The sequence below is a fragment of the Nicotiana tomentosiformis genome, chromosome 9, assembly GCF_000390325.3.
Source record: "Nicotiana tomentosiformis chromosome 9, ASM39032v3, whole genome shotgun sequence".
NCBI lineage: Eukaryota > Viridiplantae > Streptophyta > Magnoliopsida > Solanales > Solanaceae > Nicotiana > Nicotiana tomentosiformis.
In genome coordinates this window covers 79988073-80059825 of record NC_090820.1, presented here as the reverse complement: position 1 = coordinate 80059825, position 71753 = coordinate 79988073, and the positions used below count along the sequence as shown (strand labels likewise).

Genomic DNA, 71753 nt, shown 5'->3' with positions numbered 1-71753 from the left:
GAATTGAGCATCTCTAAGCTTTTCTCTTTCCTTGGCCGCTTCTAGCTCTGATGTGAGCTTTATCACTGTCTCCCGCATAGCGGAGAGGCTCTCCCTATTAAGTTGCTCGCCTTGTGAGGAAGTCCCTATTCCTCGCATTCCACACTTATAGCGATGGAAGTTTTTAGTAGGAAGCCCGTATACCTTCCCCCATTTTGGACCGCCAACAGACTCCAACCATATTCTTTCAGCATCCTTGTCCGAAGGTTGGGTTGGCTCACCCGATTCACCAGCTGGATGACTACAGATGAATTCCTCCACGTTACTTTGATAGTGACCCTATATTATTTTAAATTAAATCAGTATTTTAAAATTTTTATAAAATTAAATTATAATACTTAAAGAAAATTGAAAGCTTACATATGCAGTCAAGGCCCGGTCCTCGACCCACCTATCTTGATCCCCCTATTTCTTCTTCTTCACAATATGTATCTCTTTGAATAGCTCATCATGACTCATTGGACGTCCATACTTCTTTTCCTGAAAATAAATTAATTTAGTTAATAAACAGAATAGATATACTTAGAAAAGTAAAATAATTTAAGCAATTACGTACCAATCTTCTTTTTATTGTCCCTAGGCTGATCGCACCTCCAGTGTGCAAGGAGCCTCCCTTCTCGGATGCGCGAGCTTTCTTTCCTTTTTCGCTCCTCTCTAAGAACTCTGCGGTAAGCCATTGCCTTTGCAAATCATTCCACAAATTCTCAAGTAACCAGCCAGGCCTCTTGTTCTTCTTTCTAGCATCCGAGAAAGCATCCGCCAATCTCTTGCGAGCTTTATGATGAAAATTTGTAGCCACTTCCGCGCTATAGCGGTCTTCCCATACACACTTGCTCTGTATTTCAAAAGTTAAATATTAGATGGAAACATCATAAATATAAATTATTAAACTGTTTAAAAGAACATTTATACCTTAAATTGATTGAAAATTTGCTCCTTCAGTGAGAATGGGCAATCAGTCCAAGTCGCATAAGGGCCATCATAAAGCTTTCTGATGGCATTGGTGATTATCCTCGTAGTCTTATTACCCGGCCTGAACCTACAATTTAACAATAAAAACACATTAATATCTTAGTAAAAATGTTACAAATCAATAGACGCAAAAATAATGAATAACACTTACCCATCACCCTCAGGGACTATGATGATCCTGCCATATCGATCATAATGCACTACCTCGTCATCACCATCCGAAGCATGTGTATCAGAGGCATGTGAAGACGGTGTAGGCGGGTCAGAGCTAATGCCTCCCAGGCGAAGGCCTGCAATAGATGGAGTCGATGATGAAGATGGTTGCGATCCCTGTGACTGCGACATAGCTGGATGCGACCCAAGTGGATGTGATACTGATGGCTATGACCCGAGTGGCTGTGATCTATGTGGCTGTGATATGTATGGATGTGATCCATGTGGCTGTGATATGTAGGGATATGATCCACGGTCCATTATGTTCCTATCTCGACCAGTCGTACGAAAGCCAAAATCGATTTCGACCGTATACAGATAGTCCCCTCATTTCTTGGGAAGGATATGGAGAGAAACGATATGATTTCCCAATGGCTTGATCGGATATACACTGACGTTAGCATCGAGCCCGACCATGGCATACATGATATCTGTCCCGTCGGTTCTGTTTACCAAGGCATTAAATGCATATCAGACGGTGGTCGTCCACTGCTGATATTGAACCGTCATTCTCCAATCTATAAATAGCTTCTCTTTTTACCATTTATCACTTTTACATCTCCAGTTTCCAAATTTTCTAAGCTCTTTCTCGCATCTTCTGAGTTTATCTGCAAGCCTGTGATTTTTATTGCAAAACCTTCCTTCTGTGATTTTCACTACAAAACCTTTCTTCAAAATACGACATCTTTGTCATCTCCTTCTATTCTTGATCTTCAAAACCAAAATGGTGAAAACATCAAAAACCGTTCCTCAAAAAGAAAAAGCTTCTTCTTCACAGCCTGCCGCCGACAAAACACCGATGGAGCCACGACCTGAGGAGTGTGTTCCCGGGGCGTGTGTTCTTTCTTCTAATTTTAAGGTCGATAAAGGCTTATTGGTTCCCGGCTGATGCGAGCCAGTATCGAGGTATATGTGTTCGGTAACCGAGGGGCATCTCGAATAGATAGGGAAAGATTGCAACTGGGAGAATAAAGAAGTGGTAATTCCGTCTCCTGAAGAGGATATTACTACTCATGTGAAAGGGTTTTTAGGTGTGTATACTTACCACTTTCACGTTAGGTCCTCTCGACCCTGTTATCATTGATTTTTGCCGTCAATACCAAATAACCCTAGGCCAAATCCATCCTTCTTCTTGGCGGATCATTATTTTGATCCGTTTCTTTGTGAACAAAATCGAGGGGATGCTTTTCACCCTCAACCACCTCATTCGATTGTACAGCCCCCGCCTCTTTTGAGGCGGGTTAATAAAACTTCAGCGCTGGGCCACCAAGGTTCTATTCTCGAGTATAGACGAGGACAAAGATCGAGGCTGGATGGGTAGGCTCGTTCGAATGAAGACTTCAGACCTAATACCGCCCGAGAAGATGCCATTTCCCGAGGAGTGGAACATGAAGCGTAAGTGTAACTTTGCTGTTATCTCCTATTATTTTTCCTCTTTGTTTCTTTCTTACCGATATCCCTTTTTGTGATGCAGTGGTTCCTTGGATGCCCGGTGCAGTGCGTGACCTCAAGAACTGGGTATGGGTCCTGGCTTCGACCTCTACATAAGCCGAGCACTCATGGCGTGATTTGTCAAAGGGCCGATGGGAGACCAAAAATCATGGTAAGCCTCTTTCTCGTATCTTTGATAGTTCGAACGAAGTGTTTTCCATATACTTAATCAATTTTCTTGTGTGTAGGACGGGCAAAGATGCAGTTTTGAGGCCCCTATCCGACGAGGAAGAGGCTTCGACCTTTGTTCCAGAATCGGTGAAGGATAATAAGAGAAAAATGGCCTCTACTTCCGAAGATCCAAAATCGAAGACAAGGATGGCTTGTAAGCCGAGGAAGAATACCATCCCTTTGACTGAAGAATCAGTTCGGCATCTAAGGGATGAAGACAAGGAAGAAGAAGATGATGGATCCGTACTGGTGGCCCGAGTGAAGAAAACCATTGATGCCTCAAAGGGAGCTGGATCGATGGTGGTTTATGTGTCTCCGCCTTGAACTGAGGTGGTATCAGAGAAGGATTCAGGCAAAGTCCCCGAGTTAATGGAGGTCGAGGATGCCTCTCACCGAAGTCGACAACCGGTGGGTATATCCGAAAGGGCCAATCTTGAAGCTCTCCGAACTGAGGAGAGCGCCCCAAGCGACTCGCTTGGGGCAATAGTAATCGGAGACTTGCCTACTCTCCCCGCCTTTTCTGAAGGGGCGATTCGAGAGGCCCAAGCTTTGTCGGCCCTCGAGGTAGACAGTCCTCACGAGGGAGAGGACCCTTTTCGTGATCTGTTTACCGGTATCGAGGATGCTGCCAGCCCTAGTGATGTATTGGTTCTTTTCCACCAAGTACAGCAGGCTCTGAATAGGGTAAGCCTTAACTCACTTCGATGGTACCACCTTCATGTTTGTTTTTCTTTTCTAACTTCTTTTCTTCTTTCTTCGTAGGCTACAGCAGTTCATCGAGAAGCATGTTCTCGATCTCGAGCTGAGCTGCGCCGGTACGAACCGACCTCCGACGGGTCACGGAAGAGAGAAACGCCCTTAGAATCCTCTTCGGGCAAAAGGAAGAAGAAATCAAGGACCTCCGAGCTGAGTTGGCCAAGGCTTATCAAGACCAGACCGACCTGACCGAGCAGGTAATGATAATCTTAAAACCCATGGGCTCACTTCTGGAACAGTGGCTAATATTTTGATCTCACAGCTGCAGTAGAAGCTTTAGGTGATTGGGAAGCTTCGTGAGGAGGTCGATATGATAAGGGCGGAGACCTTGAGATGGAAAGATGGTATGGACCGTCTCGCCGCAGAAAAAGAAACTGCTCGAGCCCAATTATCATCGGTCGAAAACCAACTTCAAGACATGAAGGAGAAGAGCTCGGTCCAAGCAAGAAAAATAGAGGAGCTCGAGGCTCGGTTGGCCTCCAAACTTGCCAAAGCCGAATCTGACGCTAAAAAAGCAAAGGCCAATGCGGATGCATTCGTGGATGTCTATCGGGCCAACGCTGAAGCCGCTCAGGTACAAGCAAGAGAGGTAGCCGAGACCGCTAAAACTCGAGCATATTGTGCTGCTGAACTTGCCAAATTCTAATCTTGGAGGGAGACCCTCGAGGAGATCCATGCTCGAGATTTCGATCTCATTGAAGAGATAAAAAGGGATAAAGATCTCGAAGCCGATGCTGAAGCTTTAGCTTCCGATGATGAAGATGATGATGGGAGCAAGAGTGGGTCTGAGAGCGGGGAGGAGCCTAATGGAGGAGAGACCGCCTCCGGAGATAACTAGGAGACTTAGAGTTTTTTCTATTTTTTGTGTAGGGTCTTGTTCGGACGTTGTAAATACTCTTGAATATATATAATGATCTTTTTCTTTCCCGACTTGTTAGAACCTCATAATCATTCTGAGTCACAAGTAAAATACATATCCGATCAGCTAGAAGCCTCCCATTTGATTCCATCCGGTAGAAAATCACAATACTCAACATGCTCCTCAGGCTGGTAGGAAAATACCCATCTCAAACCGTGGTAGAAATCCTCGAGAATGCTTTGGGATCCATTTGCACACAATCAAGCCATCAGAGTTGAATCTCTCTAGCTCAACCAAGCCACGCAGGTCGCCAAACCCAAGAGCATTGCCACGAAACACTTGTGGAGACTAGCCACACCATAAGTACCCAAAGAACCGATTATATCCATTACTGTGCCAACTCAACCTACTACCAAGATGTTCTATTTCTCCAAGTCCTTTCTAAATTGCCTTCAAATTGATACTCCTCCTTGCTGGAACACCACGATCCTTAGCCAAATATTCACCACACAAGAGACCCTAGTATAAAACCATAACGCCCTAAGGCCCATAAGCCGCTGACTCCTCTCTTAAGCACCCCAAAGCACCACAACCGTGACACCCACTCTGAAAGACCTTATGTAAATTTAAAATTGTCCCCATTTCCTTTCTTATACTGAATTATAGAGTCCCTAGTCATACAGAATTTTCGCAAGTCCAGTCGCCATTAACTGCAAATCTCAGATTTTATCCATACATAAGTCTGGAGAATTTCTCAATTGCTATATATAAACCTCGAACCTATTGGAACTTTCTCGAGAGTCTCCATCTTTGTTCAAATCCCAAATACACTGCCCAAATGGGCCAAGAGACACGTGCCCCATTAGCACAACAACACTCAAAGAATTAACTCTACTTTAATATCACCGATCAATTTCATACTCCGTGGGCACTACATCATTCACAAATAACAACTCACTCATCCCACGATCTTCATATACTCATAAAGCGCAATATAACCCGTATCAAGAAATTTCCTTACTCGAGTCATTCTCGAACTCCACCTTTGCAAGTCATCACTGATTCCCAAGTAAACCTCAGATCAAAACAAAAATTTGACACATAGTTATGAATTAAATTTCCAATAGCAGACTCCCCCACTTGGCTCAAAGCCATAAATCAAAACATTCGATAACTCACAATACCAATACTCTCTTACTGCCATAATGCCACAGTCAGTTCAACAAAACTTCTTCTCAAACATATGCAATGCCAACCATAAAAATACCCCAAATCATCCGCTAAGCTTGCAATCATTCTCATGACACTTAAGTCAACTTTCTCAGCCAGATTCAAATTTAAATCTCCACACATATGCCCTATTGGCAGAAAAGAAACTCTCTACTCACATCATAAGGAATGCACCTACGTAGATTACTCCGCAGGGGATAAACCACCTGCTTAACCTTAAATTAGTATCTTGTTATAACCTTTCGCAGTCACAATTACTATGCAATCACTTATTCTATTGAGTCCAAACTCATTAACCAAACACGAGAATTTAATTTTCCCCAAAATTTAACAACGTGAAAGATCTTTCAAAACATTCACACTCGAGACTGTACGTCACATCAAAACGAAAATCAAGCACCCAATGGCCTTCCTTTACACTTCAAGGAAACACTTATCGCCACATTCACATCATCTTAACACATCCTGTAGTTACATCATACTCATCACAAAGCCATTTCACCGCTCATCGAGCCACAAATTCCACTTGTAGGGACATTACCAGACATATAAGTCCAAATGTACAAGTTACAACTGAAGCTACCGAGCTTAAGCTGCGGTCTAACCATGGCCTCAAGTCCTCCAGACTGGCCAATCACCAAAACACAGTATACACGCTCGAACTTCGTTCATAGAATCACAAGCCGGCGATGCACAACTGATACCGAGCGCTCATGTCCGCATAAGAATATGTGGAAGGAATTCAAAGAGTTATTTCTCAAGCTGAATCAATCCCGCACGATAAGGAAAGAAAGATGGGAAGTATATATCCTAAATGCCCTGTAGCCTCTCGAAGATAAGTATGGACGTAATGACTTGCTCATGACTTGTAGAACCTATGAACCTAGAGCTCTGATACCACCTTATCATGACCCAAAATCCAACTAATCGTGATGGTACCTAACCCAACCCGCTAGGTAAGTCAACTTTCAACTATCTAATTATAATAACAATTATTAAAGCAATTTAAGTAAATAAAGATCTTAATATTATACATTTTTCAAGAACTGGTAGTACAAATCATGAGCTTCTAAGAATAGAGTTTACAAAGCGGAGATGAAATAAATACATAGTCTGTTTGAAAATTACATAACAGATCTTTTATAAATCTAAGGATACCATGAACAAGAGGTAGCTACAACAGGAACGCAGGTACATCTTCAAATCTGGCAACTATCGAGCACAGCAACAGCAGCCAACATCTGCACGCAATGTGCAGAAGTGTAGTATCAGTGCAACCGAACCCATGTACTGAGTAAGTAACAAACCTAGCCTTAGGTTAAAAGTAGTAACGAGCTTTTACCAAGGTTGGGTCCAAAACCAATAGTCCACAACAGTCCATAACAACGTAAAGCAAATAATACCAGAAGTAACTCAAAGATAAAAATGCTCAGCTAAATCATGATTTCAAAAATAATAGTTCTTCCTTTCAAGTACACCAGTGAAAACCCAAATCATTTACCAAAGTTGCCAAAAATATGAATAAGTTTGAAAACAATAATTTTTACAAAATCCTTTCAATAATAAATGAGATGTTTCATTTTCTTTCCAGATAACTCGTGTAAAACCAATGCATCACTATGCCCATCTGTCAACATGTGTGATAAATCATGAATGATGTGATACAGTACAGCTTGAGGAAAATACATCACTATAGCTGTATGTCATATGTACATGTCAATGCGATGCAACTCAGTGATAAAATCATATGCATACTCTCAGAGTATCATTTTACTCAGTCCTCCCAGTCACTCAACACACGTATTCGGCACTCGCACTCAGTAGGTACCTGCGCTCACTGGGGGTATGTACAGACTCCGGAGGGGCTCCTACAGCCCAAGCGCTATAATCTGCACGGATAACTCACGTGCTGCGCGGACAACTCACGTGATGTACGGATAACTCATGTGCCATAATATAAATATCTAGATCTGTACGGCCAACTCACGTGCTACATGGCCAACTCACGTGCTGTAGTATAATATAAGGATCTGCACAGACAATTCATGTGCTGCACGGCCAACTCACGTGCTATAGTATAATATAAGGATCCACACGAATAACTCACGTGCTGCACGGCTAACTTACGTGCTATAGTATAATATAAGGATCCGCACGGACAATTCACGTGCTGCACGGCCAACTCGCGTGCTATAATAAAGCCTATAAAGCCTGCTGCAGGCGGGCAACCCCAATCCACATAATAATCCTCACAATCAGGCCCTCGGCCTTACTCAATCATCAATCTCTCCAGTCTCTCGGGCTCACAATGTCATGAAAATAGCCCGAAAATGATAATATGATGTATCAATAAATAGCAACAGAGACTGAGATATGATATGCAATGAAATGAATATGACTGAGTGTGAATTTGTAATTTAAAATAATAATTCATAGCAAAATGACCTCTATGGGTCCCAAAAATACTGGCACATAGCCTCAACATGATTTTCAATATGATTCTCAACTCAAATTCCTTTAACATATGACAATACACGGAAAATGCCAAGATTTGTTTACTATAAAATTCCAAGAAAACAATTATGTCATAATTTCCATAGTGCACGCCCACACGCCAGTCACCTAACATGTGCGTCACCTCCCAATAATTCACATAATATATGTATTCAGGGTTCATACCCTCAACTCCAAGATTAGAAGAGTTACTTACCTCGAACAAGCCAAATCCAATGTCAAGCAAGCTAAGCAATGCTACGGAAATTCCATTATGCGCGTATCAACTTCCAAACGGCTCGAATCTAGTCACAATTAATTTGATTCAGCCCAAAAAAATTATAGGAATTAATTCCATATCAAAATACTAATATTTTCCAAATATTCAAAATTACGCCCCAAAAATTACCCGTGGGACCCACGTCTCGGAACCCGACAAAAGTTATGAAATATGAATGCCCATTCAACCACGAGTTCAACCATATAAATTTCACTCAAATCTGACATCAACTCGACCCTCAAATCTCCAAATTAAACCAAGAGGGTTTTCACAATTTTCCAACTTAATTCACCAATTAAATGTTAAAAACAACCATGGATTCGGGTAATTTAACCAATGTTGAGTTAAAAACACTTACCCCATTATTTTCCTTGCAAAGCTCCCAAAAATCGCCTCTCCCGAGCTCCAATCCATCAAAAATGAAAAATGAGACGAAGTCCCATTTTCTGAACTTAAACTTTCTATCCGGACCTCTCATCTTCTATGCGATCGCGGACCAAGTCCCGCGATCGCGAAGCATAACATCTCCACTGCCAAAATAACCCTATGCGATCGCGAAGACCAAAATACACTGCGAATGCAAAGCACGAGCATCCCGAATCCATAACACACGAGCTTCTCTACGCGACCGTATCATAACACACACAAATGCAAAGCACGATCTTCCCATGCCTACGCGATCGCGGACAGCCCATGCGTTCGCATAGAACAATGCTCGCGAACCCCAGCTGCCTCACCTCATCTTCGCGAACAGCTTTTCCCACGCGTTCGCGATGCGTTCTCTCTTCCCAGCTATGCGATCGCGATTCTCCCCACACGATCGCATAGAACAAAAATATCCCTGCCCCAATTAAGCTTACGCGATCACGGATGGACCTATGCGATCGCATATAAGGAAGCCAGAAGAAGGCAACAGTAGATATCAGCAATCTCACCAAGGCAAAAAATGATCCGTTAATCCCTTGGAACTCACCCGTGCCACCCGGGACCTCAACCAAACATACTAACAAGTCCTAAAACATGATACGAACATAGTCGAGCCTTCAAATCACATCCAACAACAATAAAAACACAAATCATACCCCAATTCAAGCCTAATGAACTTTGAAATTTTAAGTTTCCACAAAGAACGTCGAAACCTATCAAATCACGTCCGATTGACCTCAAATTTTGTACACAAGTTATAAATGACATAACGGACCTATTAAAATTTTCAGAATCGGATTTCGACCCCGATATCAAAAAGTCACCTCCCGGTCAAACTTCCCAAAATTTTAACTTTCGGCATTTCAAGCATAATTCTACTACGGACCTTCAAATAATTTTCCGGACATGCTCCTAAATCCAAAATTACCATACGAAGCTACTGGAATCATCAGAATTCAATTCTGAGGTCGTTTACACATAAATGAATATCTGATCAACTTTTCCAACTTAAGTTTTTAATTATGAGACTAAGTATGTCATTTCACTTTGAAATCCTTTCGGACCCGAACCAACTAACCCGATAAGTCATAAATCAACTGCAAGGCATAAATTGAGCAGTAAATGGGGGAACGAGGTTGTGATACTTAAAACGACCGGCCGGGTCGTTACAGAATCCCACAAGGAATAAGTGTAAAAAGATTACTTGAATAGTGTGAAACTTGACTTAAGCCATAATTCTACTCCGTTAGTTTAAAAAGAGTTTTGTAATTGTGAATTGTCAAGAAAAGCTATTTTGTTAGGATAATTTAATTAATTTGATTAAGAAGCTAAGGTTGTGTCCCCATCAATGGAATGTAATGCTATTGGTGTTAATATTATGTATTTCTAATGGAAGGTCCTTTGATATGCAAATGGTTCCTAAATGACTACCCAATATTTTCTAATAATTAGGTAGTATTTCCTCTTTATGATTTTTCCAAATATAAAAAAGTTACAATTAAGAACAACCAATTTATGCCAAGTAGAACCCACTTATCCCTAAGCGATTCTATTAAATAAGGTTTAAAGCCTTGAGTTCGTGCTATATAATTTTACCAAACCCAACCCACTTTTCTAAGTAAAGATAAAGTGAAATGACACTAGTCAATATTTGCAACCATCAACCATAAATGAAGTATGGGAATTGAATAGAAATCGACCGACCATTATATATATATATATATATATATATATATATATATATATATATATATATATATATATATATTCAATGATAATCACCCATTAACCTTACACCCACTTAGGATTCACAGCCTTAGTATTTAAAGTTAGCTACTCATACTAGAATACAAGAAAAAAGTAATAAATAAAGTCATAAAGTTTACAAATGTGGACAAAGTCTTAGATTATCTCTCAAAAACTTCCAAAATAATGGTGCATTCAATGCCCTAAGTTTAGCCTCTCTATGTAAGACCAGATACTTCACAAAAACCCTAATCATTCTATTTATAATGGTCTAAAATTCGTGGTCAAAAAGTAAAAAAACATGATCATGCTGATCAAGTCTGCGACTGTAGAATGGGTCGCAGAAAGCTTTCGCGGTTCGCACATCTTCATTTTCACCGCAGAATTGATCACAAACTTTTCCAGTTTTCCATCGCATTTTGGTTATGTGGTCCGCATATTAGTTTCGCGACTGCATAACGTACCGCAAAGTCATCTTTACTGGAACTCCTTTTTGCGATCACTATGCTGTCCGCACAAGAGTTATGCGACCGCACAATGGATCGCAGAATTGACTCTCAGAAACTGGGATGATCTTCTTCACTCTGCGATGGGTCTGCGGTCTGCACATCACTTTTGCAGTCGCAGACCTGCCGCATTTCTGCCTTTCCATGGGTTTTTGTCATCTTTTTAATGGTCTTGGCTCTTCAAGTCTGGTTTCCTGTAAAACACCAAAACTACATAAGAAATGACTTATAATGCTTTAAAAGATGAGCTAAAGTCTATGTAATTAGTATCAAAAGTGACGCATTTCTACGGCACATCAACACCCCCAACTTAGACTCTTCCTTGCCGTCAAGCAACTAAAATGTCAACCGACCAAATACTAATCTACTTCTGACTGATCACAAAGTAGCAGTGACTATGGATGGTGCTGGCTATTAGCTAACAAGCATGTAACTTCTTTTATTCACCCATCTTTGAGGACAAATATCATTTAACAGTTCGAATAATCAGTTTGTGAGCTTTGAGCCTCTAGAGCAATGACAGAGTGCTACCCATAGCTAGATATGCACTTGTATCCTACTTCAAGAAGCCTAACTTATGCTAAATCTTGAAATTCATGCGTGCTCACATCAAACAAAATCCCCAACTAAACAAATATGTACAGGGGATATAATCAAACACTCTTGCACTCAGAAAGAAGGCTAAGTGCTACAAGTATCAGTCCATATGCTTGCCCTTATTTTAACTCATTGCTACCTCAGGAGTAATTGGTTGTAGATAAAAAAAGGACTTTTTAAGGGTTGTAGTATAGGCTTCGGGATGGGTTAGATGAATGTTTGGGAAAATAGTAAATGAACCCTCCTTGAATGCTACACACATTCTTTCTCGACTAGCATACAATGCTCTTGTTGATATCTAATTGCTACTATCAACCCACCTTGTAGTTCATGACTGCTCCCTAGTTACTTGACTTACCGCGTTCCCTCACCACTCCAAATTTATTTATTTATTTTATTTTTTATTTTTTTGAAATGAGTATTTCATAGTTTGAGGGAATGTAAAGCCTTTTGCTTTGGGTATGATGGCTCTAGACTTAGTTGTTCGCTTCACACGCCACAACCTTACAAAGCTTAGCTTTTCCACACACTTCCTTCTTCTATTGTTTCCCAATTTGCACCAATACTCCCAACTTAGGCTTAAAGTCTCATTCATAACATTCAAGGAGGGATGGGTTCAAAAGAGGGAGGAATTTCACAAAAAAGGGGATCGGTCTGTAATGTGGTAGCCAAAGGAAAGGTTAAAGTCTCAATAGGGGATAACTAGGATAACAAATGCACCAGGGAGGTCAATTTGGTAAAAAATTAGTTAACAATCATAAAGAGAGCCTAAGATCATTTCAACACCCAATCATCAACCTGAGATTTGCATTGAGAAACTAACCGGGCAAGTTCTAGACATTACAAGTTGAGCACATGCATTAGTTACACAAATTCTCACCACTCACTAAGCATGAATTTCTCAAATCGGCATAATTTGAGTCCTCAAGTGAATACAAGGCAATTCAAGGCTTCCTTACATGATATTTGAGATTCTAAGTAAGCACAAAGTCAAAGAGCGAGCCTCGATTTCACAAAAATGGCTGACTATTTATTTACAAAATTTGAAGGGTGCAATTTGTTCCACAAAAACTTATCACGTGCTTGAATCTAGAACAATAGCACAAAACAAGTCAAATGTTTCATGCCACGATCATAGTTCTACTATTACACCCTTGGAAAAGAACCCGGCAAAGAAAAACCAAGGGGAATTTATTACTATATACAAATCTATACTATTGGGACTAAGAGTTTATATACCAGTTGCAAAAGTCGACTACCCCACCCCAACCTAAAAACATGTAGTGTCCTCAATGCATTGAAAAAGTAAGAGCAAAGTTTAGGAGCTTCTTGGGGTGCACTAGGCACTTGGATAGGTTGGTATATCTGAGGCAGCTGCGGAGCCGGGAGCTGACACTGTGGAAGCAATGGGTGGATCCTCTGAATGGACATTGGTGTCTGGGACCAAAGTAGGAAGCTCCGCTAGTTACAGAGCTGGGTCCTGGAGCTGGGAGCTACTGGCCTCTCCCGATGATGGCTGTGTGGTCGTGGTAGTAGCCCTGGCAACCATATCTACAAGGGAGTGTGCGATAGCTATTTGTACATCCGCCTACTCCTCACCCAGTTCCTCTGTAACAACAACAACTTGTTTGCCTTTGTTGTCCCTCTGATCATCACCCTCTTCAAATATCCGCTCATAATCAGTTTCCTCATGAGACTCTCCAAATTCCTCATCTGAATGAGCATTGGTGTGTGCAACGGAACCTGGAGTTTGTGAGATGTCAGTAGCATGTGCCTCCTCAGCTGACGGGAAGTGTGTGAAATCCAGATCAAGACTTGGTACGTGGGAGGTGCCAGTTCCCTGCTCCCCTTCCCCCGGAAGAAGGGTGGTCAAGTCGAACTCTAGTGTCTGCATCTTATACAGCTCCGACTTGAGCTCAGCTACATCCTTTTTAAGTTGAGGCATGTCCCCAAATCCTCCTCGCTCAACCTTCTCAAGGCGAGCTTCAAAGTGCTTGAGTTAATCCTTATATGATATATATTGCTTTTGAATATTACTTACTAAGGTTTGGAGTGGGGCCAATGCTTGATGGATGAGCGATGGAAGCTCTTTTGTCAATTTGTATACTTTGGCATTTGCATGTTGTGCCAGTAGACTAAGCTTGGAGAGTGTAGGCAGTGAGACAGGTGATATCAAAGTGGCTGGTCTGTGAGCGGATGTGGAGGTGGCTGGTGCTGAAGAAGTGTCTGGCCCTGATGAGGCAGCAGGTATTGCTGAAGCGGACGAGGTCGGAGGGAGAGTGAGTGATTGCTTTGGTGGATCTTTGACCACTTTCTCTGAAGCATCATTGTGTCGAGTGATGTCTTTGTCCTAAATAGCTTTTCCTATTCGGTTATGTTTGGGGAATGGAGGAACCGCTGCATTTTCACACAAAGCATAGATTAAGCATGGAAAAGGGAGCGACGTTTCTTTCTGGTTTGACCGGACCCCAATCTCAGGGAATATAAGCTCTCCCAAATCAATCTTGATACCAAACATGATGCAAGCAATGCGGATTGCTTTCTCGATACTGATCAGTCTCATTTGTCGTAGGCATTATATGAGAACAGACAAAACTTAGCCAATACCGGCCTTCTTGGGTTAAATCCCTCTTGTGAATCTTCTGGCCCGGTTCAATCCAGGGTAGAGTTCCCTTGGCTATGACAGAGGCTACCCAAGCACGCTCAGATTCCTTATTTGCAATCTTTGCATCAAATTCTACCATGCCTGGTTTCCACTCTTTGAAATATACATCGTTGATTGAGTGGGAATCACAGAGTATTTCAACTCCTCGGACTAAGATAGAGGTCAAGTATCTACGGTTTCTCTTTTGTTCTGAGTTCCTGGATGCAGTATATGCAGCATAAAATTCCCTAACAAAAGTCTCATTGTACTCCATTGGAACCTTAGTGAAGAACTCACATCCCCTATTTTGGATATTTTCTAGCACATGGGGGTATTGTTCTTTAAGACCGTTCAAACTCAGCTGCTTTTCTTCGAGGATCTTGCTTTTTGCTAGGCCATCTCTATACAGAGTCCAAGAGCCGGTGATCCTGAACCTGAGATCCTCACCACTCTTTCTGCGTGCTTCATCCTGGAGGTCAACTGGTGGCACAATTTCAAACTATGCCTCCTCCTCTTCAGGCTGGGAGGTAGGCTCAGATGAATTTCTAGGTGTGCTAGGCTATTTGCGTTGGGATTGATGTGATTGTGGGCTTAAAGCTGCAGCTCGTCTCTTTCCTCGAGTGGTGGGTGTTCGTGTTTCTAGGGATTTCTTTGGTGCTATTCCTGCCAATTAATGTGATATGAGTACATGGTAAGGCATGTGTACCATATAGTAAAGAAATTAGAGACAAGAAAAAAAAATGTTCTGCGAGCCTTTATACGATCGCAGAATAACTCTGCGGACCGCAAACCATAACGCATAACATGACCTATCAGAAGCAAAAAACTTATGCGGGTAGCAGAAGTGGTCGCAAAACAAGTTTGCGACCACAGATCGGTCGCATTTTGAACTTAGCTTGATTCTTCTTATGTCTGCGACTATTATGCGGTCCGCAAACCAATTCTGCAGTCGCAAACTGAACACCATAGTTGTTTCCGCAACACCCAAACATGCAATGATGTTGTGGATCGCAAATCAGTTATGCGGACCGCAGAGATCATCTTCTCCACATAATCACACTCACGGGCAACATTATGCAACGCTAAGCAGCTAAAGCACAAATTGTGAGAGACCATTAGACACACTCAACATCAGGTCGATTTCATGCTTAGCCTAATAATTCTTAATGCAAATTTTCACAAATCACCAATCCCCAGACTCAAATCAGTAGCCCTAACTCTAACCCCCAAAATTTTGATTGACCCACAAAACATATTTCAAAAGACAAGAAGTTGGTATATAGAGAAGGGTATCATAAATGAGAGGGGAGAATGAGGCGACTGAAAGAACACGACAATCTTTAACTTAACTGAGCAAGAGAAATGTTGGAAATTTACATACCAGATGTCAGACGATCGAGCAAGCCAATTTGGTGTGAATCGCGAGCAAGGTGAGCCTTTCTTTTCAATTTCTTTTTATTTTTCTTAGTATTTTTCTTTTGTGTTATATTTTGTGCCTCGGTGTGTGAGATTAGAGACGATAAATGGAAATGAGATAGAGAAAGAAGTAGGGTTTAATACCTGAGGATTTTGCGATAAAAAGACTATTGCATAACGTATTAAGAGGCCGCATATGTGTTTTGCGATGGGTTACTACCTAGGTAGTGCGCAACCGTTTTGCGACCCACTCTGCGGTCGTAGAATGATTTTGCGGGCCGTAGAAGTTGAATTTTCTCTGCATTTTAAGGCCCAATTTGAATGGTGTTCTGCTTGTATCTGCAACCATTATGCGATCCGCGAACCCTTTATGCAGCCGCATATGTTGCCGCAGAACAACAGCTGAAGCTCAGCTTGTTTTCCTTTATTTTTCTTCTGCCTTTGCATCCTATTTATTTGTATTTTGGGTAACCTGTAGTCTATCACACATGTTAAATTGTTCAACACTTACAAATAAACCTACCAAAATTAAAATCTAACCAAAAAATGTTACCAACACATGGGTTGCCTCCCATGAAGCGCTTGATTTAACGTCGCGGCATGACGATGTTGCCCTTATTTTGGCTAATCAGTGGTGGGGATTGGTACAGGACCATCCTTGAGTGCGAATTGTTCTACCAGTTGCCTTTTTCCATTGGTTCTGAGATAATGCTTGACTCTTTGTCTATTTACTTTAAAAGTTCGAGTCCCGTCCTCGGATTCTAATTCAATAGCACCATAGGAAGACATACTCACAACTTTGAACGGGCCCGGCCATTTGGATTTGAGTTTGCCCAGAAAGAATTTCAATCTTGAGTTGAAGAGTAAGACCAAGTCACCAGATTTGAATTCCCACTTCAAAATCATCTTGTCATGAACAAACTTTATTCTTTCTTCGTAGGCATGGAAACGAAACTCTTCCATCTCAATGAGTTGTGTCATCCTTAGATTAGCAGCTTCGGCCCAGTCAAGATTTAACTTTTTCAATGCCCACATGGCTTTGTGTTCAAGTTCCACTAGCAAGTGACAAGCCTTACCAAATACCAACCGGTATGGTGAGGTGCCAATGAGTGTCTTAAATGCCATTCGATAGGCCTACAATGCATCATCTAGCTTATTTGATCAGTCGCTCCTGTTTGCATTAACAGTTTTGCTAGAATATTTTTGATCTCCTGGTTGGAGACTTTAACTTGATCGCTTGACTGAGGATGACAAGACGTGACCACCTTGTGCTTAACTTCGGCAAAATTTTTGTTGCAAAAGTGAGAACCCCCATCACTAAGGATCGCCCTTGGGGTTCCAAACCGAGTAAATATGTTCTTTTTCAAGAAGGCGGTTACACTTCTATCCTCATTGTTCGGCAAGGAAACTGCCTCGACCCATTTGGAGACATAATCTACTGCCACCAAGTTATATGTCATGCTGTAAGAGCTTATGAAGGGACCCGTGAAATCTATCCCCCACACACATCAAAGATCTCGACCTCCATCACAAAGTTCATAGGCATCTCATGCCTTCTAGATATTGACCCTTGTCTTTGACATTGATCACATGCCTTGACCATTTGGTTTGCATCTTGGTAGATCGATGGCCAATAATAGTCACATTCAAGCACTTTTTCCGTAGTACGATTTCCACCATGGTGATCCCCAACTGGGGAGTCATGACACGCTTTGAGAATTTGAATTACCTCATCTTCCGGAACACAACGCTGAACGATGTTGTCAGTGCAAATCCGGTACAAAAAGGGTTCCTCCCAATAGTATTGCCTACACTCCCGCAAGAACTTTTTCTTTTGATAAGCTTCCAATCCATTGAGGATAAGGTCACTAACCAAGAAGTTAGAGATGTCGGCATACCAAGGAGTGGAGGTGCTAGATATTGCCAATAAGTGTTCATCTAGGAAGGCACCATTAATTTCAAGATCTTCTTTTGGTCTCCCTGCCTCTTCAAGCCTAGATAAGCGATCCGCAATGTGATTCTCTGTTCCTTTCCGATCTTTGACTTGGAAGTCAAACTCTTGTAACAAAAGAACCCACCTAATCAATCTTGGTTTAGCATCCTTCTTCGCCATAAGGTAGCGGAGGGCAGCATGTTCGGTGTAGACTATAACTTTAGAGCCCAAAATTTTTCAAAAGCATAGATAATAGCAAGCAGTTCTTGCTCAGTTACAGTATAATTCAGTTATGCACCATTGAATGTCTTGCTTGCGTAGTAGACAGGTTGAAGAATCTTGTTATACTGTTGACCAAGCACCGCTCCAATATCCATACCACTGGCATCACACATGAGTTCAAATGGAAGAGAATAATCGGGTGTGACAATAATAGGTGTCGTGGTGAGCCTTGCTTTCAATTCCTCAAAAGCTTTTAGGCACTTCTCATCGAACTCAAACTTAGCATCATTTTCAAGGAGCTTGCACATGGAACTTGTAATTTTTGAGAAGTCCTTGATAAATCTCCTAAAAAACGGGCATTCCCCAAAACTCTCCAAATACCTTTTACCGAAGTGGGAGGAGGAAACTTGGAAATGATTTCGATCTTTGACCGATCAACCTCTATGCCTTGCTTGGCGATTTTGTGGCCAAGAACAATACCCTCGTCCACCATGAAGCGACATTTTTACCAATTGAGCATAAGGTTTGTTTCCTCACATCTTTTGAGCACTTGCCTAAGGTTGTCAAGGCAATGCTCAAAGAAATCACCAACTACAGAGAAGTCATCCATGAATACCTCTAAGAAATCCTCCACCATGTCTGAGAAGATTGACATCATGCATCGTTGAAAAGTAGTCGGGGCATTGCATAGCCCAAATGGAATTCAACTAAAAGCAAAGGTCCCATACGGACATGTGAATGTCGTTATCTCTTGGTCCTCTAAGGCAATGTTGATTTGGTTGTAGCCGGAGTAACCATCCAAGAAGCAATAAAAAGCACTTTATCGCTAGCCGATCAAGCATTTGATCAATAAAAGGCATAGGGAAATGGCCTTTGCAAGCAGCACTATTGAGCTTCCGGTAGTCCATGCAAACTCTCCACCCGGTCACCGTCCTCGTTGGGATGAGTTCATTTTTGTCATTTTGAATCATGGTCATGCCTCCTTTCTTTGGCACACATTGCACCAGACTCACCCAAGGACTATTGGCAATGGGGTAGACAACCCCGACACCCAACCATTTTATGATTTGTTTCTTCACCACCTCTTGCATGGAAGGATTTAACCTTCTTTGATGCTCCACATTAGGTTTGATATCTTGCTCCAATTGTATCTTGTGCTCACAAATTTCGGCGGGAATCCCTCAGATATCCGCTATAGTCCAACCAATGGCATGTCAGTGCTCCCTTAAGGTATCCAATAAGTGTTCAACCTGCACATCATTCAACAAAGAAGAAACAATTACGGGTAGAGTTTCATTAGAGCCAAGAAATTTATACCTTAAGTGCGGCGAAAGTGGCTTGAGTTCAAGTTGATGCAGCTCGATAATTGAAGGCTTAGCGGGAGGATTGACTCTATTCTTTAATTCAATAGAAAGCTTATTTGGTGCATAAGTGTAGGACCCAAGCCCTTCCAATGCATTCTCCGATTCCACGTATCCTTCCATGTCCTCACCATCAAATTCACCAAAATAGCCACTAATGCCTCACCAAGGCATTCCTCTTCTATCTTTACCTTAACTATATCATGTGCCTCATAAACAACATCAATGACTGAGATACTCCCGTATGCATGTGGCAATTTCATACCCTTACTTTCTTGAAAGGTAACTTCTTCATCATTAACTCGGAACTTGACCTCATTTCGTTCCGAGTCCATGAGTGCCCTACTGGTAGCAAGAAATGGTCTCCCCAAGATGATATGGATCTCTTTATCAATGGCACAATCGAGAATAACAAAGTAGGCAGGGAGGAGAAACTTCCCCACTTTCACAAGCACATCATCAACTATTCCCACCGGTCGCTTTATTGAACGGTCGACCATTTGCAACCTTATACTCCTAGGCCTAGGCATACCTAATCCTGCTTGCTTGTAAATAGCAAGGGGCATTAAATTGATGCTATCCCCATTATCACAAAGGGCTCGTGCAAAATCACGCAATCCAATCGTGCATGGGATAGTGAAAGTCCACGGGTCCTCTTTCTTTTGGATGGCGGTTGTTGCAATGATGGAACTAACCCGGTGAGTCACATTCACCACTTCATTCTTGGTGGTTTTCTTTTTAGTGATCAAGTCCTTCAAGTACTTAGCAAAACCCGACATCTCTTGAAATGCTTCCACAAATGGAATTTCAATGATAATTGCTATCACCAACCTTTCTAGCTAGTTTTTGAGGGAAAGGAGGAGGAGGTCTAGGAATTGGTGCTAGAGTTTTTGGTGCCTCTATTACCTTTTCCTTAACCTCTTCATGGTTCACTTCTTGGGTTCTCGCCTTCTTCGGGAGTCTTTCAACTTCAACAACATTTGGCACCTCAACTTGTGCCTCGACTTCTTATTCAAAATCTTCCAATTCGGCCACTTGTTCATTCTCTCTTTGAAGTAGTTTCCCACTTCTAGTTGTGATTTCCATACAATGAGAGGTTGGACCACTCCCATTACCTTTTGGGTTTGCAATTGTATCACTTGGGAGCATTCCTTTTTGCTTCGAGTTTTGTTCTCTTGAGATATCCCTCATTTGCATCTCCAACTTTTGAATAGATGTGGTGTGAGAACCCACAAGCTCGGTCATATTATTCATTGAAGTGTCGGATCTTTCTTGATTTTGCAATACTCTTTCAAGCATGTTTTCAACTTGGACTCACTTGAAAAACTTTCTTTCAGATGTGGAGAGTTAGAATATTGCCTCTTTGGTAGAACATAGGGGTTTGAACTAAGATTTGAAAACTTATTGTTGTTGTTACTCCAATTTCCTTGATTTGAACTACCTTGGTCGTTTCGCCATTGTTGGTTGCCTTGGCCTTGTGGGTTAGACCTCTATTTGTGTTGTTGTCCTGAACCTTGGTAGGGTTGTCTTTGATATCCTCCTTGAGAATTGTTGACATAATTTGCTTCTTCGTATTCCTCATTTGACATGGGTTGCACATCTTCCACAATATTCACCTTTTTTTGTTTGGCTTTTAGTGAACATTTTCGTCAACACATTAACATTGGTGGCAGGCCCGGCAATTATTTGATCTCTTTCTTGATTCTCCTTAATCATGTTGGTCAAGGAAGGAGTACCATATACAATTCCACCTGTGGTATCTTCCGAGTGCCAAGCTTGGTTATGTTCGGCCATCTTGTCGACGATTTGTGTGACCCTTGCAAATGTTTTATCCATAAAGGATCCATCCGTTGCATTTTTGGCAATGGATTGATTCATAGGATCCAAGACCATGTCAAACTTCTCAAACAAAATATTATCCGGGAAACCATGATTCGGCGACCTCCCCAAATATAGCTTGAATCTGTCCCATGCCTCATGTAGATGCTCTCCCGGTAATTGCTTGAAGAAGAAAATCTTATTCCGGAGCTCGGACTTCTTGATTTGTGGAAACCATTTTGCTAGGAAAGCACGGACAAGTTCAGGCCAAGTGTGGATGGAATTATGAGGTAGATTTTGGATCCACTGTCTTGCCTCTCCAGTTAGAGAGTACTTGAATACCCTCAACCTTAGGGCATTATCCGAGACATGATTCTACTTATGCATTGCACAAATACCCAAAATATTTCTGAGATGTTGTGTCAGATCATCATCGCTGGAATTTTGGAAGAACCCCTCTGCCTTTAGCATTAGGATTAGACTATGTTCCACTTTGAAGGTGGAAGCATCAACTCTTGGAGGGACAATAGCATTTGTATCCTCAATATACTTATCTATATCCGCAAACACATTCTCTTCTTCTGGCTCGCCCATATTTAACTAATGACACCAAGCAAAGTGTGATGGAATAGAAGAAAACATAAAGTAAAGCCCATACTAGTTAGTAATTTCAAAACCGTATTCCCCGGCAACGGCGCTAAAATTTGATACGCTCAAATTACATCTATATAAATGGTGTAAGGCGGTCGATATCAAATATAATAACCCAACTAGGTTGGGGTCGAATCCCATAGGGAATTGGTGTGAAACGATTACTTGAATAGTGTGAAACTTGACTTCAGCCGTAATTCTACTCCATTAGTTTAAAAAGAGTTTTGTAATTGTGAATTATCAAGAAAAGCTATTTTGTTAAGATAATTTAATTAATTTGATTAAGAAACCAAGGTTGTGTCCCCATAAATGGAATGTAATGCTATCGGTGTTAATATTATATATTTCTAATGGAAGGTCCTTTGATATGCAAATTGTTCCTAAATGACTGTCCAATATTTTCCAATAATTAGGTAGTATTTCCTCTTTATGATTTTTCCAATTATAAAAGAGTTACAATTAAGAACAACCAATTTATGCCAAGTAGAACCCATTTATCCCTAAGCGATTCTATTAAACAAGGTTTAAAGCCTTGAGTTCTTGCTATTCAATTTTATCAAACTCTAACCCACTTTTCCAAGTAAAGATAGAGTGAAATGACACTAGTCAATGTTTGCAACAATCAACCATAAATGAAGCATGAGAATTGAATAGAAATCGACCAACCATTATATATATATATTCAATAATAAACACCCATTAACATTACACCACTTAGGATTCACAACATTAGTATTTAAAGTTATCTACTCATACTACAATACAAGAACAAAGTAATAATAAAGTCATAAAGCTTACAAATGTGGACAAAGTCTTGGATTCTCTCTCAAAAGCTTCCAAAATAATGGTGTATTTAATGCCCTAAGTGTAGCCTCTCTCTGTCAGACCAGATACTCCACAAAAACCCTAATAATTCTATTTATAATGATCTAAGAGTCATGGTTAAAAAGTGAGAAAAATTACCCTGCAGATCAAGTCTGCAACCACAGAATGGGTCGCAGAAAGCTTTCGTAGTTCGCACATCTTCATTTTCACCGTAGAATTGATCACAAAGTTTTCTAGTTTTCCGTCGCATTTTGGTTATGCGATCCGCATATTAGTTTCGCGACCGCATAACGTACCGTAAAGTCATCTTAACTAGAACTCCTTTTGCAATTATGCGATCACTATGCGGTCCGCACAATAGTTATGCGACCGCATAATGGATTGCATAATTGACTCTCTGAAACTGGGATAATTTGCTTCACTCTGCGATGGATCTGCGGTCTGCACATCACTTTTGCAGTCGCATACCTGCCGCATTTTTGCTATTCCATGGGCTTTTGTCATCCTTTTCATGGTCTTGGCTCTTTAAGTCTATTTTCCTGCAAAACACAAAAACTACATAAGAAATGACTTATAATGCTTTAAAAGATGAGCTAAAGTCTATGTAATTAGTATCAAAAGTGCCGCATTTCTATGGCACATCACTTCCCAAAATTCTCAACAAAGGACTATACTTAATGAATTTTTTATAGAACCTTCTGATTCAAATGGATAACATCTGCTCATTTGTGCACGCACCATCATAATATTTACCTACATGGCAACAAATCTAATGTAAAGCAACCTAGTGTTGAGATCTTTCTTGAACCACCCTCTCTCTCTCTCTCTCATGTGTATGTGGCTCATACGGTTTAAGAAATCACTTTACTACCTTTGTGAATATTATCATGAACCCATTTCACCGTCTAGTAACATAAGCGCATATCTCAGCACCTATCATATGTGTACATGTCAATCGAAAGGGTCACTTATCCGCATAAGGTTTCTCTGAAATTTGAGATCCTTGCAAATGTTTCATAGGAAGATCTTTTGGTTGCCCATCTTAGCATAACTTTCAGTCCACTTAGAAAATTCCTAAGTAAGTAACTCACCTCGTTCCTACTATTGTCACTGCCCATGACATGGCCTGGTATGGCAGTTTGAGAGTTATTATGGCAAAAACATGTCTAGCTCATAACAAGTGTTCATTCTCTCTTTCCACCTCTGCAATATGTTCTGGCTGTGTTCCTTAGGTAGTAAATTCATAGCGCTAGTATCCCGACACTTGTTGGGATAACCATGAGAGAGCGCGTCCTTCCATGAGTCGCTTTAACATTCCCCTTCTCATAGGATTCTTAAGAGGATCTCCATCAAGTCCAAATGCACTTTTGGGGTTATCGCCTCTTAATGCAACTTCGTGCATTTTTTCTATATCACATTCATGGTGCAAGGATCCCCTCATTTCAAGTTCAACTGATTTTCCCTACACTCAAGGAGACATCTTATTTCACGTGCTTGGCTACATCTCCTTAGACTTATCATTGCCAAACGGGGCGCATATGGCATGAAGAATAAATCACTATCTCTTTCATGACTCCCCGTCCCCGAAAAGTAACCTATGCCATTATCTTTATCCTCCCGGTCATGCCTCCCATATATCACATGTCTAAAGCGACTCACTTCTTTTACATCTTGGAATCATATACATGGTTCTCACATTATCCATATGTACTAGTTGACTCTAGGTCTCTTTCAGTTGAATCAATGATTTTATCGCCATGGTTAACTATGCCAGCTCTACTTTGTTACTTATTAGGATATAACTCCTAAAAAAAAAAGCCGCTACTCAACACACTGATGGATTCTTGAACAATTCCGGCACAATCTGTTCCAATTTGTATTAATCTATCGGGGGTTGAAGGTTCAAACATGTAAAAAGTATCACTCCATGATCAAACATACTGGGCGGGAACCTTTATGGTTATATTCATTCAAACACATCGTAGAATAAGAAGGAGGATGAGGAGGTTCAAGGTCGCTATAAGTTTAGTTCGGGTGTTCGATGTAGAGATTTGGAGTTTGGAGAAAGTGAGTGAGTTCTTCTCAATATTTTCACCATGAAGACGTTATGTGAATTGTTAAGAAAGGTAAATTGCAACCAAGGTATATCGGGCCTTATAGAATTCGGAGGGAGGTTGGTGAAGTGGCGTATAGGCTCGAACTACCTCTATAGTTGTCCTCTATGCATCCTGTGTTTCATGTGTCCCTGTGGGAGCAAGTGATTGGGGATTTGTCGTGCATTGCCCTTGTGGAGAATGTTGGAAATTCAGGAAGGATGGACCTATGAAGAGGTACTTGATTGTCCTCCTTGTTAGACAAGTTCGGAAGTTGATGAATAAAGAGATTGCCTCCGTCAAAGTGATATGGCGAGACCAATGAGTCGAAGAGGCCACCTGGGAAGCCGAGAAAGAAATAAAAAAAACTACCCTCATTTATTTGTGTAACCAAATAGTTGTGATTAAAGGAATATTAGAAGTTTACCTTCTCTGTATTCAAACCTGTATAGTTTATGCTAAGACGTTTTTTTGTGCAATACAAGGCTTATAATGATATGGTTGATGTTGTTTCCATGTTATGGTGCGTGGTTCTGTCATGGATATATTGCTAGGATTGATTTTTGGGGTTCTCTGACAGGTGGATAGGCCCAATTACAGGGGGGACTCTGCCGAAATTTTGGAAATTTGGGGAGTTAGTCAAATTTGGAACTTTAGGTGAGTGAATAAAGAGTTAAGCTGTGTTGGGTGTCTATGGCAGACTCTAACCCTCATTCGAGGACGAATGATCCTAAGCGGGGGAGGATGTAACGCCCCGTAGAATTTTCTAAGGATTTAAGACTTTATATTGCACCAACGATAATTGGGAATAATGTTTTTGAGTACGAAAGGAGACCTATGGGATATAACCACACAATTTTGACATGAAAATATCTGTGGAAGGTGTTCTAGAATATGTTAAGGAGGTTTATGAGTTGGGAGAAGTTGTTTGGAACGAGTTGGAAGTATCAAGAGGAAAAAATGTCTTAATTCTCACAACACTTGAACTTGAACGGATATAAAGCTCATAATATGAAGATATTTTCCATGAAATTTGCCCCTAAAGCGTACCCCTTCGAGTCTAGTTTCAAATGCATCAAGCCGTTCGTCATTTGGACATTCCTACTAAACGTTATGATCAAATTACTAAAGTCATACCACCCAGTTATTTTGGCAGACAGCAAAGCAAGGCTCACTTCGCCAGACCGGGCGCGAATCCTGTCTTCCCTTACATGTAGTGGATAGCGAAGTGAGGCTCACTTCACCAGACTGAGCGCGCCCTAGCTTAAGGTTTCTTTTAAGTCAATTCGGGGGCTCTTTTTCTCCATTTCACTTGGACGAATTTTTGACCTTTCCTCCTCTCTCAAGACCCCCAACTCCTCCGATCTTTAAGGTAAGAAATACCCATTGTCTTGGTGTGAATCCTATTATTTTCACACTAGAACTAACTCAATCCACCATGAAATCATTAGTTTTTCAAGAAATTTCTTCAAGAACTCAAGGGAGGATTTTGCAAGATTTTTTCGAAAACGTAATCCTACATCCTTAGACTTACATGCATGGATTTATTATGGGAATATGAGTAAGAATTAAGTATTGGAACTTATGGGATGGTGATTGGAAGCCATAAGTTTTCAAATTAAATACTAGCCATTGTAGAGATTGAAGGGTGATTATTTGATGGAATTTTGTTGTTGGTTGTGGATGGTTGGACATGCATATGATGTTGGAAGTTATAAATTACTTAAAGATGATAGTGGGATAAATTTTTGGTAAATGGTGGTAGTTGGATGAACAAATTCTATTGTTAAGAGATGTAGATATTTATACCTACTAGGCGTTTGAAAAAGTGCCTAAATTGTGGAATTTGTTACTGATATTGTTCCCATTGGATGTTGTTATTGTAGATTGAAGTTTTTTAGTGTAGTGAATCATTGTAGTATCATTAAGGGGCGAATTCGAGGTATGTTGGCTAAACTTCTTTTTAAGAATCGGAATCCATGAGTTCCTCGTAAGTTCCAAATGTGGTTTGTTCAAACTCCTGTTCCTACTATTCTGAATTGCTTCCGATAATTGATTTTCCTAAATGATTATGTACTAGAGCCATGTTCAAATTTCCCTTATCATATTAAGCTCCCCCTTTGTGGAAAAATGTTCAAATATGGTTGTTGTAACTAATGCATATGATTTGAATCTATGTTTCAGTTGTAAATCATCATGCTCTCCTTTGAAAGTACTTCCAAGGTGTTTTGAGTCCTTACATACTCATGAGTTAAAATTGTATATTGCCCTTTTTGGGAAGAGTATTTCAAGAATAAATGGTGTATTAATTATTTATGATTTTAACTTGTGCTTCGATTGTCAGTCATTATGCTTTATTCTTTGGAAAGAAATCCAATGTGTTTAAAGCCTTCATTACTAATGAACTTAAAGTCATGATTTTTAGAGTATCCTATATGTTGATGTTTATGATAACGATCCTTGGAAGTAAAGAAATGAAAGTGTGAAATATGAAATATGGCTATCGTGACATGAATAAAGCTATGTATGGCCAAGAGAGCTAATAAAATAATGATGTTGTGAGTGGTTAAATGTACTAATGAAGCTACATATGGTATGAACGATTATGAGATGAATACATTTATATTTCTATTTTCTTTGTATACAAAAAAATATATTTTTGGGAGTATCATTAGTGAGCCGAGGAAGGGTGGGTTGTAACGGCCCACACCTGAAACTACATGCACCGGTGTAGGAGTTGATTGAAGTTATTCCTCTTAATTGGGATGAAATTGATGTGTTGAGGTTATTCCCTTTAATTGGGATGAGATTATTGCTAGCGGAAGGTGATGACGACCCACGCGACATCCTTGTGAAACGGCTTAGCCGATCGGGCCGTGATCGGACCCCATGTCGCGCATATGGCGGTATTATGATTGGATGTCTTGGATGAGACGGCTTAGTCAATTGGGCCGAGATCGGACTCCGTGCTAATAGCTAGGTGGTGTTGTGATTGGATGTCTTGGGGTGAGACGGTTTAGCCGATCGGGCTGAGATCGGATTCCGTGCTAAAAGCACAGTGGTGTTGTGATTGGATGTCTTAGGGTGAGACGGCTTAGCCGATCGGGACGAGATTGGACTCCGTGCAAAACATATGGTGGTATATCGGTGCTAAAGATATACTAACTTAAAAATGATGATATTTACTCGAAAACTTATCTTTCTCTTAACTTGATGCTTAATATTATTTGAGGCTCTCATTGATTCCATGTTTCTTTCTCCTTGTACTGTTACTCGATTCATTGAGAGAGTATTTAGTTTTACATACTAGTACTATTCCATATGTACTAACATCCCTTTTGCCGGGGACACTACATCTTTAATGGATGCAGGTGGCTTTGCAGCAGGTGACTCAGGTTCTTGATAGGTGTATCTCTTCCCAACTGACTCGGTGAGCCCTATTCTACTTCGGGGCCTTATGACATTTGATTTTACACATTGTGTTTTGAGGTATAGCCGGGGCCTTGTCACCGACACTATCATATTGTACTCTTGTTCACTTAGAGGCTCCGAAGACATACTGTGAGTTGTATTTTGAGTGGGGGAAAACTAACTAAAAACGTTGTTGAAATTGTTGGATGTTTTCTCTTTTAACTATGAATTTTAAATATTTTGGTAATTGTAAATGAAGTTTTTGTGAGAATGAAAGTTGGTATTGTACACACTATTCTCTCGATCGGTTTAACTCTTTATATTTATCCTCAAATTATTCATTGGTAAGGTGGAATGCTAGGCACTAAGTAGGCTTGCTTGACTGGGACGACTCAGCCGAGGGCCGATTCTGCTCTTCAAGGTCGGGGCGTGACAGACCCTGTTGTTATTTTCACCATGATGGCCTGATTCAGTGTCAACACTTAAGTGAGCAGATTGAGAATCTGATATATTTAATAGCCCTAAAATCAAACTTCAAAGAACAAGTGTAAAATAGTATGCGTTATCAAGATTCGTATTAAATCACCACTATTGTCCTTAGCCCCACCGTGGACGCTAAACTGTTTACCCCTAAAATGGATAACAATTAAATTTGTATGCGGTTTAAAGGATATGCGATTTAATTTAACACAAATGATCAAGGAACAGTAAATAATTGAATTGAAAGAAGATGAAATGATCAAACCAAAGTGACGCAGTTACTAAGCCTTGCGTTTAGCTTAAATGCCAATGATTGCTCTCTATTGAGCCCTCGAGATAAAGCTCGGATCGAATAAACGTGTAAATAACTGAAGAACGCTTGAAACGATTTGCTGAAAGCTAAAGTAAATTTTATTGCCTTGTTATGCTTGAAAAAGTTCGTCCGAAAAATGAAGGGGTCCTTCCTTTTATATAGTAGAGGAGATTTAACCCTAGTATAAGTCTAAATGAAGTAAAAATCTTTTCCTTCCTTCTTTCCCATGAAAATAAGCTCTGCAGCCAATATTGAGCGTGATCCATGCTGCAATATTCAGCTGATGGAGGATATTTCGGTTTCTCGTTTTCTTCCTTTACCCTCGATTCTTCATCTCGCTCGAATTTGGTTTCCTCCGGGTTCGGCCATGCTCGAGACCCGTTATATCATTCATCCGTTCTAGGTTCTGATTTGTGGGTATCTTCGGGCTCACCCGAGCTAGTAACAAGTAACGTCGTTCCTCGTTTCACAACGGGAAATCGGGGATAACTCTATCCTCAATTTTACCCGCACACATAGTTACTAACTTTTGCGGTTTTCTTGAACTTCAATCCAAAAAAGGCATAAATATATTTTGCTTCATTGTGTCTTTAGTTCACGGGAGCTTACTAGCAATTTTGTTATATAAATTGCTACTTCAATGCTGCCCTTCATAAATAGAGGACCAGTTTCATTCATAAAGCCACATGGTCATGAAAACCCTTTGCAGGATAGGCTTAGTGAAGAAAGAAACTTTAGTTTTACAGTAGTCTGAAAATTGTAAAATCCAAGCTTGATCATTTATTTCCAAACAATTTGTATAAGTATTACAGCATCCATATTAAGAGCATAAAGCTGTAGTTTATATACAGACAACACAAATGAAAAGTACCATATTACCAAACTAGCACATCAATTTTTGTTGTAACAAAGACAATTGTTTAATTCACTCAATGTTACATTACCATAAATTCAATGAGAGTAATGACGAAACCAGCAGAAGTTGTTCCCTCTATCACCTTCCTCTGCTTCATCATCTCTAGTATGAATCCACCACAGAAGATTTGTGAGTGAGTTTCCATCATCAAAACCAGTTAATCTCTTAGTTTTGTCCAAAGCACTTGTTCTATCATACATTGCTTCTAAAGCATACACAAACCCTTTCCATCCTTCTCCAACACCACTTCTTGCAAGAGCTGGCATTGTCCATTGAACTAGTTCTTTCACAAATCGAACATCGGAAAATAGAACTTCAGTAATAGGCAATATAGGTAAAACCTGAATTCCAAGCCTACATTCTTTCCATTCAGCTGGAGCAAACCAAAGGCCACTGTCCCTTTTATTAGACCATAAAACACCAACCACACGGTTCTTTTTCGCGAATTCTTCTGCATACATGCTGCTTTCTTCTTTAACATGCCACCAAGTTTGTGCTGAATGAATCTCCATTGCTAAAAGAGTTGATCCAATAGCAACAAGATGAGTATCGCCATAAGCCAATCCCATTAAAGCTGCCGAATAGTATGCATTTATTGCTTCACTTGTGCTCTCTTGGTTCCTTCCATCTGCAAACTCGGTTAATCCTCCTGCCCAAGAATGCAATTTCCACAAATCAAAGCACCTCAACCGCGTATAATGTGAATTTTCTCGCCTGCTTAAGTTCATAAAATCCGCCATAAGTGAATAAGCTTGTGGCCTATACTTTCTCCCCCACATTGGATCGATCTTGGCAAGTACTGCTATAGCGTAAAGGAAATAACCAATGTGGTAATGATGATCATTGTAAATTCCAAAGCCAAAATCAGCACCAGAATCCATTGAACCTTGTTTAGTTACAATTCCACCCCATTTTGTATCATAAAAGAAACCATTTGCTTCAAAAGTCCCATCTAACCAAGGTTCAATTGTATCCTTCAAGAATTTGCGGATCATTGGTATAACATCATGGTAACAAACTTCTTCAGCTATCAATGCCAATCTTGCAGCTCTTGCAATTAACTTTCCATAAAAGTAAGACGATGATGTTGAGATTAACATTGAGTTCAAGTCCGCGACATCTATATTCAAAGCATCAATTATTTCAGAACAAGACTCCTCTTTTACACCTTTAATTGAATGCCATGTTACAGAAATTGGATCACTTTTCAATAACCATGTATCTCCAACAACTCCAACAAGCTCACCATCAATACTATTATACTTAAAATCTTCCAAGATAATTACTGAACGATTCGAAAGCAGCTGGAGATGAAGGGGATGAGCTAGCATCAATAAGTCTCCCCATCCAGTCTTTTCCCACTTATACTCCAAACTAAATGGCTGACTGAAAACAGCATTACCAAATTTAGGATAACAAGAACTGAACCGATCAAGAACTGATTCATACATCGGGTTTTCAGAATTTGGCAAAAGAACGATCCTTATTATCCCCGAAAACTCACTAGAAGTGATATTATTCACATCAGTATTGCTCAAATTGATAGGCGAAGACGCGTACAAAAGCCAAGTTTGGCCATTGTTGAGCTTAATGTTATATTTGGTGAGAGTAGCATTCCAAGAACATTCAAGAATCGCGTGAATCGTTGAAATTCTAAGTGCAACATTACCAATGACATTACAAGTAACAAAGGGACATCCCCTGACAAGAAAGAACCTAAGGTTACTTGATGGAAGATCCAATGTGACACTAAGATCACTAAATGATGAAATAACATGGGGTGCATTTAGATTTGGATTATTCAATGTACTAATAGTGATATCAGCATTGAATATTTGGTAAATGAAAGCAGGATTATGGAACTGAGGTGGGTAACAAAGAGTGAGAGATGAATTTGATGATTCGATAAGATATGGTTGAATATATTCAGGCTGATCACCATTTTTTAGCACAAAGTTTTGAAAGAAAGAATTTGTGGGCAAAGGGGTTGATAAGAGATGATGAGCAAAATATGTTGATGGTTCAGGATGGACAGTGGATTTTGCTGTTGGAAAGAGAAAAGGTTGTGAAATTGGCCTACTTTGGGGTTGAAGTGGAGACATTTCAGGGGATTTTGGTGGAGGTGGTGGTTCTGGTTGTAGAGGAGGTTTATAGTGTTTGGAATGTTTCTTGAAAGGTGTTGTGACAATTGTTTTGACTCTTCTTGTGATCTTCTTTAAAACCATGATAGGTAAATTTATCCGCGCAATCTTGAATAAAAACAAGATTAATTGCACTAAGTGTGTGTTTACCTATCAAGTTTGGCTGCACGTAAGAGAGATTAAAGAGTGAATTGGTTTGCAAATTGATAGCAGAAGGAAACAAGAAACAATTTTTTGATGGTGTCACATTAAGGTAATGACGTAACTTAGCCTTATACGAAGGGAAACTATTCTGGTATGGAGTCACTTTAGTGTGTGTATATATAAAACCCCACGAGAGATAGAGATAGGAGAGGGAGAGAGAATGGAATTACAAAAGAACAAGTAGGATATTGCTTAGAGAGGTGTTTAAAAGGGAAAGGCTAGCTGTCTTCTGTACGTCACATAAAGGGGATTTAGAATTTAAAATTTATAATTTTTTAACCATCTCAGGTAAATATATTATTCATAGTCAAATTTAAAGGTATTTAGTGGATTTCCTTAATACAATACAATATTTTGACAAAAGCTATTGGGTTCTAATAAACCTGTACATTATACTCTGGATTAGCCATTGATACATGTTTACACCAAACAAATAAATACAAAACACATGTATTACTTAATTATGGTTAAGTGATATGTACACGTTCAACTTTTAACTGCTAAGATTAATTTTTTAATTGTATATAAACACTAAGTGCCAATAAATATCTATCGTGTCCGAAGTTTAAGAGTAAGAATGGGTTGGATTGCAAGTGAAGATGAGTATATAAGTTGAGGAAAGTGGTAGCAAGATACCCATAGGAATTGAGTTAATGAAGGAAGGGATGAGTTGAAAATGATGGGGTTATCTTTTGCTGAATGGGAAAGCAAAGAAAGGAAGAATTAGATGTGAAAATTCTTTTCGTGTAAGGCAAATCACGTTACATGGGATGTTGAAGTTCCCAGATTTAAACGTACATAGCAAAGTGTTCTTTTTAATTTATAGAAATGATTTAAGTTCGAACTTAGACATACCAGAAAAGAGTACAGAAATGAAGCATCATTTGCAAATATGGAATTGATTAACTCACACTTATAGAACCTTATGCAAGTGCTGAATACACGCAACACACAGAAATATTAAACCTAGTGTTGCATTATGAAGCTTTGTGTTGAAACTTCGCGTAGCTGCTTTGAGCACCTCAATTTAAATCAAATTAAGTTTTTCAAAAAGGTATTTCAAGTTTAGCCAATTTTGGCAAACTTCAGACTATTCATGTTACTTTAGACCGTTCGTGTTCTACTTCTTTTTAGAACTAAAAGTTATAATTTGAAACTTCAGATACGCTATTTGAACTTTATTTGAACTTCAAAAGTTAATTCCGAAACAGCTAAACTTTAAAAATTTATAAATTTCAACTTTTTTAAATAGAGGTTCGAGGGTCTTCCGGAAACAACCTCTCTGAAGGTAGGTGTAAGGTCTACGTACACACTACCCTCTCCAAACCTCATTATGTGTAATTACAGTAAATTTGTTATTGTTGTTATTGTTCCTAAAACAAAATTGCTATTTGTGCACTTCCCCATCTTCTTTCCTCCTACCTCCACACCCTTAGAAATGTGTTGCATTGGGCTTGGCCTTTATTGGCCAATAACTCACATCATAAATTACTTCAAACACTTTTTTGTAATACTGTATGACTCAATTGTATATATCTTGTACGTATGTTTTAAAATGAAAATTTTGCACACCTTTATATGTTCTAGACATATATAATAGTGTTATTCCTATATTTAAAAAATCAACCACTTAAACCTCTTCTTTAATGAAAAATCCTAGACAAATGAACTTTCATCTAACTAAATAATTTTAATTTATTTAGAGATTCTGTTATAATATATACTTAGTTACGGATATACCCATATTTTTAAAATTAAATATTTATGAAAATCTAATTCAAATTAATATTCTACTCTATAATTTTCATTATATAAGAGCTTTGACTATATAGATTTAACATATAAGAGGTCTCGTGAACCTGCAATTGAATTATGTTAGAGGAGTGTTTAGTGTAATTTAACCTTAAGTTTTGCTTGGCTATATCTGATTTTTTAGTGATATTTGTTAAGTAGTTGATAAAGTGAAAGAATATCTACAACTGGTGCAAATTGAGAAGATAAAATGATAAAATTTGTTCGCTATTTGAGTTGAGGTTTAATGTAGTTCTTAACTATACTAATGAGCAATTTTAACTTTTTATGTTTCCATCAAATATTTAACAAACTCTGATAATTCCTTGAACGAACATTGTGCAAATTTTGTTAACTAAAAAATCGGAGTCCGATAACCTCAAAGTCAACTATTGATCGACGTTTTATAGTCTGCATATCCATGGAAAGAGGAAGCTAGGAAAGGATTCTAAACAATTCTATCGAATCGACGTTCCGGCTTTGTCCGTTGACAGCTAAATATTTCGATCTGGTTCGATTCATGATCGCATCTGCAAACCTTATCCCGTGGGCATCCATAGATCTCCTTCCTTATCGTTGCCGGTCCTTCTGGTTCTCCTTTAAAAGGGGTCGTGGGGGAAAAGCCCCAGCCCCCTACATGCATTAAGCGACGAGGTTCCCTCTGAAATGAGGGATGTAAGGGAGCCACTACGAAGAAGTTCCGGGAGTTACGAAGGAAGCTTCAAGCTTATAGGGGACAAAGCTGGGGATGGCAAGGTTCTTTATCAACGATGCGGCAGTCATTTTCTTTTAGGAACATGGCTCCTTCATTCACTTGCTCATGAACTCGCAGCTTCGCCAGAAGCGACGAGGGGGGTTGGGGAAGGCCGACGACTACATGAGGGGGAAGTGGAACCTTCGATATCCAATCCCATGTGGAATCTTTGGAAAGCTCCTACTAAGATGAGAAATTCCCCGATAAAGCTGCTAGTACCAGATGAACTCATATTGGCCAAAGTGGAAGAGAAGAAAATGGTAGAGAGATTCTTCCCTGGGGTTGGTAAGGCGAAATGACGCCACCCGAGCCTAGAGCCCGGGAAGCTCTAAAGGTAAGTTCAAGTCGGAAATATAGCGGGGCTTCTCAAGCTTAGGAAAGTCAACTATCGGTCAAACTTAATAACTTTCTAATTCTTTAAATTGTCAACTTTCGACAATATAGTTAAAATCTTCTAGAAACCTCCAAATCCAAATGCTAACATACGCCCAAGTCCAAAATCACAATCAACGAACATATTGGAACTTTCAAATCCCGATTTCGATGTTGTTTATTCAAAAGTCAAATCCTAATCAACTCTTCTAACTAAAGGCTTCCAAAATGAATACTAAATAAAATCCGGGAAGCTTTAACAAACATTAGAAAATAGATAAAAGAAATAGCAAAAATTGTACCAAATAAAAATAATTGATTAAAAATAGTCAAAATTGCAAAATTGTTTCTCCAAATATCAAGTTAAATATTTTTCTCTTTTCAAATTCTTTGTTAAATCTGACCGTCAAATTTATTAGTAAATATTTGAGGTTGATCAAAAGTAGTAATTTTATAAAATTAAAGGACCCAAACTGCTCAAGGAATTATTTTAAACCTAACACAAATATAGGGACAACTTTTGTTATTTTCGCCAACACAGTTAAAACTCCATTGCAGGGTGAACAAAGTTAGAGGAATTATTGCTAATTAGGAAGAAAAATCAGAGAAGAAATGGCGGGTTTGTTGGCATGGGCAGCAGATGTAGTAGGAGGCGGGCAAAGCAATGACGAAGACAACAACCCCAATTCGATCCCTTTAATCTTTACTCCAGAACAACAAACCTACCTTCAGGATTTGAATCGAAAGGCCACTTCTCTTAGCCGTACGATCCAAGATCTACGGCTCAGACTCCCTCCTCCTGACATCTCACAGCGCCTTCCCCATCTCCACGCTCACTCCCTTGCTTCTAATAATGCTCTCGCTCTTCAACTTAATGCTCACTCTGCTACTAAAGAACAGGTCAAATTTTCTACTTTACCCTCCTTTTTTCCAACTATAGACATTGTAAAGATCGAACCTCTTGTGATCAGTTAACTCCTAATGTTGCCTAAGCAGGCGGATCAAGATTTTAAGTCGGTGTATGCGGAGTTTTACAACGCCCATTGTTCTTTTGTGACAATGAGTGCTGACTATATAGATATATACTCCCTCTATTCCACTTTATGTGACACATTTACTATTTTGATATATTTTAAAATGTTTTGAATTATTAATTATTATGACCTATAGTAATTTTTACGTAGTTTCCATATATGTAAATTTTATGTCAAAAAGCTTGAAGATTCTTTGTCCATGTAAATTTTATGTCAAAAAGCTTGAAGATTCTTTGTCCAAATTCACACCGAACATTAGTCAGTTTGACAGTCGTACTCCGAACTACGACACTTAAAGTGGAACAGAGATAGTACTTATATCGAGCTGATAGAAGTGGCTGCACATGCATCTATTGCTGAAGGAGTACATTCTCTGGTGATATTTTGGAATCATATGTTGTTTTACGGCCCCTTATCGTCCAAGTAACATGATTTAAAACCAATACTTTCCATATCTGTTTCAGCAAGCAATTTATGGTGTAGGACAAGAACAAGCCATACTTAACTAGTAGGACCAGTAAATTGGAGGTCCAACTCAAGTATCAAGCCCCAAAATTGACCTTCCACTGGATTCGGAGAATAGAATCAGGGAAAAGGATAAAACCTGCGAGGAAAGGTTGAGTGAAACTTGAGTAGAAAAAATTCTCTGCTGTCTGCAAAGATTCACTTTTTTCAGTTCTCCCTTTTTCCTTTTTGCTAAATGGAGGAGACTTGTTCAAGCTGCTAAAAGCTCCCTATGTGTACAGAGATTATTGTAGTCCGGTAATACAAAATGCCAACATAATATGAACTGCTAAGTTAATAACTGCCTGTTTCCCCTGATTTCTTGGTGAATTCGACTAACTTAGCTATGATATTGTTATTATTGATTATGTCGGGTACATGAGGTTGGAAAAACAGTTAAATCGTTTAACTTGAAAAATGTTCGATGGCCCCTGGCACACTTTATTTATCATAGATATAATAGGTGCCATCTCCTAAAGCAAGCAGTCAAGGTTGTTCTATACTAGCTATAGCTTATACCACTTGATTCACACACACAACTCACGGTTGTCAAAAGTTACGCATCCATCATCTGGAAGATCCTTGTTGTGGATCACTGATGCCCATATGCCTGGTATTATCGCCACAAAGAGGAGCTTTCGGGTTTTCCGGAGAAGATGGGACCAGAACTTAATAAATTTAGAACTTTCTATTCCATCGCCTGTGGGAACTTGCTGATAGTGAGGAAGCTGTAATATCTATCAGATTGCCCATTTGTCTATTTGTCCTATTTGTCTGGTGAAGAGAGAATGGAAGAGACCCTCAATTGAGCAAGCACAAAATACCTCGTCAAGTCCAAATCTCCAGCTCAAGCAAAAAAAGTCAAAAAAGAGATATCTGCCTTCGTTCTCGCGCAAGCTAAAGCTCAGTTTGCTATAACCAACCCATCACTTCGCATTATCCGGATCTAAAGACCAGTCAAGATATGATATATAGGTCATATCTTTGTCGCAACTGTTTTGCATAAAAAGAAAAAACTTATAGTAATGTCAGCATGCATCATTCGCTTGTGTTCAAAGATATGATATACTAGGAGGCTACTTCATTTAGTTGTTTGACATTCCTAATTGCTTTTCACACTGAATAACAGATTATAGATGTCAGAAGAATCTAAACAACCGCAGAGCAGAAATTTGAATAGATTTATCTTTCCAATTGGCTAGAAGTAGCATAGGACCTTGCTTAGTTACATTACACAAAGTTTCCAAATGAGATGAATACAATGAAGTTTTTGCCTAGGTGTCATTTTTCTCTTGTTACTTTCCTCAGTATTCTTTGATTAGGTGAGGATGTCATTAATAGTATCAAACTTTTACTAGCTCCCTATTTCTTAACTATTTTAATTAATTTGTATTTGCTTTTAAGTTCTATTAACTTTAACGGTATGTATATTGTGATTCTTGGGATGATGTATTAGATTAAGAGATGTTGCTATTTTTTGAAGACATAATTTAGGTAAATTTAAAGTGTGCTCCCTCTAACATAAACTTTTAGTTAGATGGTCACACACTTCCATATGGTATCAGTGCAGGCAAAGGTCCTGGGTTTCAAGTCTCACCACCACCCAATATCAAAAAGAATGTTCACGTGCTTGGATTTAATTATGTCTTAAACACGCTCCCTCACATGCGGGCTTGATTTTTTCCCCCCATGAGCCAAGTATGTGAATTTGTTTTTTAATAGTGTGTGGCAATGAGGCTCGAATACAAGACCTTTGCCTGCTCTGTTACCATGGAGGCGTATTACCATCTCATCTCAAAAACTTAAGCTGTTAGAGAGAGCATACTTTTATTTATTTATTATATTATGTCTCAACACTATTGAGTTCTTTGGCTAACTATCAAGGACTTCGAAGATGATACTTTTGAATGCAGTGGAATATGCATTTAGAGCTTGTAATTTAAAGTATAATAGTTTGTGCTAACTTGATGGCAGGCACAATTAAGAGAAATCACTCTTCAAGAAGAAAATTCGGAGTATGAAAAGGCTATCTCAAGTTATGAGAATAAGATTCAGGAGAAGTCACAGGAAGCAGACCTTCTACACAGCAAGTTGAAGGTTGGTCATAACTTTCTTTAAAGAGTTTTTTATGAGTTACTGTTGTTCAAAAATGACATGTTTCTTCACTGTTTTATCATTTTATTGCATGTCCAACTGTTAGAGGACAGAAGAAATTCTCCAACAAGTGCTCGCATATAGTGGCGGAGCTAGAATTTTCATTAAGGGGTGTCAAAATATATATAAGTAAACATACCAGAAAATTAAGGGGAGTCAACACATAGTATATATGCATATAATGTTTTTTTTACTTATCTACACAGTGTATTTTTCTTGCGAAGGGGTGTCATTTGACAAAGGTGGCTCTGCCACTGCTCGCATAGACAACTGTTAATGTGAATTTTCTTTGTAAAACCAGGAAGCAGGTGCAGAAAAAAATCCAGATAAATTTCATGTCATGTTAGAATCTTAGAATGCCTGGCAAAGAAATTGTGTGGAGTCTCTCTCTCTTTCTCTCTCTCTCTCTTTCTCTCTCTCTCAGAGTTAATTAAGAATTCAATTATTTTTACGCGCCCATGTAGCCATAAATGATTCTCACTGGCATGCACAGCAGATGAGTCGGTCCTATGTGTAGTTATGCATGGAGTAGAAGATGTCATGTACAAATTGTTTTACAAATTGTATTGAAGGATAAGTTACATTATCGCCTGTATCAAATGTCTGAAGTTTTCACAAGTTTTTTCTGGCTATGTTTCACCTTCATCCAGTCCACTGATTCTTTTATACACAATCATCTCTGTTACTGGGATCTTCATTGATATAGAATGAGATTTATGGAACACTATGCAATTTACAGGAATTGGCCTTAATTGAGGAAAACTTGAAGTCAGAGTTAGAACAGGCACAGGCTGCAGCAGCCAGCCAGTCTAAATCAAATGACTTTCTGATTAAAAACAATGGTGAAGATCAAGAAGATGAGGAATCTGCAAATTCTGCATTGCTGGAGAAATTAGAGGAGAAAAAGAAAGAACTGGTGTGTAGCTTAGTTTTTCTCTTGTTGCATTATAATATCCAATGTAAACTACTAGTTGTCCTCCTTTTCCATCTGCTTGTGCTGAACTATTTTATATTAGACATCAATGGAAGAAGCTGTTCATGACCTGGAGAAAAAATGGGCAAAAGTTCAAGATTATGCACTCAAGCAACCTTCCCCAGGTACCCTACTATGAATATATACTAGCTTACATTATTGTGTATAATGAAAATGACACCCTTTTTATATTTTATATTTTCCATTATAAGATTATAAGTTATGAGAAAGGGTCTCTTTTTTTTTCTTTCCTGAAACGGAAAACACTATTAAACTTATCGAATTAGCTTCTCATTGATGTATTCTTTCATCGAGATTCATCAACACCTATTGTCTGTGGTCAAACAATTATAGAGAGATTGGTGTCTTAAAGATTTCTTTCACTTCATGCTTATAAAGAAACTGGTTTCTTTCATATCTCCACGCACATTATTTTGAAGAAACATAGGTAAACTAGTTAGAAATTTAGGGGAATCAAGCTACATAATGACATTTTATAACATGATGAGCCTAAAGAATGACATATTATAACATGATATGCCTAAAATCTCGATCTCTTATGCTATTTCTTCCAGCTCAGCGAGAGAAAATATTGGATAAGCAGCTTCATAGTCTAATAGAGCAACTTGCTTCAAAGCAGGTGAATGATCTGCTTGTTTCTTATTCTCTTTATATTTGGCATTCTGTTATGCAACTATTGATTTGTGGCTCCTAATTGTTTGTGCTTTACCTACTTTAGGCCCAGGCGGAGGGCCTAGCTAATGAAGTCCATCTAAAGGAGATGGAATTAGAAAGATTGAATGGCCTTTGGGGGAAGCTTGAAGCTAGCAATGCCGATATTAATGCTGCCCGGAATAGGTATACAAGAAGCAGCATCGACAGGGGACGTGTTTCTTCAGATTATATTGTTGATCCTCGTCAAAAGCCTGGCCGAATGGAGAATTTGCAGAAGCTTATGTTGCTTAGGTCAGCCTTCGTTGTGTACATTTTAGCACTCCATATTTTGGTATTCATTAAGATATCATTCTAGAGTTGAGCATATTTGCTTCGTGAATTTTTGTTAAACTTTTAAATGTATAAAATGTGAAAAGTCCCTGCATACAATGATGTAGTTTTGCTTGAGAATTAACATGTATAACGTGTAATTTCAGCCTAGAAATGTTTGAATATTCACGATAGTGTTGTCTTTTTTTGGTAATAATATTCCAGCTTCTGTTCTTTGTTCTGATGCTTCTCATATAGAGACCAGGAATGTTTCCCTGATAACTTTGCTTGATGTAATTGTTTTAGCTTGGCTGTTGAATGAAAGCAAGGAAGTTTTTTGTTAAATTCCTAGAAGTTTTTCATCAGAAAATATTACATTTGTTATAAAAATATTACTTAAAATGTAAAAAATGCCACCTATATTAGCTGTCAAGAATGGCCGAGGATATTCCATGAGCTTTATGTTATTCTTTCTAGAGAGAAGCATTGTCTACTGACTCCATCTCCTTCCATTTTCAAAACTGTGAATCGAAAAAGGGAATCTTCCCCCCCATGAATCATAGGTCATGTAGCTAATGCCCATAATAGTTAGTAGCAGCCAGATGCGGATCCACAGTGTAAAATATGGTTCACGTGAACCGGTGGTCCTCGGGTTAAAGTATAGATATGATGTACATAATTTGGCAAAAATAGATATATATATTTGATGGAACCTATGGTCAAAAGAGACAAAGTGGTGCATTGGTTTTGGTCTCTTATTTTCAATAGCCTAATGTTAGGGGATCAAAGCCCCATCCAACTTTTTTGTTTAATTTTTTAAAGAAAAAGTAATAGTGCACCCATCCTCCAAAAATCCTAGATCCGCCTATAGTAGCAGCTACATCTTTCAAAGATCAACTTGAAAGTAGCTATACTTATCTTACGATATAAGTGGATTACTCGCGATATTGAAAATCATGAGAAATACAATAGAACGTAACTGTTCAGCCTTTGCATCACGATGTCGAATCAGCGAGGAAGCCTTGTTCGCATTAATGATACAACACGTGATAACTCTTTGACTCTAGAGGAAAAATACTCAGCATGCGGATTCTGGATTTGAAGTTTAAGGGTTCTTACAACTACCTCAAATTAACTTGTAAGCTAAATCCACCCTTGAAATACGTACCTATTGTTTACCCTAAATCAAGCAATTTAACCTTATTTAAGTTTAGTTACAGAGTTTACTTTACTTTTTCCTGCAGAAGGTAGGGGTGTTTAGTTGGTTAGCAGCTACGTTTGAACGCTTTAATAATTAGTAGTATTACAATAATAGCATTTGGACATTACCACCAAATGGCACGAATTAATAGTTATGTCTGCTAGTGACATTTAACCACAATTTGAGACTTTCCTGAATTTGCTAAATATTTCTCTATGCCCTTTAGGTTCCACTTAAGAACGCCCTATATTTGGAGAGTTACCGAAGGTTTTTGTATATTAAACTTCAAGCCTACCTGTGAACGTAGTTTTTATCTACAGAGGTCGATGTTGTGTTGTTTCAACAGGTTCAACCGAGTTCTATTTTTACACGAAGCATAAATATATGTGAAAAATTACTGACATTTCAACAAATATTAAATTCTAAACTCAGTAATTATAGATGTGCAATGGTACAAAAATAAATATTGAATCCTTTGCTTAGCTCCATTGTTTTATAAATTGAAGCTTTTCCTTATGAGATCTCCTGCCCTCCAACTTCAACATATGAAGCAAGAAATCACTCCAAGAATCAATAGGACCAGGCAAACACCAATGAACACAATCATTATACAACACAACATTCTCATTTGGCCAATGTCCATATCTACTTGGATGACCATCTGGTCTCAGCAACATGGCTTGTGTTGTATCCAACAATCTAAGTCTCTTTCCCTTTTTCTTGCTTTCCTTCTCTGCTGCCTTAAATTCTTCAACTTGAATAGTATATAAATCCAAGTGGAAACCCTCCAAAGTTGTTTCATTGCTTGAAAATGGCTTTCTCCTCACACAATTCCCACCCTTATTCCATTCTCCACCTTCAAAATGAGAAGGTGCAAAAGTCCTAAGAAAAGTTATGCCCTTGAAGTTTTCCAAGTTGTTGATGGTTTTCAAAACAGTCCTAATTGCCCTTTGGTAGCCATAACTAGATGGGAGGTCAGTAACATTTGGAAGTTCACAGTACCTGCCGAGCGGGTTAATTTCACGTAAGGTAACTGAATTTTATCCATTATACTAATAAGATCATAAAACTATTGTATGTCATATCAAAGTAACTTAACCTTATTTACTATACCAACAAAGTCACTAAACTTTACCAACTACAACAGTATTGTCATAGAACCTTGTCACGTTAAAGTAACTGAAATTTACCTCTATAATAGTAAAGTCGGCAAACTTTATCCACTATATATAGTAGCAAAACTTACCCATCAAGTTAATTTTACTACAATACTGGGTAAAGTTTTGTGACTTTATTATTGTAACTTAACCTTATCTACTAAAACAGTAAAGTCACTAAACTTAACCAACTATAAAGTAATATCATAGGACCTTGTTACGGTAAAGTAACTGAAATTTACCCACTATAACATTAAAGTCGGTAAAGTTTATTAACTATAGTAGCAAAACTTACGCATCAAGTCAATGTTCTAGTTAACGTTTTGTGACTTTGTTGTTATAGTAGGTAAGTTCAATTCCTTTAATATGACAAAAGATAATTTTACGATTTTATTATTATAGCGGATAAGGTGAGTGACTATACATATAATTAGGTGTACCTGCAGCCAACTAGTTGGTTTTTCTCGTAGTATACACTGCACCTAGTAAACCAGTGACCAGCATTGAGGATGACATAATCAAATTCTTCAATTTGGTTTCCCCATTTCTCATCAACTTCGTCAAGATAAAGATTGAAGAGTCCAGTTTTAGTTGGACCATCAGAGTCTGTATCTTTCATTTTGACCAAGAATGGTGACCAATATGTTGCTAGGGTAAAATTGTAACTCGTGTATTTCCACCTTTTGAAATTTTCATCTGGAGTAGTAGAGACATCAATTGGATATACCGCCTGTAATGTAAAAATAAAAGAAATCAAGAAAAACAATTAAAAAAGCCATGACTCCTCCCATAACAATAGGGTCATTTTGACTATTACTATATTTTAACATATTATAATAAGTAATTTACTTTATTTTTTAGGCACTAATTCAACTTAGTATGAACAATTACTTATAATTGTCTTTTAGATGATCGAAAAATTATTTAACGTTGTTAGTTTATTCAACTTTAAACTCTTTTCCTGAAATATTTAACTTATATATTGATAGTTTAAAGAATTTTTGCACTATTCCACTCATTATATGCTTTACTTGTAGTTTATCTCTCGATGACTCGATAGTGTAAATTTTCTAAAACAATATTGGTGTATAAAAGTTGAACTTTACATTAAAAGAGTTTAGCCTCTGTACATCCATTAACAGTGTAAAATTTTCTTAGACTATTCTACGCGTTATAAATGATTACATATAGTTATCTTTTAGGAAGACTGGAAAATATAAAAACTCGTTAATACTGTCAGTTAAGTTTTTTTTTTTTTTACTAAAACGAATAGTTAGACACATGCAGAGGCACATGCGGTGTTTAGCAGGCTTCGACTTAAAAAAGAGAAAGAAAAGCACTGATCTTGTTTATGTCAGAATGTAAAATATATAGAAAAATCTGCTGATTCTCAAGCTTAAATATTTTTTAAATTAACCAAAAACCATTTTTTATAAGGGAAAAGGATAAAATGACCATGGTGTTGGACCTTGGTTGCCAATGAATTTGTCAACAAATCTCTGAAAAAAGACAGTTATCCTCTCATTATTTAACATTTCTCGATGGAATAACATGTTAGGAACCCACGTTGTCATGCTTGGATTCTATCACAAGTTTGTCTGAGAACTTCGGATCTACTAAGCTACCCAGTCCTGATAGGATTTTACAAGTATATAGTCTCAGAGTTAAAAATAATTTTTACATTATAAATATATCTTAACATATTGCCCTTGGGCGGGGCACTTGCAAAACACACTGAGATTTACGAGTATGGCTTAATTCTGTGAAATTTATGTCCCAAGCGTCCGACTATTCGTCCTCAACATGCCAATTGTTCGGAGCTCGCTTAATAATTCTTACGCAAATTATGTGTAAAATTTCCTAATAAACACAGTTGATTCCCAAAATTCTTTTACCAAATGAATGATAAGAGTTCTATTCATATATAAATATGAAGATTGAGAGTAACTTTAATAATGAGCCATCATATTGCAAAATTTAATTACCGAGAACAGGTGAGGCTGAATATTAAAAATTTCTTTTCAAAAATAGATAGCCGAAACTTATATATCACTTGTTGGTCTTCATGTCTCTCAAAATTTTCAGTCTTTTATTATTTTAATATTTGAGAGCAATTTTATATTTATTTATGAAGGAGTAATGTTTTAAATTATAGTACTAATAAAATTTCTTGATTATTTACTTTTTAAGAGGTAAAATGTGTAGTTTGATATATGCTAGATGTTTATTTTCCATGAGTTTTTTTTATAATTATTTTAAATTTTCTTAAACTTTTAATGTACTTTCTAGATTTTTTGTGTTATTATATTATTCTAAAAAACTAAAAAATACAAAGATCTATGGGGCTTACGCCCAATGTCTCGAGACTTACACCTCGCCTCGTATTAAAAAAAAATGCCTGCCTCATGCCCTTTCCCTTTAAAACATAACAATAATTTGTCTTATTTTCAAGATAATGAACTCACTTTTTATGAATAGTTACCTGTGGTTTCTTTTAGGTGAGTTGAAAATATAAAAATTCATTTGCACGGTATAGAAAAACTCATCGTTCTAAAATAGTGGCGGATCTACCTTGCTATATATGATCAATTCACCCGAACCTAGTAACGTTTACTCTTTTATATATATATATATTAAGAAATTCACTAAATATTAATTAATTTTGACCGTGAACAACAACTAGTACTATATTAACTTGAGATATAGTACTAAATCTTAAATCCATAAACTTCAAATTCTAAATCTGTGTCCGTTCAAATCCTAAATCTGTGTCTGTTCTATATGGCTGTGAAGCTGAAAATGCAACATGACAAACTCTATACTAGCACTCTACAAGATTCCATTGTCGTAATTTTCTATTTAATGTGAGAAGTACTTGTCCAAAAATTTGTTACCAATAGGAAAAATTATTTAACCCTTAAGCTTCGTGTAGTACTTTGCGATGGTGGGTCTTTGTCATCCTCTTTTTTCCTTTTCTTTTTCTTTTTGATGATTAATATATGAAGTAGGAGAAAAGGGTAATGCCGTTGTTCGACAATCAACGCCAGCTCGAAAATCACTTTGAGAATAACGATAACTACATGATTGTTAATTTCGTATTCACAAGAAAAGAAATAGTATAAATTTCAGGTTCAAACCTTATTTGCCTTCAATGGAATTTCACCTAATTCTTGAAAAACGTTAATCTTTGGTTAACAAACCTTCCTCCACATCGAACCTCTATTACACTACAAGCTATGTGCACTTAACCCAAGATAAGCAAAGAAAAGAAAAGAAAAAAAGAAAAAAGAAAAGAAAAAGAAAAATGCGCATCCATTTTTCTTCGATCTAACTAGAGTTTCAAGGAACAAGGTGGTTTATAGTATTTTACTAAATATTTTCTACTGTCTTATAGTTATCTGTTTTGTAAAGTTTATGTACATTTTTTAAGAATACAATTAATAGCGTTAATCATAAGATCAATACTGGCTTAAATAATCCTTTATCTCTCGTTTAAATATTATATCACTTAATAAACATTTCAATAATTAGAGAAGTAATGGTAGATTTGGAAAAGCAAGATAAAGCAATGAATTTTACAAATACTATATGCAGAATGGAAGGAAAGTTGAGGCTTTAAGCAAATGAACCAGAATAATAAGAACTGTAGTGAGTAAAACGGCACCTGAGATAAGAGACATATTAAGGATTGCATTTGATTTCTCCCCACTGAATCTCCAACAAAAGCCAAGGACTTGTTCCTCATCATATCCAAGAACTGATATGGATTGAAGATAGGCAACTCACATCCCTTGGGTTTCCACCTGTTGGAAATACAGTCAAACCTCTCTATAACAACATCGCTATATAATAACCTTTTATTATAAAAGCTAAATTTTTTATGAAATCAATTTTCATGCTATGTTATAATATAAGTTCTCTATAACAACACTTGGCTACAACAACCAAACAAATCTGAAACAAATGAGGCTGTTATAGATCGTTTCGATTGAGATTAAGGCATAATTATTGTTGTACACGCATCGTTTTATTCATGAACTAAGGGAAAAAGAAAAGTCTAAAACTAAGTTATGATACATGTACTAAACTAGACACACTATACCTCCATTTCAAGAAATCAGTATCAGGCCTTCCATATTTCATGCAATTTTGATGTTCGTGGATAGCCCAACACGTCGTGTTCGTGTAATATGGACCATCTGGATTCGGAATCCACTCTCCTTTGAAAATATCACATGTTTCATCTTCTGTAAACTTTATCTCCATATCTTCCATATGATATGTTGGTGATTTTTTAGACTGATGGTTTACTAAATCTTTGGCATGATACCACTTTGAAGTGTGGTGAAGAGGGATGACACCTAGAATAATGAATGTTAAAGCTACAAGTATGAATATTTTTGGGGTTCTTTGAGATGTATTATTGGAGTTTTTCCCACAAGGGAACTCCATTGCTTGGAGCTTCTTCAATAGAGGATTGAAAAAGGGAAAGAAGAGATGGGAGGAAGTAAAAAGTTAACTATTAAAATATATTCTTTGTGGAAATGGTATCAAGAAATTAAGCAAGGACTAGTTGGCACTGATATGAGACACAACCAACGTGCTAGTTATATTATAATAAATTTAAATTATATACACTTTGATGTAATAAACTTTTATACCATGAGGTCACCTTTATTTATCGTAGCAAAAGTAAAACATATTTTATTTTCAAGATTATAAAATTTCTTTACATTATGAATGGTTACACTAAAGCCAACCGTAAGAATTAATCGTACTAAAACAACACATTTTCCTTAATTCAAATAAAAAATTATTCAAATTAACAAAAAGAAATATAGGAGAGTTTTCCTCAAAGAATCTTCTGCTAGAGGAGAAGCGAGAATTTGAAGCTTATGGGTTCTGAACTTGCCATGGAATTTATAGCTCGTCTAATTAGTTACTGAGTTTATAATTAAATATTATACTAAACAATACAAAGTCTAAGCAAAATTATTGAGTTTGCCTGAATCCGTAACTAATGCTCTAGCTCCGTCCTATCTCGTGTTGCTCCATCTTCAACATATGAAACAGGAAATCATTCCAAGAATCAATAGGACCAGGCAAACACCAATGTACCCAGTCTTTGTGCTCTACTTTCTCAGGGTGCAGATGCCCATATCGACTTGGGTGACCATCTGGTCTCAACAACATGGCTTGTGCTATATCCAACAATTTAAAATTCTTCCCCTTTATCTTCCCTTCCTTCTCGGCAACCCAAGATTCTTCCACTTGCGACTTATAAAACTCCAAATTCAAGCCCTCCAAAACTATTTCATTGCTTGTAAATGGCCTTTTCCTCAAACAATCCCCATCTGCATTCGTTAATTCTACGTACGGTCAGTGAACTTTATCCACTAGAACGTTAAAGCTGCGAAACAATTTTTCGTCACATTAAAGTACGTAATTGAACTTTATTTCACTACAACAATAAAGTCATTAAACTTTATCTAGTAAAACAATAAAGTAATATCACTTCTTAGTCACACAAAAGTAACTGAACATTAATTACTCACTATACTCGTAAATTCAATCACTAAACGTTACGCATTATAATGACAAAACCTACCTATTAAGGTGACTTTAATTTACCGCTATCATGGCCGGCTTTACTATTTTAGTAAGTAAAGTTTCATTAATGTTATAGTTGGAAAAATGCAGGGAAAATACATAAAATGATCTGACCTGTATACCATTCTCCACCTTCAAAATGAGCAGGTGCAAAAGTCCTAACAAAAGTTGTACCCTTAAATTTCTCTAAACTGTTGATGGCTTTTAAAGCTGTCCTAAATGCCATCGTGTACCCATAATGAGCTGGGAATTCAGTAGCATTTTTTAGAGAACATCGCCAGCAGCCAACTAATTGATTTTTCTTATAGTATAATCGATTGAACCAGTGGCCAGCATTAAGGATGATATAGTTGAACTCATTGATATGGCTTGTCCATTTTTTATCAACTTGGTCAAGATAAATGTTGAAGACTTCGTCGTGCCTATGACCATCCAAGTTTGTTTTGACCAGGAGTGGTGACCAAAATGTTGCGATGGTAAAGTTGTATGATGTGTATTTCCACCTTTTGAACTTGACATCAGGAGTGGGAGAGATATCGATTGGATGTACTACCTGTAAAAAAGGAAATTAGTGACTTAGTAAATATTATCTTCATGTTCTATTGTAAAGCCACATAAATTTTAGTAGTTAGTCATTCCTACATATCAAAATCCACAGATTTTGCAAGAATCAACAAGAACGTTCAATTTCCTCAAAAGCTAGGGTTCCAAACAAAAAGGTAAGGATGCCAATCCGACCTTGAATTTGATTGATCCAATTGGTTAATTTGAATTTTATACCCCATATCCTCGATTTGTAACTTCCTAAAGCTCCATATGATATTTTAGGACTTGCAAGTATGGATGATTTAGACCATGAGGGACTCGGGGAAGATTTGAAATCTTATCTTGTTAAAATGGAAGTTTAAAGAGCTTAAATCGATTCTAGTATTCAAGCTTTGATTCATGATTTGAATTTTTAAATAAGTTAATATGGTATTTTTGAACGTTTATGTATGCTTGGTTTGGATCCCAAGAGGCCGGGGAGGCGTTCGAGACACTGTTGCATGCAACTTGAGAATTTAAGGATTTCAAATGTTGACTTTACCTCTCGATCTTAGTATCTGAACATTGATTTATGTTTTGAGACCTTGGATAGGTCTGTATAGTATTACTGGACTCACATGAATGATTGGGTTTAGAATACGAGGGGCTCATGCGAGTTTCGGGGAGTTTGGTGCAAGATTGAAAAAGAAAAAAGAATATTGGAGCTGAGCGGTCACAGAGTTCTTGGGCGAGCTTTAAAGATAAATCAGCGTGCCAGTCGCAAGCTGTCATTTTGTTCATGGTAGTTTAGGACCTTGTATTTCTGTTGTATAAATTTTAATAGAAGTTATATTTTCATATCAGTATTGTATTCCTAGTCTTAATAGCCCATGACTTTTGGCACCAATTCGTGGGGTAGTTTGTATAAAATTTCACATTTTGGTAGTTTGTATTAAATTTCACAATTTAACTTTATTATTTATATAAATATCTTCCGTTTGAGTTATAATTATGTTGGATAGTTTGCCTAGAAGATTGAGTCATGTGCTATCATGACTTGGTGGAATGTGGGTTATAACAAAGTGGTATTAGAGTCGGTTCACAGTTCTTACGAGTCATGAGCAGTGTTTTAGTAGAGTTTTATTTATAAGTGTGTAGAGTTCCATACTTATAAGTGAGGTATTTAGGAAAGTATTTTCTTTCTTTCATTCACTCCTCGTGCTATAAAATTAGAAGTAGGACTCTGAGATTCTCCTTCTCTTTCCTATGCGATGTGCGGAACATGTTGTCTGTTTAGGCACCAGAGTCTTGAGATGATGTCGTGCATAAGGTGCGAGATACTTTTTCCATGATATAGGGTAGGTCAATCTAGAGGACATGTGGCCAATTATAGACCACAACTTAGGCTCGGGAGAGTCAGTTGTGAGGTGTTGATTTAGGACACTTCAGTCCAAAATATTCATAGAAATGAAAGTGATGACACAATGAGCTATATCTATGTGATTAAGCAGGCACCTCTATATCTTTAAAGGATAATAAACGGTAGAGTTCTCAATTTGAATTGGTGCGATTAGCAAGATAACTATGTGATAAGTGCTATTATGTCTACGGACTACGCTGTGAGTGTGGATATAACGAGAAGAATTTTCTTGGGATGCAAAGGAAAACGAAAATACTTTAGCATAGTCGCTCCTTGAGTATTATTTCAGTCATATAATATAGACGCATCAATGGACCTTCGGTAGTTCGTTAGTGAGATAGAAAAAATTCTAATACTCTTTGGATGTAAAACACTTAGAAGAATCAGTTTATCACATAGAGGGAAGAAGCCATAGTAAGGTTATGGTGAGACGTTGGATAATGGTAAGACATGTAAGGATATCTCCTATTATGAGGTCCGAGATCGTATGACTTCATATGAGATTTTTATGAAGAGTATTCCTTCTGTCCAGTAGAATGAATATGCTACAGTAAGTGTTGTAATAGCTATAGCAAGTTGACACGAATGTCATAAGGATAAATTGTGCATTTTTGTGGATGTTTTGAAATGGTGTTATGCTTAGTACCACATCAGCTAATGAGAAGATAAGGTAAGTGTCAGCTAGATGACATGGTAATTGAGCGGGAATAAGTTACTGTAAGTTCTAAGACTATGTGCTAGTGACTTCGAGCCAAGTGGAAGAGTCTATCATCGACAATTAGATCTTACAGACTTGTATAGTACCTAAACTAAGATGCACTTACGGATCAGTTTTGGCATGATAAGGGTGAAATCTAGGTCATATTGATGATATACTAAAATTGTTGGATGATCCAGACTTGTTATTCTTAGGGGATAAAGCATTGAACGAGAAGACTTTCACTCGGTTGCCTAATGACAAGGTTACTCCATCCAGGGAGTTGATGTGCAAATAGAATACAGTTTGTTCAAAAGATTTGGTTATGCACCTAGACACTAGATCAGAGTTATTGACTCTCTGAATGCTTTAAGTGGCTATTAAGTTTCAAGATTTGCTACTCGAGAAATTATCAGATATTTCACTTGTTTGAAAATTTGGACTTGGCATTGGTTTGCCGTTAGGGATTCAATGTACTTATATATCATTAATGTAGTAACTCTACGGATTTGAAAAATTGTATGTAACAAAGCTGGATTTATTGGAAGGTTCCTTAGAGTGAATCTCTCTCCTTGAGGTACTTCGGAGTATGTTATCAGGATAAAAAGTGTTATAGACATTAAAAAGATTTTGCTTTAGTCGAGATCACTTAGAGTGAGTTTTGGGTAAAGATCATAACATTTCGAGAAGATATCTAATGTCTTAAAAGGGGGATCAAGAATAATTTGAAGGAAGTTAGGTCGGTATATATAGTAGTGGCTTGGATTTTTTTTGTGTAATCGGGTATTATAGATACTTTGTGGAAGGACTTTTGGGTTAGACAATATATGCAACTTAGTTGACTTAAAGGGATCCAGTTTCAGTGGCTTGGGTGTGTGGAAGCGAGCTTCTAAAAGCTAAAGATGGTTTGGACCATGACTTTAAAGTTGGTGTTACTACGGGCTTGGGGAATTCGTTACGTGCTTGTGATTTACCTCACTAGTTGAGTTAAGTACTTAAGTTTGTACCCTTTAAGGGCAATAGAGTGCTTTTGAGATGATCTCTCTTACTTAGGAATTTGGAGTTGATGATATAATTCTTATGCTTGAAATATGGTGTCATTTTTATTATACGGAGCCATGTGACATTTGCCTTGATTTGCAACGGATCAGTTCATCTTTGGACAGAGTATCTTGGGTTAGAATAGTGATGATGATGTGAATTGATTATGAGTATGGAAATTTTATCATGCATCACTCAGGAAGAGTGTGGGTTGTAGAGAACGCTTTAAGAATGAAGTCTATGGACAATTTGACTAAGTGTTGCGATAGTTGTGTGAATGGTAAGCATTAAGGTTCGGATTTTAATTACTTCACATGAAAAATTAATGGCAATGGGCTTTACTAGATGCTTGTATATATGACTTAACAATCATTTAGTGGAATAGGTAGAGTTCATGGGCACAAGAGTTTTTGCATTCTTGAGGTTTAGAGATCAAATTTCTAGAGGCAAAACTAACTCTTTAATAGTGAACAAAGTAATGGCTACTTAGATGATTGTGTGTATTCAATATGAGTGACTTAAGAAAGCTTGTTCTTGACAAGCTATGGTACATGGTTTGCAGTACTTGATATAGGTAGGATCTGTCTAAGTGTAATGAGATATCTCCCTTGAAGATCCTTTGGTTGAGAAGTATGATTTAAGAGAATTTCTTTGCCTTCTTCCCTTGTGTTAGAATGGTAAACGAATTAAGGAACGACTTCAGAGGATTATAGGCTGGAGTATTCAAAGTATTTGGGTTCCACGAGGTTGTATCAGGTCATCTGTTACTTGTCTAGTTGGAGAAAAAGTGAAGGGAAAGGATACAAGATGGTTCTTCTTGATACATGAGTTGATAATTGGTCTGATATCAACATTTGAGACTGGTGGGTTAGGAGCTTACTTGGATATGCACGAGTAGCAGTTAGAACATGTCAATTTGTATTTGTGGAAGAGTTATTACCTCTTTGGAAAGGTGTGAAATCAATTTAAATGACTACTGATAGGCCGGATAAGTGTGAATTTTAACCACTTATTAGTAGCTTTTTGCTATAGTTTTTAGTCTGAAAGTGTTGATTTTTATCTCCAAATATAATGAACATGGTTGAATTGCAGGTTTGCTGGAGAATGTGTGCTTAATGAAGAAAAATAACTCAAAAAGGAAATGATCTAACCAAGTTCAGCAAAGAGAAGAAATGCTAAGAAAAATACGGTTCGCAGAATTCCATTTGCGGCCGCAGAAGCAAGTACGGTCCGCAAAATATGAAATGCGCCCGCAGAAGAAGAACTAGAGCTTCAGGGATTTTTGACAAAAATGCGGTTTGCAGACTAAAATATGCGGTCACACTTGGTCCGTAACATAGGTTCGCACTGACAAGCCGGGAAGATCAGAAAATGTGTAACTGAACAAGTCTGGAGCCTCCTCAAAATGCGGCCCACAGCAATTCATGTGCGTCCGCAACTCCTTTAAGTGAAATCACCCGTAATGTTAACCCAACAAAGCGTGGACAACAGAAGTTAAAGTGCGGCCGCAAAACCCTCCGAAGGGCATTTTTGTCAGAAGTTTTGGAGCACTATAAATAGGCGTGAAACACTTTTTTAGGCGATCTTTTTGTATTGTAACAACAGCTGGTAGTTATTCTTAGCTATTTGGAGAAACTTTGAGACACAATTAAAGAGGATCAATTACTTTTCCATTTTAATTTAACTTTATATCTTTCATTTCTTCTTCTTTTCCTTTTTCTATGTTCATTGCCATGAGAAGCTAGATTTATATCTAGGGTTGTGATTCAACCCTAGTGTGTAAAATTTATGGGTATTTAATATTAATGCTTGCTATTGATTGGATTATTGTTGTTTAGCCTTGTTTATGATTTAAAATTAGAATTGATAGTTGCAAACATTGATTCATGCCTATTTGACTTTATTCTTACTTGAGAAAGAGGAATTTAGTCTAGCAAAACTTGGCTAACAAGAAATTGAACTAGTTGAAGTATCGATTTGTTTGATTAAAGGATTTAAACTAGAGATAGGGATTATCCAACTTGGACTCATATTCAATTATTTTTATTGCTACCCATTTGGACTTGAGAGAGCCAATTTGAGCATAATCACTCTTTAGGCAAGAGGTATTGGGTGATTACTTGAGAATTGAGAGTCACAATATCCCCGATCTACTAAGAAAGCATATATTTACTCTACCCATTAGGTTTACACCTAGGTTTAGGTTACAACTCTAGGCTTTTCTCTATTTGACAAAACCTCAAAAACATTTTAGTTATTACTTGTTCATTAGCTAGTCAAATTTCTTAGTAGTTTAATTTAGCAAAATTGTTACCCACCTTTGTTTGGAAGCTAAATCTATTTATTTTGAGTTTCTCTCTTGGGTATTTACCTCAACACCCATTCTAAACTCTTTGTGGATTCGACTCCGACTCACGTTGGGTTTATTATTGTAATGATTGTGTCATATTCCCTTAATTGGGGTGTGACTTGGACGTGTTCAATTTTTTGTGTTGTTGCCGGGGAGTTTACGGTGTTAGCTATATACTTGAGTTTGTTTCTTAAAGTATCTTATTTTACTTTTGTGATTCTAACTTGATAAAGTGATTATCAATTCCAAATGGCGAACAACGAACTTGGAAACATACCATTGGGAGAGGTGGATGTCGAAGAAGAGCAACTTGATGAAATGCCTCAAGCTCCACAACAAAACCGCTGAGGCCGTGGGCAATAAGACAATGTGCCTCCACCTCCCCTACCTCCACAACCACAAGTGGCGCAACACCGGATTTTTTCCAATGAAGGGTATGCAAGTGTCATAGTTCCCCCCCCGCATTAGGACAGGTAACTTTTAAATTACCAATGTGATGCTCACTTTGCTCGAGCAACGAGGTTATTTCACCGGAACACCAAATCAAAATGCTTATAAGCATTTGAAAGGTTTTGTGGATATGTGTTGGGGAAGGAAACAAACAATGTCTTGAAAGATGCATTGCGGTTAAGGCTTGTTCCCTTCTCACTAAGGGGTAAGGCTTTGGATTGGTTGGAATGCTTGCCTAATCATTCTATTCATACATGTGATGAATTGGTGGCAAAGTTTATTTCAAAGTTCTTCTCTCCCGCACACATAGCAACTTTATGGGATGTAATATTGGTATTCAAGCAAGAGCATAATGAACTTTTTCATGAAATTTGGGAGCATTATCGAACTATGGTGAAGGAGTGCCCTAATAATGATATGTCCGATAATATGATCCAACAAACTTTTTACCGTGCTATCAATACCACGAATCAATGTGTGGTCAATCAATTGGCCGAAGGCAATTTCATGACAACACCTTATGTGGAGGTATGTGAGATTCTTGATAAGATGGCGGAAACTTCTTCGGCTTGGAAATCCCGAGATAATATTCCCCAAGGTGATCCAACATGATTCATCTTCATAAAGTATTGAAGGACCATGGGCAAGCTATTACTGAATTGAACACAACTATGACTCAACTCACTAAGGCTCAACTTTATCAAACTCAAGCCCCTAAGAAAGTTCAAACTATGGAAGGGGTGAGTGTTTTGGCCAACAAGAAGAGGACTAAAGGTCCCCAATTTCAACCCTGGTGGAGACTTATGCACATGATGATGTTGGTTATGAGCAAGATGACTCCTATCAAGAGCAAGAAGAAGAGGTACCATTTGTGAACAACTAACAAGGGCAACAGAGTAATTTTTAAGGCTCCAATCAAAACCAATACTGTTCTCAAAACAACCAAGGCAATTGGGTTTCTAACAATCAAGGAAATTGGCATAACAACAATAACCAAGAGAATTGGGGAGGTAACAATGAAGGAAATTGGGGGAACAATAATAATCATGCAAATCGAGTTCGGGTTTACAAAGACCCCCAATGTCCCAACAACCAAGCAACCCACATCTTTATCCTTCCCACTGTTCAAGTTCTTCAAGCAATAAAATGGGTCGTATCGAGAACATGTTCAAGCAAATGATGGAAAAGAATGCGGATTCGGATGCCCACTTACCTCACATACCACATCAATCCGTAATATTGAAGTTCAAATGAGGCAAATCTCTCAAGCTCTTAATAGTCTTTGTAAGGGTGTATTACCAAGTGATACGGTAGTGAACCCAAAGGATGGTAACAATACAGGGCATGCTATGGTGGTTATCACAAGAAGTGGAAGAGGCGGGAATGTACCCACCTCAAATGAAAAGCAGCTCATCAATGATGACCAAATGATCCAAGAGGAGGGAATCCCACAAAACGATGTGCAAGTACAAAATGATGTTCAAATTGATATTGATGATAGTATGGAGGAGACCCGAGAAGAGGTGAACCCGTCTAGGGAACACATCATTAACATGCCGGATACGGTGGTGCAAAAGGCTAAGGTAACCTTGAAAAAGACTCCACCCTCATACCCTCAAAGGTTCACTAAGCAAAATGGTGAGAATCAATTCAAGAAGTTCATTCATATGATGAAAGGTCTCTCTATTAATGTGCCATTGGTGGAAGCTTTAGGACAAATGCCTTATTATGCCAAGTTTATGAAAGAACTTGTGACCAAGAATAGGTCGATGAACTTTGAAACTATCAAGGTCACTCATCAAGTGAGTGCAATTGTTCATTCCATGGCTACTAAGTTGGAGGATCTTGGTGCTTTCATAATTTCTTGTACTATTAGAAGTGCCGATTTTGCTAAAGCTCTTTGTGATCTTGGGGAAAGTATAAATTTGATGCCCTATTCGATGTTCAAAACTAATGGGATTGGGGAACCTAGACCCACATCTATGAGGTTACAAATGACCGATCGTATAATGAAGAGATCATTGGGAATAATTGAGGATGCATTGGTTCGAGTTGATAAATTTATTCTTCCAGCGGACTTTATGATTCTAGATTGTTAGGTTGATTATTAAGTGCCTATCATTCTTGGTAGGCCTTGCTTTTCTACGGGTAAGGCCCTTTTTGATGTTGAAGCTGGGGAACTCACTTTTCGGGTTATTGATGATGAACAAGTGACTGTAACGACCCAACTTATCGTTTTGAACATTTACGATCCTTCCAACTATTCGAAGTCTTCAATAGCTTCATATGATGTATTATGACATGTGTGAATCGTCGATTTTTATTTTCATGTGTTTCAGGATTAGTTCGGAAGAATAAATTCCATCCTGGAAGCCTTAAGTTGAAAGAGTTGACCAAATTTGACTTTTTAGTATTTGACCTCGGATCGGAATTTTTGATGGTTCTGTTAGGACCGGATGGTAATTTTGGACTTGGGCGTATGCCCGGATTTGCATTTGGATAGGTCTAAAAGGTTTTGGTACTAATTGGCGAAAGTTGGAAATATTAAGTGGAAAAGGTGTCTTAATTTGCACAACACCTAATTTTAAATGGGTATAACTCTCATTATGTGAAGATACTTTCCATGAATTTTGCCCCTAGAGTGTTGCCCTTTGATTCTAGTTTCTAACGCATCAAGTCGTTCGTCATTTGGACATTCCTACTAAAAGTTATGATCAAATTACCAAAGTAAGATCACCTAGTTATTTTGGCGGACAGCGAAGTGAGGGTCACTTCGCCAGACCGGGCGCGGATCCTGTCTTCTCTTGCATGCAGTGGACAGCAAAGTGAGGGTCACTTCGCCAGACCGGGCACGGATCAGCTCTAGCTCTTTTTAAGCCAATTCGAGGCTCATTTCCCCATTTCATTTGGACGAATTTTGGAGGTCTTATCCACTCTCTCAAGACCACCAGCAATCCCCATTATCTTGGTGTGAAATTCCATAATTTCTACACTAGTATTGATGGAATCTACACATATAATACTTGAATCTTTAAGAAATTTCTTCAAGAACTCAAATGAGGGTTTTGCAAGATTTATTCCAAAAGGTAATCCTTCACACTTAGACTTACATGTGTGGATTTATTATGAGTATGTGAGCAAGAAATAAGTATTAACACTTATTGGATGGTGCTTGGAAGCCATAAATACTTAAACTAGATTATTGGGTGTTGTAGAGATTTTGTAATGAATTAATTAGCAATAATTGGGTGGATGTGAGTTCATTGATGATTTTAATGGTGCTAAAGAAGATTGTTTGTAGACAAAGAACAGTTTAGTATCTCTTGTTGGTGGGAAGGAGGGATTGTTGGATGAAGAAACACCATTACTAGAGGTAGTAAAATGCTATGTACTCTAGGTGTTTGATAAAATGCCTAAATGAGCAAAAATCTTGAAATTTGTTTACTAATATTGGTGCAATTGTGTTGCATTGTTGTAGATTGAAATTTTTTTAGTGTGGTGGACCATCGTAGTATTATTAAGGGGCGAATTTCAGACTTGAGCCGTTCGGAGGTGGCTTCACTCGCGAAGATCATTTAAAGCATTGACTTAGTTTCGTCAAGGTAAGTATCTTGCCTAATCTTGAGTGGGGAAATTACCCCTTAGGCATTGAGTCTTATGTAGAAATTGTGTAATTAAAAACCATGTACGCGAGGTGACGAGTACATGCTTGGTTTAGATGTGCAAATTATATCGGTTGAAATTCGTAGACGCCCTTATGTATTAAATTGGAAAATTGTTGGAACTTAGTAAATCCTTGATTTGTCATGCCTCATTCTTTATTTGTCAAGTTTGAATTTTATATGATAATTTGGTGTGATTGCCACTTGGATTTTTATGTGAATTTTATGTGTTTGTTGATTTGATATTTCTTGGAAATAATCACATTATGGATTTTTCATATGCAAGTAATTAATTAAATAAGTTTCAATTGAGGCGTTTATATATTTATCAAAAATCTTGATTAAAGATGGCGTTGTCCTATGATGAGTTATTTTTCCATCCTTGTGGTTGTTTTTGACATTTTATATACATTGTGTTGAGCCGTGAACTATCTGTTGTGAAATTAATTGACTTTATTGTACCTTTAGGATGGTTGTGGCCTACGGGCAATTTGTAAATACGAATTGCTGATGATATGCTGTTGTGATAATATCCTGTGTGAATTATTGTGTGATTTGCGTTACTGTTATGCGACGTATAAGGGTGGCATTTCACCGTTGTTATGTGTGTTGGGATATTGTCTGGGCGGAGCGATAATGGAGGCTGTTATAGGAGCGATAATGGTGGCTATAGGAGCGATAAAGGTGGCTATAAAAGCGATAAGGGTGGCTATAGGAGCGATAAGGGTGGCTATTGATATTGTCAGGGCGGAGGGACAAGGGAGGCTATTATAGGAGTGATAAGGGTGGCTATAGGAGAGATAATGGTAGCTATTGTCAAGGATGATATGTGGTGATATGGGGTTATTGTGTTGGTAATTTTTATGTGATGATATGGGGTTATTATAATTTTTATGTGGTATTGTAATTTTCCTTGTGTTTATTTTTATACCTTGTGCAACTTGTCTTGTTTTTTTGGTAAACTTGATAATAGTCTGATCTATGTTAAAATTGTGAGCCTGTGGCTATTGCCGGGCGGATTATATTATATGGGATCATGTTGCGTGCCGCAATAGATATGAAATGTAGACACGGGGTGCCGGGGAAAAATATGATGATTTGTATTATTGGCACATGAGTTGTCCGTGCGATTTTGATAGAAATATTGGCACAATGTGCCATGAAAATATGAAAGTGGGTTGAGACCCGTGTTATGAAAATATGATAGTGGGCTAAGACCCGTGTTACGAAAATATGAAAGTGGGTTGAGACCCGTGTTACAAATATATGAAAGTGGGCTGAGACCCGTGTTTTATGTTTATGAAATAAGGTGTCACAGAGTGATATTTATTTGAAAGAATTTTTATATCCGAAAGATTTATTTGAAAGAAATATATTAGGAAGGTATTTATTCGAAAGAATTATATGTGAAAGATTTATATTTGAAGGACTTGTTTAATTGGTTGTACTTATGTTCCTTATTCGTGTGAGTAATAATTATAGTGTTCTTGTTGCCTTGCTGTTTATATTACTGGTTGATTTTTGTTTCTATTGCTGCTAGTTGTTTTTCAGTACTATTGTATACTGCTATATTGCACAGGTTATTTGACTAGTGAGTGTCTTGACTGTATATCGTCACTACTCCACCGAGGTTAGTCTTGATACTTACTGGGTATCGACCGTGGTGTACTCATACTACACTTATGCATATTTTTGTGCAGAGCCATGTACTAAAGATATCGGACTCGGACAGAGTTAGTGTGTTGATCGCAAGGATTCAAGGTAGAGCTGCTTGGTCATCGCAGTCCCTTGAAATCTTTCTATTTTATTATACTATCAACTCTTATTCGAATAGTATTGTATATTCGATCCTTGAGATCATTGCACGTATTCAGTTAGAGTTCGTGACTCAGTATTACCAGTCTTGGGAGGTTGTTATATTTGTTTCCACTTTTGGTTTCGACACGTGTATTCGATTTTCTATTAAACAAAATGGCTCGAAATGTAATTGTAATCGACTTACCTAGTTTTAGAGAGTAAGTGTCATCACGACGCCTATGGTGGAATTTTGGGTCGTTACAAGTTGGTATCAGAGCTCTAGATTCATAGGTTCTATGAGTCACGAACGAGTTTAGTAGAGTCTTGCGGATCGGTACGGAGATGACTGTACTTATCTTCGAGAGGCTACAAAACTGTTAGGAAATTTCCACTTCTTTCATTCTTGTCGTGCAGAATTTGTTGAATTTGGAATTTGAGCCTTTGCATCTCTATCCTCTCACAAATGGTGAGGACACGTGCTACCGGGTTAGCTGAGCAGACACCCGTCCATACTGCTAGGGCCGCAAGAGGTCGGGGACGAGGTAGAGGTCGAGGAAGGGCACGTGCTGCGACTAGAGCACATGTCAGAGACGCAGTTGAGGAGCCGCCAGTATCTCCAGCTGGGGGACAGGTACCGGAAGCACTTGTTGTTACCCCAGACTTCAGGAGACTGTAGCACAGTTCTTGAATATATTTGGTACATTAACTCAGGCAGGATTGATCTCTGTTGCACCAAATATTGCACAGATTAGGGGAGTAACTCAGACTCCTACCGCTCGTGCTCCAGAACAGCAGGTTCACATTGGTCAGGTTCCAGGTATAGTACCGGTACATCGTGTTATTCCGGTTCAGCCTGAGGTTAGACCAGAGGCATCAGAAGAAGAACAAAAGAGACTTGAGAGATTTAAGAGGTATAGTCCACCTACCTTCAGTGGCACATCTACTGAGGATGCCCAAGGATTTCTAGAAAAATGTCACCGTATTCTCCGCACCATAGGTATTGTAGAGGTGAGGGGAGTTGCCTTTACTACATTTCAGTTGTCAGGAGCAGCATATCGATGGTGGCAAGCTTATGAAGAGGGCAGACCAGCCGATGCAACACCACCAACTTGGGCTCAATTTTCGAAAATGTTTTTGAAAGAGTTTGTTCCCCAGACTCTACAGGATGCATGTTGCATAGAGTTTGAACGGTTGTGTCAGGGCACCATGACGGTGTCAGAATATGCTATCAGGTTCAGTGAGTTAGCCCGACACACATCTATCTTGGTTCCTACAGTTAGAGAGCGAGTCCGCAGATTCATTGAAGGGCTCGATTATGATTTTAAAATAAGCATTGTTCGAGAATTACAAACTGACATTCCATTTTAGCAAGTAGTAGAGATTGCCAGGATGTTAGAACGTGTTTGAAATAAGGAAAATGAGTCTAAAGAGACCAAAAGGTCTCAAAGCTCTGGAGGGTTCAATGGATTTTACTCTTCAGCTATGACCCATTATGGCAGAGGCTCGATCAGTCGGCCAACTCAGTCCGCACATCAAATTACTCAGGGTGCTCCAGTAAGTTTTGATAGTACACCACCGGCACGAGGTTCTTACAATGGTTATTCCAGTTATCCGGCACAGACTCAGTACGAGCAGCCGCGACCTCAGAGGGGTTGTTATGAGTGTGGTGATACTAGGAACACCAAGAGAGATTGTCCCAGACTTAGGAGGGGTGGATTACATCAGAACACTCAGGCTATAAGCGTTATTCCAGTTAATACTTCACGTGCACATCCAATTAGGGGTGGAGGACAGGCGGGTAGGGGGCGCCCTAAAGGGGGAGGCTCAGCCCGTTGATATATTTACTATGTTGTGGTTGAGACCACCACACCAGGTGGTGTCGTTACAGGTACAATCCCGATTTGTTATAAAGGGATATTTCTCCTTAATTTGATTCGGTTCTGAATATTGAGGCGAGTACTCCTATTATGCTCCGCTAATGGGTGAGCTTCGTAATTTTGTGACCCAGTTATATGTTTATCACTGATGGGAGATTTGATGATGTTAGCCCGTGTCTATCATTTTTATTTTTGTACACGATTGAGGGCTATAAGTCCAAAAGTGACTTTCTATGACTCACTACAGTGGGTTTTGATGTTATTTCGGAATAATTGATCTTAATTTTATGAATTATATGCCCTATTGGTATGGGGGTTCATTATGTGTTGTGAAAATTATTTACAGAATTTATTAAAAAGAAGAAAGAAAGGGAATGGAGAATCTCAGTTGGCACGATGTGCAAAATACTTGCGATTCGGAGTTGAGGACGAGATCCTCGCATTTTTATATGATGTGTTTCATGTCCAAATATCATTATGATAATGCAGTGCTTGTAATGTTGAGATTAGTGTCATTGATATATACATTGTGGTGCTTTGTTGGGTTGTGGATGTGTTGTTAGGAGTTGTTTTGGTGTTACTCTAGCAGATGGATAGGCCCAATTACAGGGGAGACTCTGCTGAAATTTCTGAAAAATTTGAGAGTTAGAAATTTTTTGGAGATTGAGATGTGCGAAAGAAGAGATAAGTAATGTTATGTGTTTGAGGGCGGACTCTACTTCTCGTTTGAGGATGAATAATCCTAAGTGGGGGAGAATGTAACACCCTGAAAAATTTTGAAGTACTTAAGCGCTATAACGGACGTTGATGCAAGTGTAGGCACGAGTTGCTACAACTAGTTGAGACTACTACCGTGTGCTGATGTGAAAAGAAATTAGGCCTTTTGGAAATGTTTGGAGTGTAAGAAATTTAGTTTTAAAGTTTATAAGTATGGATGAGAGAAATAATCTTCCACTGAGATGGCGTTGTCGGATCCATGTTAAATTTGCGGTGACGTAGAATCACACGCGAGTATGTGTGTAATAATACACTCAGTAATCTAATGTCCTCAGAAAGATTCTTGGCACGTTCGAGGACGAACATATGTTTAAGTGGGGGAGAATGTAATGACCCGACTTGTTGTTTTGAACATTTACGATCCTTCCAACTATTCAAAGTCTTCAATAGCTTCATATGATGTATTATGACGTGTGTGAATCGTCGGTTTTCATTTTCATGTGTTTCGGGATTAGTTCGGAAGAATAAATTCCATGTTGGAAGCCTTAAGTTGAAAGAGTTGACCAAATTTGACTTTTTAGTATTCGACCTCGGATCGGAATTTTTGATGGTTCCGTTAGGATCGGATGGTGATTTTGGACTTGGGCATATGCCCGGATTTTCATGTGGATAGGTCTATAAGGTTTCAACACTAATTGGCGAAAGTTGAAAATATTAAATGGAAAAGGTATCTTAATTTGCACAATACCTACCTTTGAATGGTTATAACTCTCATTATGTGAAGATACTTTCCATGAATTTTTGCCCCTAAAGTGTAGCCTTTTGAGACTAGTTTCTAACGCATCAAGCCGTTCGTCATTTGGACATTCCTACTAAAGGTTATGATCAAATTACCAAAGTTAGATCACCCAGTTATTTTGGCGGACAGCAAAGAGAGGGTCACTTCGCCAGAACGGGCATGGATCCTGTCTTCTCTTGCATGCAGTGGACATCGAAGTGAGGGTCACTTCGCCAGACCGGGTGCGGATCAGCTCCAGCTCTTTTAAAGCCAATTCGAGGCTCATTTCCTCCATTCCATTTGGACGAATTTTGGAGGTCTTATCCATTCTCTCAAGACCACCAACTCCTCTCTTCTTCAAGGAAAGCAATCCCCATTATCTTGGTGTGAAATTCCATCATTTCTACACTAGTATTGATGAAATCTACACATATAATACTTGAATCTTCAAGAAATTTCTTCAAAAACTCAAAGGAGGGTTTTGCAAGATTTATTCCAAAAGGTAATCCTTCACACTTAGACTTACATGTATGGATTTATTATGAGTATGTGAGCAAGAAATAAGTATTAACATTTATTGGATGGTGCTTGGAAGCCATAAATACTTAAACTAGATTATTGGGTGTTGTAGAGATTTTGTAATGAATTAATTAGCAATAATTGGGTGGATGTGAGTTCATTGATGATTTTAATGATGCTAAAGAAGGTTGTTTGTAGACAAAGGACGGTTTAGTATCTCTTGTTGGTGGGAAGGAGGGATTGTTGGATGAAGAAACACCATTACTAGAGGTAGTAAAATGCTATGTACTCTAGGTATTTGATAAAATGCCTAAATGAGCAAAAATCTTGAAATTTGTTTACTAATATTGGTGCAATTGTATTGCATTGTTGTAGATTGAAATTTTTTTAGTGTGGTGGACCATCGTAGCATTATTAAGGGGCGAATTTCAGATTTGAGCCGTCCGGAGGTGGCTTCACTCGCGAAGATCATTTAAAGCATTGACATAGTTTCGTCGAGGTAAGTATCTTGCCTAACCTTGAGTGGGGGAATTACCCCTTAGGCATTGAGTCTTATGTCGAAATTGTGTAATTGAAAATCATGTACGCGAGGTGACGAGTACGTACTTGGTTTAGATCTGCAAATTATATCGGTTGAAATTTGTAGACGCCCTTATGTATTAAATTGGAAAATTATTGGAACTTAGTAAATCCTTGATTTGTCACACCTCATTCCTTGTTTGTCGAGTTTGAATTTTATATGATAATTTGGTGTGATTGCCACTTAGATTTTTTTGTGAATTCCGTGTATTTGTTGATTTGATATTTCTTGAAAATAATCACATTATGGATTTTTCATATGAAAGTAATTAATTAAATAAGTTTCAATTGAGGAGTTTATATATTTATCTAAAATCTAGATTATAGAAGGCGTTGTCCTATGATGAGTTATTTTCCCATCCTTGTGGTTGTTTTTGACATTTTATATACATTGTGTTGAGCCGTGAACTATCTGTTGTGAAATTAATTGACTTTATTGTACCTTTTGAATGGTTGTGGTCTACAGGTAATTTGTAAATACAAATTGATGATGATGTGCTGTTGTGATAATATCCCGTGTGAATTGTTGTGTGACTTGGGTTACTGTTATGCAGCGTATAAGGGTGTCATTCCATTATTGACATTATGCGGGCATAATGGTTGAATTTCACTATTGTTATGTTTGTTGGGATATTATCTGGGCGGAGCGATAAGGGAGGCTATTAAACAGAGCGATAAGGGAGGCTATTATAGGAGCGATAATGGTGGCTATAGGAGTGATAAGGGTGGCTATAGGAGCGATAAGGGTGGCTATTGATATTGTCAGGGCGGAGGGACAATGGAGGCTATTATAGGAGTGATAAGGGTGGCTATAGGAGAGATAAATGTGGCTATTGTCAGGGATGATATGTGGTGATGTGGGGTTATTGTGTTGGTAATTTTTATGTGATGATATAGGGTTATTGCGTTGGTAATTTTTATGTGCTGTTGTGATTTCCCTTGTATTTATTTTTATACCTTGTGCAACTTGTCTTGTTGTTTCGGTAAACTTGATAATAGTCTGATCTATATTAAAATTGTGAGCCTGTGGCTATTGCCGGGCGGATTATGTTATATGGGATCAGGTTGCACGTTACAACATATATGAAATGTGGGCACGTGGTGCCGGGGGGAAAATATGATGATTTTTATTATTGGCACGTGAGTTGTCCGTGCGGTTTTGATAGAAATATGGGCACAATGTGTCATGGAAATATGAAGGTGGGCTGCGACCCTTGTTACGAAAATATGAAAGTGGGGTGAGACCCGTGTTACAAAAATATGAAAGTGGGGTGAGACCCGTGTTACGAAAATATGAAAGTGGGCTGAAACCTGTGTTTTATGTTTATGAAATGAGGTGTCACAGAGTGATATTTATTTGAAAGAATTTTTATATTCGAAAGATATTTATTTGAAAGAAATATATTAGGAAGTTATTTATTCGACAGAATTATATGTGAAAGATTTATATTTGAAGGACTTGTTTAATTGGTTGTACTTATGTTCCTTATTCGTGTGAGAAATAATTATGGTGTTCTTGTTGCCTTGCTGTTTATATCAATGGCTGATTTTTGTTTCTATTACTGCTAGTTCTTTTTCAGTACTATTGTATACTGCTATATTGCACAGGTTATCTGACTAGTGAGTGTCTTGACTGTACCTCGTCACTACTCCACCGAGGTTAGTCTTGATACTTACTGGGTACCGACCGTGGTGTACTCATACTAAACTTCTGCACATTTTTGTGCAGAGCCAGGTACTAAAGATATCGGACTCGGGCAGAGTTAGTATGTTGATCGCAAGGATTAAAGTATAGATGCTTGGTCATCGCAGTCCCTTGGAGTCTTTCTATTTTATTATACTGTCAACTCTTCTTTGAACAATATTGTATATTCGATCCTTGAGATCATTGCACGTATTCAGTTAGAGTTCGTGACTCAGTATTACCAGTCTTGGGAGGTTGTTATATTTGTTTCTGCTTTTGGTTTCGATACGTGTATTCAATTTTCTATTAAAAAAATGGCTCAAAATGTAATTATAATCGGCTTACCTAATCTTATAGACTAAGTGCCATCACGACACCTATGGTGGGATTTTGGGTCGTGACAACGATATTTCATGTGTACAAGTCTATGCGGTAACCAAATAGCAATGATGTGTGATATTTTGTGGACTTGGTGATTGATGTCATTATTGGTGATACAAGTGCTACAGTAAATATTGGTGACATGTTAGAAACCGTTTTGCTCAACTTTGATGATGATGAGATAGACAGTTTCATGGAATGTGTGATTTCATTGCAATGAATGGGGTCTTACAACTATGCACCCTGAAAGTTGTCATTGGATCTTGAGAATAGGAAGACGAATCATACAAAGCCTTCAATTGAAGAGCCACCAACCTTGGAGTTGAAGCCATTGCCATCTCACCTTCGGAATGCATTTCCTGTCCCTTGTTCTACTTTACCGGTTATTCTTTCCTCTTGTTTGACTAACGTGCATGTAGATTCCATATTGGTATTCTTGCAAAGGAGAAATAAAGATATTGGATGGACTTTGGTGGATATTTGGGGTATAAGCCCCACATTTTGCATGCATAAGATCAAGTTGGAGGATGGTGCTAAACCATCCATTGAACATCAAACAAGATTCAATGAGGCTATGCAAGAGGTGGTCAAAAAGAAGATTATCAAATGATTGGATGCCGGGGTTGTCTACCCTATTTCCGATAGATCATGGACCTCTGGTACAATGTGTCCCACAGAAGGGGGCATGACTATTGTTACCAATGATAAGAATGAGTTGATACCTACAAGAACGGTCACCGGTTGGAGAGTTTGTATGGATTATCGTAAGCTCAACAAAGTCACAAAGAAGGACCACTTTCCTCTTCCTTTCATGGATCAAATACTTTATAGGTTGGCCGGTCGTGCCTTCTATTGCTTTCTTGATGGTTACGCGGGATACAACCAAATTCTTATTGCACCGGAAGGCTAAGAAAAAACCACATTTACATGTCCATATGGTACTTTTGCTTTCAAATAGATGCCTTTTGGATTGTGCAATGCACTGATGACTTTTCAACGGTATGTGATGGATATTTTCACGGACATGGTGGAAGACTACCTTGAAGTCTTTATGGATGACTTTTCGGTGTTTGGGGATTTATTTGATGATTGCCTTGCTAATTTGGACAAGGTGTTCGCTAGATATTAGGAATTAAACTTGGTACTCAATTGGGAGAAATGTCATTTCATGGTTGAGAAAAGCATTGTCCTCGGCCATAAGATTTCAAAGAATGGTATTGAAGTGGATAAGGCGAAGATTGAAGTTATTTTTAATATTCCTCCATACCTCTGTGAAGGGTGTGATGCGTTTCTTGGGCCATACGGGATTCTATCAGTGATTTATCAAAGGCTTTTCTAAAGTGGTAAACCCTTTGTGCAAATTCCTTGAGAAGGATGCCAAGTTCCATTTCAGTGATGATTGCATGAGAGCTTTTGAACAATTGAAGCTCAATTTGACAACTACTCCTATTATTACATCTCCAAATTGGAGTTTGACATTCGAGCTCATATGTGATGCAAGTGATGTAGCGGTTGAGGCTGTTTTGGGTAGACGTATCAACAAAGTTTTTCATCCGATATACTATGTTGGTAAGACCATGAATAATGCCCTAGTTATTTATATCGTTATAGAGAAGGAGATCCTTTCCATTGTGTTTGCTATTGAGAAGTTTCGCCCATACTTGATGGGTGCCAAAGTTATTGTCCACATAGATCATGCGGCGCGACGCTATCTTATGAGAAAAAAAGAATCTTAAGCTCGTTTGATTGGATTGGTGCTTTTGTTGCAAGAGTTTGATATTGACATCCAAGACAAGAAGGGATGTGAAAATCAAGTGGCAGACCATTTGTCTTGTTTTGGAGGAGGCGGGGAGGCTACATGATGGCCTTGATATCAATGACTCTTTTCCCGATGAGTAACTCTTGGCACTTCCAATGAAAGAGGTACCATGGTTCGCGGATTTGGAAGATTTTCTTATGAGTGCTATCATTCCGGATGAGTTCTCTTCAAAGCAAAGGAAGAAGATCAAGAAGGATTGCAAGGAATACTATTGGGATGAATCATACCTTTTTCGGATTTGCACGAATGGGGTGATTAAAAGATGTATGCCGGAGGAGGAACAAAGTGATAATTTTGGGGCTTGTCATTCTTCGCCCTATGGTGGTCATCATGGTAGAGCACGAACAACGGCTAAAGTTCTAAGTTATGGTTTCTATTGGCCTACTCTCTACAAAGATGCAAATGAGTTGGTAGATGCGATGAGTGCCAATGGGCCAGTGAAATTTGAAAGAAACATGAGATGCTCCTTACAACCATCTTGGATTGATATCTTTGATATTTGGGGCATTGACTTCATGGGATTTTTTGTGAGTTCTTGTGGAAATATCTACATTTTGGTCACAGTGGATTATGTATCTAAATGGGTTGATGCCATTTCTTTACCCAATAATGAGGCTAGAAGTATGGTGGCTTTCTTGAAGAGAAATATTTTCATAAGGTTTGGCACTCCGCGGGCAATCAAAAGCGATGGAAGGTCACATTTTTGCAGCAAGGATTTTGACACTTTTCTTGGCAAGTATGGTGTCACTCACAAAGTGACAACTCCTTATCATCCACAAGCAAGTGCTCAAGTAGAAATTTTCAACCGTGAGATAAAGAGTATTTTGTCCAAGACGGTGAATGCAAATCAGACAGATTGATCTAAGAAGCTTGATGATGCTCTACGGGCATATCGAACGGCTTAAAAAACACCTATCGGGATGTCTCCATACTAGTTATTATTCAGAAAAGCTTGTCATCTTCTGGTGGAATTAGAGCACAAGGCAATGTGGGCCCTGATGAAACTAAATCTTGATTTGGATGTAGCCGCTAACTTGCGGGTTGAAAATTTAAATGAATTGGATGAATTCCGGTACCATGCATATGAGAGTTTGTCTTTATACAAAGAAAAGATGAAGTACCATCATGAAAAGTATATTTGAAACAAGGAGTTCAAGGCCAGTGATCTAGTGTTGTTGTTCAAATCAAGGTTGAGAATTTTTACCGGGAAGCTTAAGTCAAAATGGAATGGACCGTTTGAAATTGTTGGTGTGACACCCTATGGTGCTTTGGACTTGAAGAATAAGAACAATGAAATATTTCGATTCTGTAACGATCCGACCGGTCATTTTTAGAATTAGCGTCCCGTTCGGTGGCTCAAGGTCTCGAGCAGCTTTGTATCATGTATTATGACTTGCGTGTATGGTCGAGTTCGGTTTTTGGATGATTCAGAATTAATTTGGAAGGATGATTCTTGTTATAGAAACTTAAGTGAAAAGAGTTGACCGAAGTTTGTCTTTTGAGAAACCGACTCTGAAATGGTATTTTGATGATTCCAATAGTATCGTATGGTGATTTTGAAATTAGGCGTGTGCCTGAATTTGGATTTGGAGGTCCGTAGGTTGATTTGATGCATTTTGGCAAAAATTGGAAAGTTGAAGGTTTGGAAGGTTGAGAGGTTTTACCAGGAGTTGACTTTTTGATATCAAGTTCAAATTTTGATTCAGGGAGTTGGTATATATCCGTTGTGTCATTTGGAACTTGCATGCAAAATTTGACGTCATTCCGGGTTGATTTGATATGATTCGGCACGAGTTGTAGAAGTTGAATGTTCATAAGTTCATAAAGTTTGATTTGAGGTGCAATTCGTACTTTTGATGTTGTTAGATATAATTTGAGGCCTCGAGAAGGACTGCGTTATGTTTTGGAACTTGCTGGTATGTTTGGACGGGATTCCGGGAGCCCCGGATGTGTTTCGGACGAGTTTCGGGTAATTTCCATATTGTTGAAGAAGTCTTGTTTCTGGTGTTTGCATCTGCACATTTGGAGCGCAGGTGCGGACCCGCTTCTGCGTAATTCCGAGACGTTTCTGCGTGTTTTTTCATGGTCAGGCTTTCCGCTTCTATGAGCATGTAACCACAGGTGCGACATCATATCTGCGGAGAGTGGGTCGCAGATGTGTGTTGGAGGCTCAGGAGATTTTACCGCTTCTGCGGTTTGTTGTGCGCTTCTGCACTGTCGCAGGAGCGACTGCCATCCCCCAGATGTGGATCTTTGTCTGATAAGTGATTTTTACAGATGCGAACCATCGTTCGCACATGCGGGCATGCAAGTGCGCTTCTTGGTCCGCAAAAGCGAAATCTCTGGCAAAATGTTTATAATTCGAGGGTTTGCCCATTTTTATCATATCATGAGTTGTAGACCTCGATTTTGGATGATTTTGGAGGGGTTCTTCCCGATTTGGATTAAGGTAAGTGTTCTTTATCCGGATTTGATTATATTTCGTGATTTCATCTTTGTTTTCAACACTAAATTATTGGTTTGAATGGGAGAAAATGAGAATTTTTGTATAAACTTTCAAAAATGTCAAATGAGAATTTGAAGGCCGATTTGATGTCGAAATTGAATAATATTGGTATGGTTGGACTCGTATCTGAATAGGTGTTCGGATTTTGTGCATTTTATCGGTTTCGAGGTGCGAACCCGGGGTTGACCTTTTGGGTTGACTTTTTAGTTT

General features: G+C 38.3%; 7 protein-coding genes across 7 annotated transcripts; 2 read left to right on the top strand and 5 right to left on the bottom strand.

The window, feature by feature from the left end:
- Positions 1-16463: 16463 nt before the first annotated feature.
- LOC138899068 (uncharacterized) lies at positions 16464-16964 on the bottom strand. The gene has a single exon (XM_070185183.1). The coding sequence runs from the start codon at positions 16962-16964 to the stop codon at positions 16464-16466; it is 501 nt and encodes a 166-aa protein (XP_070041284.1).
- Positions 16965-19393: 2429 nt separating this feature from the next.
- Positions 19394-20134, bottom strand: LOC104100303 (uncharacterized). The gene has a single exon (XM_009607512.1). It carries the CDS (start codon positions 20132-20134, stop codon positions 19394-19396), a length of 741 nt encoding a protein of 246 aa, XP_009605807.1.
- A 9569-nt stretch (positions 20135-29703) lies between these two features.
- LOC104100300 (glucan endo-1,3-beta-D-glucosidase-like) lies at positions 29704-32382 on the bottom strand. Its single transcript, XM_009607508.4, has one exon. It carries the CDS (start codon positions 32085-32087, stop codon positions 29898-29900), a length of 2190 nt encoding a protein of 729 aa, XP_009605803.1. The 5' UTR covers positions 32088-32382; the 3' UTR covers positions 29704-29897.
- Positions 32383-35636: 3254 nt separating this feature from the next.
- On the top strand, positions 35637-41014 carry LOC104100301 (uncharacterized). The gene is made up of 6 exons (XM_009607510.4): positions 35637-36024; positions 38637-38759; positions 39556-39732; positions 39833-39914; positions 40365-40429; positions 40529-41014. Exons 1-6 carry the CDS (start codon positions 35737-35739, stop codon positions 40817-40819), a joined length of 1026 nt encoding a protein of 341 aa, XP_009605805.1. The 5' UTR covers positions 35637-35736; the 3' UTR covers positions 40820-41014.
- A 1363-nt stretch (positions 41015-42377) lies between these two features.
- Positions 42378-47686, bottom strand: LOC104100302 (protein trichome birefringence-like 19). Its single transcript, XM_009607511.4, has 4 exons — positions 47234-47686; positions 46796-46934; positions 43572-43861; positions 42378-42976 (listed from the first exon to the last, which is right to left on the bottom strand). Exons 1-4 carry the CDS (start codon positions 47581-47583, stop codon positions 42454-42456), a joined length of 1302 nt encoding a protein of 433 aa, XP_009605806.1. The 5' UTR covers positions 47584-47686; the 3' UTR covers positions 42378-42453.
- Positions 47687-48001: 315 nt separating this feature from the next.
- Positions 48002-49074, bottom strand: LOC104100304 (protein trichome birefringence-like 19). Its single transcript, XM_009607513.4, has 2 exons — positions 48856-49074; positions 48002-48485 (listed from the first exon to the last, which is right to left on the bottom strand). Exons 1-2 carry the CDS (start codon positions 48965-48967, stop codon positions 48157-48159), a joined length of 441 nt encoding a protein of 146 aa, XP_009605808.2. The 5' UTR covers positions 48968-49074; the 3' UTR covers positions 48002-48156.
- A 7400-nt stretch (positions 49075-56474) lies between these two features.
- On the top strand, positions 56475-68954 carry LOC138899067 (uncharacterized). Its single transcript, XM_070185182.1, has 8 exons — positions 56475-57211; positions 57356-57440; positions 58526-58597; positions 61395-61541; positions 61722-61915; positions 67492-67801; positions 68177-68329; positions 68592-68954. The coding sequence occupies exons 1-8, from the start codon at positions 56475-56477 to the stop codon at positions 68952-68954; spliced, it is 2061 nt and encodes a 686-aa protein (XP_070041283.1).
- The last annotated feature ends 2799 nt before the right edge of the window (positions 68955-71753 follow it).

Coding starts and splice junctions, on each gene's coding strand:
- LOC138899068 (XM_070185183.1), bottom strand. CDS start 16,964: ATGGCATTTAAGACACTCATTGGCACCTCACCATACCGGTTGGTATTT.
- LOC104100302 (XM_009607511.4), bottom strand. CDS start 47,583: ATGGAGTTCCCTTGTGGGAAAAACTCCAATAATACATCTCAAAGAACC. Junction 46,935..47,233: donor ACTGATTTCTTGAAATGGAG/GTATAGTGTGTC, acceptor TATTTCCAACAG/GTGGAAACCCAAGGGATGTG. Junction 43,862..46,795: donor TAATATGTCTCTTATCTCAG/GTGCCGTTTTAC, acceptor TTTACATTACAG/GCGGTATATCCAATTGATGT.
- LOC104100304 (XM_009607513.4), bottom strand. CDS start 48,967: ATGGCATTTAGGACAGCTTTAAAAGCCATCAACAGTTTAGAGAAATTT. Junction 48,486..48,855: donor AGGTGGAGAATGGTATACAG/GTCAGATCATTT, acceptor TAACGAATGCAG/ATGGGGATTGTTTGAGGAAA.
- LOC138899067 (XM_070185182.1), top strand. CDS start 56,475: ATGAGGCAAATCTCTCAAGCTCTTAATAGTCTTTGTAAGGGTGTATTA. Junction 57,212..57,355: donor CCTAGACCCACATCTATGAG/GTTACAAATGAC, acceptor CATTCTTGGTAG/GCCTTGCTTTTCTACGGGTA. Junction 68,330..68,591: donor GCCTTGCTAATTTGGACAAG/GTGTTCGCTAGA, acceptor TTCCTTGAGAAG/GATGCCAAGTTCCATTTCAG.
- LOC104100300 (XM_009607508.4), bottom strand. CDS start 32,087: ATGGTTTTAAAGAAGATCACAAGAAGAGTCAAAACAATTGTCACAACA.
- LOC104100301 (XM_009607510.4), top strand. CDS start 35,737: ATGGCGGGTTTGTTGGCATGGGCAGCAGATGTAGTAGGAGGCGGGCAA. Junction 39,733..39,832: donor AGGAGAAAAAGAAAGAACTG/GTGTGTAGCTTA, acceptor ATTTTATATTAG/ACATCAATGGAAGAAGCTGT. Junction 39,915..40,364: donor ACTCAAGCAACCTTCCCCAG/GTACCCTACTAT, acceptor TATTTCTTCCAG/CTCAGCGAGAGAAAATATTG.
- LOC104100303 (XM_009607512.1), bottom strand. CDS start 20,134: ATGTCGGGTTTTGCTAAGTACTTGAAGGACTTGATCACTAAAAAGAAA.